At 33.0% G+C, this 53,251-nt stretch overlaps 1 protein-coding gene across 1 annotated transcript; it reads right to left on the minus strand.

The window, feature by feature from the left end:
• Positions 1–17,986: 17,986 nt before the first annotated feature.
• LOC128990110 (synaptotagmin-15-like) lies at positions 17,987–48,106 on the minus strand. Its single transcript, XM_054412363.1, has 10 exons — positions 48,045–48,106; positions 33,867–33,979; positions 33,096–33,255; positions 29,690–29,841; positions 28,464–28,677; positions 25,633–25,726; positions 24,230–24,394; positions 20,148–20,255; positions 19,556–19,760; positions 17,987–19,102 (listed from the first exon to the last, which is right to left on the minus strand). The coding sequence occupies exons 2-10, from the start codon at positions 33,961–33,963 to the stop codon at positions 18,975–18,977; spliced, it is 1,323 nt and encodes a 440-aa protein (XP_054268338.1). The 5' UTR covers positions 33,964–33,979; positions 48,045–48,106; the 3' UTR covers positions 17,987–18,974.
• Positions 48,107–53,251: the final 5,145 nt, after the last annotated feature.

The following is a 53,251-nucleotide window of genomic DNA, read 5'->3' on the forward strand; positions in this document are numbered from 1 at the left end:
CAGACCAAGACCTTTCTTTAGACACCCCTACCGAGTTTCTACTCCCAGCCGTTCTCTCAAAATAGCTGTGACAAAGAAAAACAGTTTCAAATTAATATATAGATAATTCAATCTCCATTTACCGGTGACCCTCTTGGTAAAAACTTGTTTGACAAACTTTTTAATCATACTACTTAAGAACAGTCTTCAACCAGTTAAAGGCACTAAATTATGTTTAAAGACCCTTGTAACAAGTCTAGGGGAGATTTTGTTGGAATTAAAAATAATATGTAATTATTATTTCATATGTATTCTTCCATTGACAAAATATACCCCTTCCGCAGCAAACCTGCAGACTAAGCGAATTTATATTTTACCTAATTGGATTTTCAATAAAATGTCTCCTTTAAAATATTACATAAATTCCCTATTTAAATAGAATTGGTTTAAGAGACGTTTTTTTATGTTAATATTATAGTAAGGAATAAATGCATTTTCCAAATTTGATCAAATTATGTTCATAAACAAGCAAACTACATCTTTATGTGTCATATCTCCTACGTATTTTGTACCAAGAAAGGATACGCGTCGAAGTGAAAAATTATTTTATATTCTTGGATGAACACTCATTTTTCATCTTACCGAGTCGTTCTATTCCTGCATATATGTGTTTCCTGTGAATATGTTTACTACTTGCATCCAACTTCGTACCAGCCAATAGTAGAAATGCTAAGCTAAACAGAGAAAAATATCTATGAAAATACAAGTTTAAGACTGAAAAGCAGTGTGTTATTTGGTGTTTAAACGTTCATCTGAATAATTATTGCTTGAGATTTCAGGTTGACAATAAAATAATAAAAGCTCTTAAGAAAGTAAGTGTTTTTTTTAATTAGTTGTAAATGATCATGTGGAAATATACATTTTAGTTTATATTTTTTGGATGGTAAAAGAAGAGCTTTGAATCCTAAACTTCTCCTACGACTTCTATCAAACGTAACATTAAAAGCTATGCTGTGATAGGTAAGATTTAAATGGACTGCCAGCAAAGAAGCGCTTTCCAGAAGCCATTACTGAGAGCGCAATGTCGAACAATCTACTAAAAGCTCGTCCTACTTATGTGGTTTCTGGTATGATGTGGCGTTACTTAGATCATCATTGTCTGTATGAAGACTAAAGTAACTTTAAGAAAAACAGATAACATTTCCTTCTGTATTTGTACAACCCATTTTTAGTTTGGTTTTCCTTACAGCGGCTTCTACATTAAGTTCAAAATTGATAATTGTTTGTTACAATACAGTTTCAAATTACAAATGCAGTTGTAGCATGACAAAATATTCCGTGACACTGGAATGATAGGGCCTACGTATTATTTTATTAAGTTTCTTGAAAAAAGGTCTTATAACTTTTTGAAGATACATTTACTCTTATTAAATATACACGCAAGTAATTATAGATACCATATAATATTAATAGGCAAGGATGTTTCTTGAAAACCCTTTGCCTCAGCTCATGTGCGTCGCAGGGAAAATCTACGCATACTATTAAAAATAGATTATCCTGTAGATGTGCAGAATCCCTTGATAAATTAAAATATGCTAAAAATAAGCAAAACAAATTAATTAATTTAAAATTAACAAAAAATTAAAATGGGCCATAATCCACCCATTATGGTGACGAAATAACAACGACAAATAAACAGAAAATCAAAAGAAATGGAAGAAATTCCAATCACATGTTTTATATCTGTACATTACATATTTATTTTTGGTCGAGTTTTCGACCACTGGACGACCTATAGTATATGTGAAATTACAGTAAATGTTAACCAATCGTTTTTATACAATAAAGATTTGAAGTAGTCGGATAATTCTCATTTTTAATATTTTGCAAGTTATTATTTTATCGCTGACTTCGTTTTTGATAAGTTACCTTTGAATCCTTGTTAAATCAAAACTACTCAGTAGTTTTGATAAAATGATAAATTACAATCGGTTAAAGGGTTCACTTAAAACTAAGATTTTTGCCATCGGTTGGATAATTAAATCATTTATAGTAACTTATCTTGTAACTGTAGTTTAATTATCTGTGTTATTTATCTGTGTTCTCAAAAAGTACAAAGGTAAAATTGAGTATCTTTTAAAAGAAATTATCACAGTATCCTTTGTAAACTTACTTTTAATTGGTGTTGCTGGAGTCACTATCGATTTGGTTCCTAGAATCTTCGCAGGTATTGTTTGACAGTTGGTTAGCGCCGCCATATTTTCTGCTGGACCTAAGTGTGTCAGTATTTTTACTCTAATTCTCATATAAAAACATTACACAGTACATATGCTTAACATTTTATTTACAATTTATTTTGTACTAATATAAACATAGTTTTCAAACTTTACCAACAGTAACAAACGCTATTTAACTTGATTTTAGTAAATATTTAGAAATTAAACGGTTAACTTTAAATACTAATTTCCTTCTAAAAACTATTTGCCAGCCTAAAAGTTAAATTAAATCGGCAGAATAGAAAACTTGCAATTTAACTAGTTTGAAATGTATAAGGAGAACTGTTTAAAAATTGTTGAATATAAAGTTAGTTTGTTAGTTGGTCAATAACTTCAAACCTTCAGTAATAAAATAGTTTCTTTTAATAATAGGGTACGTAAAGTAAAAAATCGTGTGTTATCTTTAAGAAAAGGAGTTTTTAATGAGTATAATTACATGAGTGAATGGATTTTTTTAAATCGACTAAAATTTAACTTAACATGACGCCAGTTTGTTTTGAACAAAACTTGTATACAAATTAAATTGAAATTAAACTGTTTTAATATTAGAGAATAAAATATTGTGGCTATTGTGTCGTTAGGTTTTCGTATTTTTGACTGATGCTCTTCGAAATAATTGTTCCGTGAATAGTTTAGCTGATAAACATTCTACAAGAACTATTCTCCAAGATTACTGCAGTTTAAATTTAGTAATATACATTTATTGAAAAATATTTACATATTTGTGTCATATTTTTAAGTGAATCCAACTATTGATAAATGAAGTCGTATAGAAGTAATCAGTTAAAATAGTGACGAAAAAACCTCGCTTACTAAAAAACATAATAACATTAATAAACTTGCTTCTGATCTTGGCATTTAGTATTCTGGTTATAGTTATAGATCCTTTTCTTTTGTGTAACCACAATTCTCTCTTTTGATTGCTTTCATGAAATATTTGGAATATCTCAATCAGTCTATTTCCTTATTCGATATTGCCTGGCTTTCCTTTTATCACAGTCACAGTTCATCTTTTAATTACTGTACAGAAAATATTATCATAACAACACATGTGTATGAACATTAGAAACTTGCATTTATTTAGTTTCATCCGAATATTTATCCAGAACCTCAATAAAAGATTACTTTTTTGACAGTCATGACTAGAAAACAATATGTTATTGTCGATTTGATGTTTTTGTGAGACTTTTCAGTCATATTTTATAACTATTCTTTCTTACAAATGTTTTCGATCTTAGCATAGTTATACATAGTCAATGGTTGTACATAAAATACAAATTCCCTAATACTTTATTTATTCATTACCAACATTTGAAAATAACTAAACATAAATGTTTGAAGAATAGTGTTTTGGCATCTGGGAAGAGCAAAATGAAAAAGTAGGTCGGTCCCGGGTCTAGGTATTACCATGCCATCTACGGTATTAGTAGTTACTTCCCTATATTGAAAAAAGAGTCTTTATTTTTGTAAGCGGAGTGTTAGAAATATTCCATGAGAAGATTACATACTTTGTCTCTTGCCTGTTCAACAGTTTCAGATTGTACAAAAGATCAAAACAAACCTTTGATACGAAAGAGCGACGATGCTCGCTTTGCCTCGTTTGTTGCATAAAATGTTTCCAGAAACAATAACAACAGCAAAGGTTTCTAGTCCGAAGTGACGTTTTACAAAATACAGATTGAAAAGGATAATTTCAATGCTTACTCTTAAACATAGTTGTAGCTTTGACTATTGATAAAAATAGACTTCAGTATCCAATAGTCAATGGTTGTAGTATTAAAATTTCACTTAAGTTACGAAAATGATCAAACTTTGATTACATCTACACTAACTAAATTTTTCGACTATTCCAAATTGATTCGATATAAAATAATTCTGATTTTTATATATAAATAATATTTATATTTGCATTGTAAAACTTTTAGTGTTCTGTAAGAAAATTACAAGAGTATTTTACGAAACAGATACGGACATAGCTTTGTTCTGTTGGTTACATGTTACAAGCTGATAACTTGTTGCATTATTGATCTGACCACGCCAATCACTGCCATGCCGTTGTTTCTATAAGCTTGTGGCTGGCCAATCACTTGGTTAGACTTTAAAACTCTTTGCTGCACGGAACCATCCCTAGTTCTGTGACCCCATGTTGCACGGAACTATGACAAATGCAAAAATGCTTGTTTTTAATTGTTTTGACCTATCACCTAGCAACGTATAACTTAAATAAATTATGGGAAAACAACTTTATATTGTATAACGAAACCATAAGTTCATTTTCCATTTAGAATAAGTATAATCAGTAATAAACTTATCTCAATAATCATGAAAGTATCAATGATAACAGTAAACACCAACACGATCACATGTGAACGTCTCTGAACACAATAAATAAATAGGTTTCCCTCAAATACCCACATACCCTATCTAGTGGTGATGTGTTGAACTACAGGGGAACAGTTCCGAAATAATAGCACTGTGTGTCTGGTTGGAAAAAAATAAAACATGTGGTGTTACACAAAGTGTAACACTGTGAAACAATGGACAAACATTTGGTGTTACATTTACTGTAACACTATGCTGCAATGAGTTTTAAATAAGGACATTTGTTTGAAAAGGGATAAAAAAACATTATGTCAATCATTATTTTTGTAAAGTGAAGAGGGTTTTATTTTTTATGTCCCACGTTCACATCCTAGGATGCTATGATCTAGGCTTGAACTGTGTTACGTGTTACTTCAGCGTAGTTCAAAAGTCGTGTCATTATCAAAATCCATTAGTGATTGGCGGGATTTGAGCCCGTAACCTCTGGATCCAAAGCCGCGATGTCTACCAATAGACCAGCTCGATCTAGTGCTAGTGGCACGTGTAGGTAATACACTTTCTCTTTAAACCAAAAAATTATATAAATTAACGTAGGGTACTTTGTTACTAACAGTGCAGATTACAAAAAATAAGTAACTAAATAAACAATAATGGGTCTTTTGATTATCGTAGCTTTCAATACTAGATGAGAGCCTAATCTTAGAGACGGAATTTCATGTTGACAAATCACCTGTAATATTGAGTGTCCCCCAGCAGTACACCGAATGGACCTGCGAATTATTAATGTTGCATTATAAAGTAGATCCAGGCGTAACTGTATACACAAATTTGATATAAAACTTGCATACTGGAGCTTGGTTGTGCTTTATCAAAGGTTTTTTTTAATGCTTTACGTAGTTCATAAGCTCAATATGACTTATGTATGGTAAAAATATTAAAATTTTGGATATTTGCCCAGTAATGGATATTTTTATTTCACATAAACGTTTATAAAAGCATTTTTTATTTGATGCAATACATTAATGTATTTATATACAGGAAATCCAAAAGCACGTTTTATGACTCTGAAGTGTATGGTTTAGATAAAAGAGAGAACGTGCTAATGTGAACTAAGTATAAAATTCCTTCCCCACTCCTAATAGTCACATTAACTTGCTTATCCTTGTTAAGGTCCTTATATGCTTAAGTATTGAACACCCTGTATATTTTATATTTCTTTGCAAAACGCATTACACTTTATGGTATTTTAACATAATCTTGCATGCTTATCGCAATCGTCGGCTGCAATAATACCTATTCAATTTATCGTAAAACATTTGATATTGTATCTTTATAAACTGTGTAAACTGATACATTTTGTTGTAAAAGTTCTGAAAACTTGAATTGACACAATAATAATACATTTAAACTAGTACTGATACATTTTGTTGTAAAATTCTAAAAACTTGAATTGACACAATAATAATATAAACCAACCCTGTACTCTAAAGAGTAAAATGGATTGATGGAAAACCTTAGCTCATTATAATCATGAATTGTACAATAATTCGAAAACTATCAATCTATCATATAGTACAACTAATTCAACATTAGACAACATTTTAATATGATATTAATCCCAGTGAACGAATATTAGTAAAATATTCTAATAAACCTTTAGGAAACAGTTGTGATAAACAATGGTTTCCCTGGTAATCCCCAGTTATTATTAACATATTCACTGTACCAACCAAAACAAGGGATTGTTGCGGTGGATTACTGCTGAAAACAATCATTTTGATTTACCAAAAGGTAGCTTAAAAAGAAATATTAACAACACTAATAGTATTTTAAGACCATTTTTCTTCGATCAATATACACAATGGGCCTACATGTAAAATGTAGATAAAATGTTCAATTCGTGTGATGATTTACATGTGATATGCCTACAATCATCTATCGTAATGCATACACTGTCCAGTTGTGACTGAGATACATAAGAGATTGGCAATCGAGATCTAATAGCAAATTTTAATACTATCATGACAAAATTAAAAGTTTTATAGTCGGAAATAATTTGCATGATTACAAATTATAAATAAGGAAGTTTCAATTTTAAAGGCGTTTCGTCGGTTAATTTTGATTTCATTTTGATATTTGCTACAAAACTTAGATCATTATTTATGTTTTGATGTCTGAGAATTACATGGACTGCCAGCAAAGAAGAGCTAGAAGCCAAACGAACGTAGTGTCAAATCATTGACTATTGGTATTAATAGTCAAAGGTCAAACCATCAACTAAAAGATCGTCATATCCATGCGGTTCATGGTATGGTGAAGTATTACTTAAAACACGATTTTATGTACAAATAATTAAGTACAATTGTAGCTATAACAACAAGTTATACGAGCCCTTCATGTATAAAGTCCTGATGTTTATAGGTTTCCCTATTATACAGGGTTTTCTATAATTTTCATTTAACCAATATTTTACGACAAAATAATTTAACTTAAAAAGGGCAAAAATATTTTATAAAAGTATTACCGCGCTTCCATGAAATCAAAAGTGATACAAGGGGTAAAGTGACAAATTACAATAAATTAACATAGGATCAAGGAGTATTGCCATAGAGTTAAACAAAGTTAGTTTGGAGTCAGAGAATAGTTTTCATTCTCATATAGTTTTCATAATGGGTCCATTTTCGGTTACGCACTGAGAAGAACAATAAATATAATGTACAGTGCATGCAATGCTTGAGCACCCTACGATTGGAAAATTTGTGCACTTATTTAATTTGTTTTGAAAGAGTCAAGTATCGATTTGACGATCAACAACTTTGCAGAAGATGTTATTGTTTTACAGTTGGTTAACATCGTCTTACTTCTGACGTTGTTTATGAGGTGTGTATGGTATTCGATTACACTGAACTTAATTTCGTCCAATTTCACTCCTCGTATAAGTATAATACAACTTTTCAAAACGTCTAAGAAAGGTTTAAAGATAAGATTGTAACCTAATAGCTAAATCAAACACGATTCTTATAAATACGCAGAATATAAATTGATATTAATATGTTTGAGTTCTCTTAAAACATATTCTTTTATTTAACGTATTTAAATTTTCGAAATATCAACCAAAAGCCAAAAGTATTAAAATGTCGAACAGATTTGATTAAAAAGCCAAGTAGCAGTAGGAATAACTTCTTACTTTACTGTTTTGAATTGTAACAGAAGAACTTAGGCACTTAGAAACTTTAAATTTAAAACTAGTTTGTAGGACAAGTAACGTTGAACAATTTATTACTTTACAATTTACTTTACTAATTGGTTATATGAAGCATTCTCGAATTTATATAATGGAGAGGTATATTTTTGTACATATACATAAAAACACTCGATTTATATACATACATTTTACAGAATTTCCTCCAAGTAATGTGATTACGGTGTTTTCGAAGTGATTTCGCTTTAAAATCTCAATAGACCAGCTTAGCTTAAACAGTATTTTGCAACATGAATAGAACGTGACATTTTACGCACCGATTACCAATCTTAGATACTGTACGTACAAAATTAATCATACAAGTACTTGGCAAATTATGAGTTACCGTGGTTTAGCCAAACTGTTTGTAATATAGTAAAGAGGAGATTTTACTTAGTTTCTTACAATCTCTAATGAATAATCATGTTCCTTCAGTTAGTATTACAAGATTGTAATAGATTTTAGAGATGGACTTTCTTACAAAAACAATTTTATTTTAAACTCTGGTAATTTGTCTATGGACCACCATAACTGTATGGCCTGACCATAGTCTGGTCTGTGGCCCATGGTCCCACCATGGTCTACTCATCGTATAAAAACACAGTAATGGAATTTTGTGATCTGATGATACATTCATTTATTTATTGAGTTGATCAAAGTAACGTTTTGTTACTGAAATATCATCAGTATTGCGAGAAACAAATCGTCTCTGATACTCTAATAAAAACTTGTAAATCCGTCTAAAGTACGAGTATTTAACTCCAGCGATTTCTAAGCACAAATTATATTAAGGGAAGATGTCACATTTCTAAGTAATTTTAGTAGTAAGTAAAACTCATGCAAACTGCACAGGTAAATCCCTTAACCCACGGTATTTTGGTCAACTTTATCAAGTAAGTATTGTATGGAACCATGAAGTTTTAAGCCATTAAAACACTAAAAATTGTGAAAGTCTTTATCATATAATTGGAGTAGTATAAAAGGAATATTGCATTTCCCAGAAAAGATCACATACTTTGTCTCTTGCCTGTTCAACAGTTTCAGATTGTACAAAAGATCAAAACAAACCTTTGATACGAGAGAGCGACGATGCTCGCTTTGCCTCGTTTGTTGCATAAAATGTTTCCAGAACCAATAACAACAGCAAAGGTTTCTAATCTTGAAATGACGTTTTACAAAATACGAATATGAAAGAGGTCATCGTAAAGGTCGCTTACGAATAATTTTGAAATTTTAAATCTATTCCATCACACATATTTAATTAATTTACAAAACTTTTAACTGCATGTGAAATATGTAACTAAGATTATAATTTTTTTTACCTCCAAATGCCGGTTAGTGATACTTTCAATTCGAAATGAATTCAATAATGTACAAAATTTAGTATTTTAATCTATTGCCTCAATAATGACCATGTTATGTTTGAGTAATACAAACAAACAAAGCTTTGATCTTTTGGTTACGTGATCACAATGATAACTTGTTGCATGATTGATCAAACCTACCCAATCACTGAAATGTCGTAGTTCCACGCTTGTGACTGACCAAATTGATAGTTACACTTTTAACTGAGAGCTTTGTTTCAGAAACTATTAACGCAATCTAATATATAAAATTCTCGTGTCACAGTGTTTGTCTGCAAACTCCTCCGGAACGACTTCACCGATCGTTATGAAATTTGGTGTGTAAATTCTGTAGGTATGCGAATAGGAAGTAAACTATTTCCCGTTTCGAAATTCTTAAAAGGGCTCCGCCCCAGTGGCTCTGGAGTTTCCCATGTTAACCTTATGAGAAATGGAATTAATGAATCTTAACAGCTGTTTCAATTAAACAAGTTGGTTCTGTTCTATGATGTTCAATAGCATTAAAGTTACAAGGATTACCAACAGGGTGCAGCACTATTATTTCTTTTACATTTATGACAACAGCTAATTTGCAACCAAAAGGTGAGTGAGCGTAGCGAACGAACTTCAACCTGGAGGCGAGTGAGCGTAGCGAACGAGCTAACCTGAAGGCAAGTGAGCGCAGCGAACGAGCTCCAACCTAAAGGTGAGTGAGCGTAGCGAACGAGCTCCAACCTAAAGGTGAGTGAGCGTAGCGAACGAACTTCAACCAGGACGTGATTGAGCGATGCGAACGAGAGAGGCGAGTGAGCGTAGCGAACGAGCTAACCTGAAGGCAAGTGAGCGCAGCGAACGAGCTCCAACCTAAAGGTGAGTGAGCGTAGCGAACGAGCTTCAACCCAAAGGTGAGTGAGCGTAGCGAACGAACTTCAACCAGGACGTGATTGAGCGATGCGAACGACATCATCTTGAAAATTAAACGTAACGGTACTTTCTTTCCATCGGTCTGTCTTAGGGGAAACCTATAACTTAGGCGATACGAAGTTCGCCGGGTCAGCTAGTATATTATAGGATTATCAGAATACAGTTATATAGGTTTGTCTGGTAATACAAATTTTTATTTCTTTACCATCACTGCAGGTCGTGTAATTAATTAAAATCGTAGAAGTTTGAGTAACTTTCTTAGGAATGTTTAATACGTAGATATTAAAATTTTTGAAACATATTCTAGTTTTATTTCTTATTTCAAACCATGACCATTACAATCTTTATCGAAAAAAAAACATGGAATGAAACAACTTGTTAAAACTGCATGTGTTTAGAAACAATGTTATAATAAACTATATTGCATTTGAGGTAGATTTTGTACAATAATCTTTACAACCGATCAAAACAGTTAAGTATGAGGATTTGGGATTACAGAAAAACTGGTGGTATGCAGTCCTGTATTAATAATTTCTGCTGGTTTACGCATTCAAAATTATCGCATAATATTACCTACCATTTCATACTATAGGCTTTAAACTCCACAGGACATTCAGTATGCCTTGACAGGACATTAAACAGTATTGACGTGTATACAATTCAAGTTGCATAAATACATAGGCATATTTATAACCGTATAACAATATTGAACTTTCAAACGTTAAAATGATAAATATTATACCTAAAGAGGACTTCAAACATTTAAATCGTTGGTATGGTATAAAAAAGGGTTTTGTACCAATCCGTATTTAACCTTAACATGTTGATATTATTTAGTTTATTTCCCCATAAAATATACTCGTGAAGTTCAATAGTACGTATTTGGCCTCTTGGATGAGAGTAATTCGACAAAAAGTAAGAAATTTTGCATTGCTGTTATGTGATTAGAGTTAAATCTCCCTCCTTTGGTTGTATAACGATTTATAAATTAATTAACATATTTTTGTTTAACATGTGTCCCAATAATTGTTTAAAAGTTGTTAAGCACCCTGCATTCCAGTTTATTTCTTCTTTATATGCTTTAGGCTGTGCACTCTTCAACAATGTTAATCGTATCTTTCAACAGTATTCTGAATTTTCTAAATAGCTGTTTCACAATTAACTCTTTAACAAATGTAAATTTAATATACATTATAACTGTGAATCATTTCAACATTCAAAGTTGTAAAAATATGTCATATATTCATTTTGTATTTTATATTTAAGATATTTATTTTGTTTATCATTGTGTGTGTTATATTTTTAGGGAGATTACATGAGCCATTGCAATAAATGGTTGTATGTTGGTATAGTGTAAAATAATTTTCTATTAATTTCATACAAATGTGTAAATTATTAAGGAAATGCAGCTTCGTACTATAGTTAACAAATCAATACATGGCTACTGATAATTATAACCATAACTAGCAGAGTACCCGTCCGTCGTACGGGGTTGTCGGACAAGTTTAAGGTGCATTGTCCCTGAAGCGACTCTTGCGATAGCAGCTGAGCGATAGTAGCTCAGCGATAGTAGCTGAGCACTGGTTAGCGTTGTTTCAAATGGGACCATTGTCCTTGACGCGACTGCGACTGGAGCGGCTAGCGGCTGAACACAGCGACTGTAGCGGGTCTGCTCTGAGGGGAGTCAGAGTCGCAGTCGCTGAGCGATTTGTGTTGTGTATAGACTTGTTTTGGCCGTATTATACACTATAAATGAAAATACTTTTTAAAAATGCAACGTTTTTAAACGTCCTTTAAAGTAAAAAAATATTTTATAAATATGTGGGGAGAATAAATACTTGTAAGATTAAAAAAAAGTGGGGCGCATGCTGATTTACGTTTTAAATCTTTTAAGTATTTATTCCCTCCACATATTTATAAATTATTTTTACTTTTTAGTGCGTTTAAAAATGTGGCATTTAAAAAAAGTATTTTTATTTATAATTTATTTTCTACTTTTTAGTCTTTAATGTATAAATATGTTAAATCTATTTTATATGGCCTGTTAATACATACCAAACCCTTATTATCTGTAGTCATATGTTTTATATTTCCTTTGAACTGCTTATTTTATATTTAGAATCTCTCGGGAGCAGAACCTATACCTCTACCCAAGCTTTCCGAACTGTCAAATTTAAGTATTTACGGCTGACTTCAAAATGTAAACATGGAAAATTTGGAAGCCCATGGTGCTTAGCGCAAGGAAAATATAAAAATTAAATGATATAGTAGTACATTGTCATCCATTTGTAAGCTGTGTTCTGTAGTTTCATTTCTCTAGCTCGTCGGAAAGTTATTGCAAAGTTTGTATCGGACAAGAAAGCGAGCTAATAAAAACGTTTTAAAATTAGGAGGTGTCATGGCACTCATAACACCAATTCATTTGAAAGTCAGCAAACTTATACAGAATCGCTTTAGAACAATCGCTTCAGGGACAATGACTTGGTTAGCTACTATCGTTTAGCTACTATCGCTGAGCTACTGTCGCTCAGCTACTATCGCAAGAGTCGCTTCAGGGACAATGCACCTATAAAATGCTTATTGCAGTTATACCCTGCGTTTGCAATTGGGGAGGACAAGGTTTGAAACAATTTGTTTCTTTAAATTTACGGTATGCTACCGTATAGCACATCTACCACAGCATGTTTTGCCACTGCACCTAAACCATATAAAAAGGTAAATTATCAATTATTCGCACAATATCACAAATTATTTATTAAATTAAAAACATAAACAAAACTGTAAACAATCCTACTTTGACAGTTTTCATTGTGTATCACAGATTTTTGTTGCAGTTGCTGCTTAGTTTAAATTAGCTGTTATCATAAATACAAAAATAATTAATAGTTCTGCACCCTGTTGGCAAACCTAGCAAATGTTAATGCTATTAAATATCGTAGAACCAACTCGTTTAGCTGAAACAGCCGAAAAATTTCTTTAATTCTTTTTAAATATGAATATTCATAAGAATACCATGGCGAGTTTGAACCCCCGTGGGGCAAAGCCCTATAGGATTTTCACAACTTTAATATGCATACTACTTGAATATGCAATACTATGTTCTCAAGACTATCAAGTAGCCTACCTCTCTGAAAAATGTCAGCTCAATCGGTCCATTAGTTTTCACGTGATTGAACTTATACAAAAACATCCATACTTTCACATTAAATATTAGGATTCATGAACGAAATAGTAAACAAACCCATGATCCTAGTTACTCAGTATGGCATGCAAATGATACCTACTTAAAATTTATTAAACTAATGTAATTAATATCGTTCCACTTATTTTCCTCGTACGCGTTCAAAATTATTAATCTACAAATTGGACCAGTTAAAACTTGTGATTTATCGGTTGATGAACATTTGATTTATCCATTACTAAAATATGTATAAAACAACAATTACAATACTACTGCTCTTATAACCAGTTCTTAAGCTTATAAAAACATTCAATAGTGTATACAGGTTTCATATTACATCTTTATTACAAACCTGTATTATATTTGGAATATATCATATGTCATATTCAGATTACGTCCCGCTGCGACTAGGATGAATAAGGTTTGACAATCGATACTCATAAATAATAATCACACCCGGTAACACGTTATCAGGATCCGTAGTTTTAATATTACCACAGTTTCCATGGGTTTTATAGCTATATTAGAGTTTCCCGCAACATTTAGATAGCAAAACATTTTATCTAAAAACTTGCAGCTTGTAGATTTATTTCCAGAGTAATTGACTATAAATAAAACTATTGATAAAAAGATTACGCATAGATTATGCATAGAAATAGCTTATCTTATAAATTTAAACAATATTTTTTCTATTTTTGTTCCTTTAAATACGTTGATTGTAACTTAGATATTATTGGTATACATTGTTTGAAATGTAACGATTTATGTGCTTTTATTTTGAACTGAGGTTGAATTCTAAATCCGGTGTTGTAAAAGCTATTTATAAATCGGTATTGATGTTAAACTGGATAAGACGTTTAAATGGATCCACTGTCGACTTTATTCTTCTCCACAAATGAAAGAATCTGAATATCAAATAACCTCTTTGAAACTTGAGATTGCGTTTACAGTCTTCGTGAACTTTATCCAGATTTAGCTTACATCCTTCATTTAATGTTACTTTTTATTATATTTTGACATATTAGCGTTAATTCTCCTCCTTAATTAACATAGTATACAATAGTATTTAATGTTATAGACAACGATAAATAATTTTCAAGCAACGTTACTAAAACATATTCTTATTGGATTGGTATGGAGATATAATTTTAATCTGTGAACAGTTAATTTAAGTACACAGCTGATGGTTTTTGTGAAGGATAGCATGAGTGGATAAAAGTCACTCATCCACTAATCAAGAAATTGTATTTACTTTAACGGTGTATAAAAATCATCCAAACACGCCTATTTCATAATAACAACAATCTACTAATAAATTTTGCTAAAAGATGTGGACTAATAAACGCGAGGAATTGCAGAAAGTTCTAAATATTTCCCAGTTCTGCTGTCTGCTAAAGAGACCCTGCTCTTTAAACACAATGGCTTTTTAGGAGAAGGATACATTGTCTCAGAGCTATTATTTAGCTTGCGTTTAGTTCTTTCTTTCAGCTTCCCTTCAACATCCTTTCTTCGCTTATTAGTCATAGTTATAACGTTGTGTTCTTGGAACACAAAGTGTAAGAAATATATATACCAAATTTATGATTCATAATAGGATTGCTAAGGTAGTTGACCTTACATGATTAATTAATTGAATTCATGACACTGTGATTTTACAAACAAACATTACTGTACCTCAAATTTATATTTTTAGTTTAACCCCCTAACTTTGGTAAGTAAAGTTAAAATCACAAAACGGTTTTTGGCGTTTTAAAGTTCAACGTTCATAAAGTAACTTGCGACATATTTTAAGTTGTTATATAAAATAAAACGTATAAAAACATAAACAAAGCTTTATAATAAATTTAAGTGATTGAATAACAATTCAGTGGTCAGTTGGTTAAATAAAATATGAATATTTATAAAAATTTGGAATTTTAACTATATTAATCTTAGTCCATTTTAATATCTACTACAAATGGGACGTTTTCTAGGTGTTCAATGTGGTAACTACTAATTCAATCGTCAACAATGTGTACATACAGGGTGTTAAAAAAGTCTTAACACACCCAAAAAAAAATTAAACGGCGTAAGATATAATTTCGCAACTTCAACATATCATTACATGAAGACTTTTCTAGCTTTTTTCAAGAAATTAAAAATGTTGTCCTCCTCCCCCTTTAAAGGTAGATAGGGGTCAGCTAAAATTTTCAAAAGTAAAGACCCGTGTTGTGACCCCTCATTTTAAAGGTATTAATTAGTAGAATACTATGCCCAAATGTGATATCAAACGGGTAACCGAATCGAAAATGGCATCCGTTCAAATATATCTTGAATCTGCCATTTTGAATCTTTGAACGGCTCTCATTTTTTACTCAGTTGTTCTTTTGAGCTCAAATTTGTGGCATTGTATTTTACTGATCAGGACCTTTAATTTGGCGTGCATATTACTAACCAGACGTTTATGATTATAACACATATTTCAGTTATACGGTACGGCGGGGGTGGCCCGCTAGAAGTCGGAGGAATGGGTCACAACCAACGATCACATAAGACTGATCACCATTGGTCTTATGTGATCGTTGGTCACAACATGGGTCTTTATATTTGAAAATATTTATATACCCCCTTAGATAGAGGGGGGGGGCAAAATTTAGATTTTTTACAAAAAGCTAGAAAAGTCATCATATGTTAAAGTTGCAAAATTGTATCTTACGCCGTTTAATTTATTTTTGGGTATGTTAAGAGTTATTTAAAAAATCAGTAAGGCCAGAAACGTTTCATAAAAGTTTATTGGCTATTATTGATATAATAATGTGATAAATACAACAATTATATTGTCTTTTATCTTCTTTTTCATTACAGAGTTGATTTTTCTGTTATTATTTTAAATAAAAACAGGTGAATTTATTACAACAAAACAGAAATATTATAAATATCTCCCTAATTCAGCATAGCTCCATAACATATTTAAACTAACATTTATGTAGTTAATTGTAAAAATAGATTTATAAATATCAATTATCACTTTCGAGTTTATGAAAAATATAGTTTCTCGGTGGTACTAAAATCTAACTTTAAAAATAAACTTTATATCACTTAAAATATTTTCTACAAAGAAATGCATCTTTGGAAAAAAACTGTTCATACTTAATCTATTCTAAGCTGTACTCTGCTAAGGTACACATTAAGATTGGATATTGATTCCACTGATGTGGTCATTTATACTGAACTGAAAAGTCACTATAAAACAATAAATAGCTCATCGTTTAAAACATAATTTAGCCCTAAAAAGTGCAAATATGAGCATCAATATTAACCTAGAAGGTTAATATTGATTAGTAGTTGGCAAGATAATTATTCATCTATAATTCGGAAACAGTTCAAGGGGTTTTAGTATTAAACTGCTTTTATCTACAAATGAAACAGGACTAATATTATACAGTACGTTGATAAGTTTATCACCCTAATAGCCTTAACATATTCTGGTTTTAAATCTTACATAACATTTTGACACTATTACATTATTTTAGTGTTTACATTTTGAATTTCGAACTGTTTCTTCACTAACTCGTTAAATATCTAATAATAACAAGGGTTTGAAACTGGAAAATTTATTTAATTAACTTTAACAGTTATTTGTAACATTTTACAATGGTACTATTTACGTATATTGCTATATTTCCATTCTCAATAATGTACTAAACATTATATAATGTATATAAATAGTTGTGGTGCTCTATGCGTTACATACTAAATCTATAACATACAAGGTTACGTGTGTTTGGCACTATAGTAAACACAGATAGTAAAAGGCGGTCAAAGGATTTGAAAGCATAAATAAATATTGATAATACATGTAAAAATATATCAACATATAATTGCAATCAATATTCAAAGACTAATTACAGCAGATTTTAGATTATTAAATATATTCTGTAATTTCTTATTAGTAAATCTGAAAGACAATCTCTTTTGAACTCCCAAGATCAGAGTCCGTTCAAGCTGTTGATATTGTAATTAATTAATCACTCAACTTCGGTTTGCCCAGCTCAATATCACTAACTTCCTTCCATTATCAAACTCTAAAATGTATACATAACTGATTTAATTCAACGGATATTTAACAAAGTAAACTTATATTTCAAATCAGCATTTTATTTGTTTTTTTGTGATTGATAAATCTTTAGTTGTGTCAAGGTAATACCTAGCAATTTTTTTGTATAAGAGTTCTTAAAAAAAACATTTACCAATAGAATCGATTCATAGTTTGTATATTTTTTTGTAGTAACATTTTTAGTAGGTATCATAATTAATTTGATTTTGTTGTAAGTAAAATTTTGTTTAACCTATATTGTATTTTTAGATAGTAAAATGTGTTTTTACCTCAGTCCATTTTTTTAGATGATTTCTGTATAGGTATACGCATTTTGGCGAAAAATTGGATGTTTATAGTATTATTTGTTTAAGTAATATCGGAAGACGATCTTTTAAGCTTTAATGTAGGCCTGAACGTCCAAAATGAAAAATCACTTCAAAGCTGTACACTTTGATAATATATTTTTAGTAGTGCAATGGCCAATCTCATCGTATTAAAAATACCGATTGAGGGGTTCGGCCACTAAAAAAAAATCTTAAATATGGGTTTAGTTTTTAGCAAATTTCTACCAGTCATTAAAAAGTAAAAAAACACTGTTTTTGCCTGTTTGCCTGTTTTTGTTCAGGCTAGTAAAAAGGACGAAAAAAATGTTTTTAAAACTTCCTTTCCATTTAATACATTTAAAAAAAGATAACCACCAAATTACAATATTTATAGAATTTTCACTTACGGACTACAACATTTGACATTGTAAGTGAATTGGTGTTAAAAAACCAAACAAACCTTTTACGAAACAGATTTGCCTCCGATGTTGTATTTTTTAGATTATTAGTATGTTATACTTTTACTTAGGGACGATTGTGTTAAACAATAACACACTTTCAATTGTGTTTAAAGATGCATGTAGTTTAATTTGTTAATTTAACTTTGACCGTTCGTCATACACTTTCAAGCTTTGCTTGATAGAGGTGGTAAATATGTGTTAACTATTTTTTTAATTATCTTTACAATCCTAACTTTTACAGCTTTATCTGAATGTCTTTAAATTGTTTAAGTTGAGTAACATGTATTTATTACTTGGAGGAATTAGTACATTGCTCTTACTTCAGCGATGTCCAAAATTCAACATACATTAATTTTCTGTCATATCGATAGATGGCAATGATTGTAACAAATTCCATAAACAACTTGTTCAGCATTGTACGTGTAAAGTAAATTAAAATACGTCTAATATCACTTGAAATACATACAGTATATACACTTATACTGTTAACTCACAAGACGGTAAATAAATATAAAATATGTTTTGTCATATTTAGATAGGTAATTCACTTATTCGATCTGATTATGATTGTAGTGTCCAATCGAAATCGATCACCACTTACCATATTCTATATGTATTTACCGTCTTGTGAGTTAAAAGTAAATATACATTTCAAGTGTTATTAGACTTATTTTTACTTTCCGTAGATTTGCTAACAAAAAAGTGGCGGGTTATGCACCAAACGAATTTATTTTATCAGCTATCAATTTGAAAAATATAAATCCTGAGTCTCAACTACCTCTTAAACTTATTGTTGAACCTGTGTTTACTCTCTGCACAGAGAAGTGTGTCTTACTTCTCTGTGTTCTAAGCACATAGAGGGTGCCATTGCTGTATTTGCTCCATGGGACTGGCGAACGCAGTGTTCCAGTGGGTCAGTGTATTGCCACGTGCGAACATGTACGATCCAAGCACTAGCTTTCCGATCTCTTTATCTGAAATTAAAAGATTGTTAAAATTAAATACATTTAACAAAGTAAAAATTAAAGTTATTGATATAAATAACTTTTTTGTGAAATTCTTGAAGGTGTAAGCTCAGCATGTTGTTAGGAAGTAAGTTGTAACGGGCCAGAATCCTGGATTGTTCTTTTGTTTTGAAAAGGTTGCGGTTTTTTGCCATTAAATATTGTTGAGGGGTTTACATTGCATGCATATACATGTATATGCATGCAATGCAATTACTACGCCATCCAGCTTTTACGTTATCCATGGCATCATCTAGCTTTGATGTATTTTGCAAAACATGCCATGTAGCAAGCAGCTAGATTAATTATATAAGGCAAAAAGCGGACAAATACTCAAAACGAAAAATATTTGCAAGGATGTTATTGATATGTCGATGGTAGATACCGATGTTCATTTACTGCTCATCCCTCCTATAGCCTTACCTTTGCCGTAGCTGGCACCTGCCTGGTAGACTTGTAGTATCACACTGGTCACGTCCATGTTGGATGAGGGGACGCTGAAGTTGAACCCCTGAGAATACTTGGGACAGTCAGCGCCCCTAGCGGTGGTGGTGCGCTTCACTTTGACAGTCCGGTAATGTTGGTTCAGCGTCAGACGCACATAACTGTCCTGCTTTTCGTCTGGAAACTGTACAGTCAAATATTAAAATGGTTAGGATTTCAATTGGAAACATAATTAACATGTGAAAAGTTAAAAAAATATGTTTATCGTAAAGATTTCAAATAATGGAGAACTTCGTGAAATTGCGTGTGCCTGCTGGAAACTAGTCCCTTTTGCAAAGGTGTTTTTTGTTAACTATCTTTGGAAGTACAGGATTTTTCCCAACGAGGAAATTTTGTACTATTTAGCTAACTTTACAAACAAGTTATTGTAAACAGCATTCAAAAACATTTACTCGTAATATAAAACGTCATTAAATTCAAATGGGCCTTATATATTAAATTTAGAGGTGAATAATCACTAAGAGATTACTTTTAGGATGTAATATTACTAACTAAATATAACAACCGTTACCTTGAGATTTTTAGCTTCCAAGACAGAAACTGTGAGTCTATGACTGTTCTCGTTGTAAAGCAGTGATACCAACATTTCCCCCAGGTCTGAGATTGAGTCTACTGTGTCCTGTAAAATAAATTGAAACTTGATTGGAACTGCGTGCTCTTAGGTAATCTTAGATTGTTTCAGGTTTTAGCTTATTTATAGAGTAGTTGCCAATCTATTAATGGGTAAAATAGTATAAAATTGATAGTATAAAAACATTGATTTTCATTAGGTACCCGTTATATAAAAACATATAGCATTTTTTTAAAGATTTACATTAGATTATTATAGATATTTTGTTACTGCACTAAGCTGAGTTTGTATGTAATGGAGGGTATGCTATTTTTCTCAAACTACCTGATTTTCAATCTGTAGCTATTTTTAAAATTCACATTAGAGTGAATTTTCAAAATTTGTCAAGAATGTGTTTGGTTATAGCACACGAGCTTTACTTTTTACAGACATTATTTCAGAGTGTATTTATTTGCTTTATACAGTATATTAAAACTGTTTTCTCTGAAAAAGGATTAGATTTTATCCAAACCTAACAAATAAAGTGTTATTTCATTAGCAATATATGATCAGTTTCCTACTCATAATATTTCGTAATAACCATCATAATTTATCCTTATAACCCCCTCTAATACAAGGCCGTGTTGAGACAAAAAGTGGCAACACCGCAGACCCGGCCTTCCGAAACAGCTGATACTTTAATTCATAATGGAGAGACTGGGCAATTTTTGTATTCTTTTACGTTTACGTTTTTTATTACTGTTCTTCCCATGACAATCATTGCAACAGATATTCCAGCCTATTATAGGTCGGCCGGTGCGACGTTGCCACACACGAATGCCACGGCCTTGTATTAAAGGAGGCTATGCCACGATACAAGCAAACGAAAACTATTTTAGAACTTTCACACTACTCCTCTAGTTTGGATAAATTCTTAATTTGCATTCATTCTACGTTAACTCGGGTCACCATTTCATTTCCAAAGAGTAAAGAGAAAAAGAGTCAAATTATAAGCCCTCGGCAATTTTCAGCAACTATTTACGACTTAATTTTTTCCGTGTATCCAGCTCAAACAGAGTGTACATTGTAACACAAACGCGCCCTTCTGAAGACGCACAAGCCTTTACAACTGCACAGAAGAGCTATGTAAAATGAAAGCTTGTGCTGTAAACTGTGAGATAAGCTTGTGCTGTAAACTGTGAGATAAGCTTGTGCTGTAAGCTGTGAGATACGCTTGTGCTGTAAGCTGTGAGATACGCTTGTGCTGTAAACTGTGAGATAAGCTTGTGCTGTAAGCTGTGAGATAAGCTTGTGCTGTAAACTGTGAGATAAGCTTGTGCTGTAAGCTGTGAGATACGCTTGTGCTGTAAGCTGTGAGATACGCTTGTGCTGTAAACTGTGAGATAAGCTTGTGCTGTACCTCACCTTGACCAGGTCCACCTTGTGCACGGTCAGTTCAGTGGCTGACGACTCTATAGCCGGATCTCTCAGAGGGAATGAGATGTGACCGATGACTCCTCGTCTACGAGTCCGGCCAGTGTCTGTCACACTCATACGTAGAGAGTGATCTAGTAGAGAGCTATATAAGATGAAAGCTTGTGCTGTATCTCACCTTGACCAGGTCCACCTTGTGCACGGTCAGTTCAGTGGCTGACGACTCAATAGTCAGATCTCTCAGAGGGAATGAGATGTGACCGATGACTCCTCGTCTACGAGTCCGGCCAGTGTCTGTCACACTCATACGTAGAGAGTGATCTAGTAGAGAGCTATATAAGATGAAAGCTTGTGCTGTACCTCACCTTGACCAGGTCCACCTTGTGCACGGTCAGTTCAGTGGCTGACGACTCTATAGCCGGATCTCTCAGAGGGAATGAGATGTGACCGATGACTCCTCGTCTACGAGTCCGGCCAGTGTCTGTCACACTCATACGTAGAGAGTGATCTGGTAGAGAGCTATATAAGATGAAAGCTTGTGCTGTACCTCACCTTGACCAGGTCCACCTTGTGCACGGTCAGTTCAGTGGCTGACGACTCTATAGTCAGATCTCTCAGAGGGAATGAGATGTGACCGATGACTCCTCGTCTACGAGTCCGGCCAGTGTCTGTCACACTCATACGTAGAGAGTGATCTGGTAGAGAGCTATGTAAGATGAAAGCTTGTGCTGTATCTCACCTTGACCAGGTCCACCTTGTGCACGGTCAGTTCAGTGGCTGACGACTCAATAGTCAGATCTCTCAGAGGGAATGAGATGTGACCGATGACTCCTCGTCTACGAGTCCGGCCAGTGTCTGTCACACTCATACGTAGAGAGTGATCTAGTAGAGAGCTATATAAGATGAAAGCTTGTGCTGTACCTCACCTTGACCAGGTCCACCTTGTGCACGGTCAGTTCAGTGGCTGACGACTCTATAGCCGGATCTCTCAGAGGGAATGAGATGTGACCGATGACTCCTCGTCTACGAGTCCGGCCAGTGTCTGTCACACTCATACGTAGAGAGTGATCTGGTAGAGAGCTATATAAGATGAAAGCTTGTGCTGTACCTCACCTTGACCAGGTCCACCTTGTGCACGGTCAGTTCAGTGGCTGACGACTCTATAGTCAGATCTCTCAGAGGGAATGAGATGTGACCGATGACTCCTCGTCTACGAGTCCGGCCAGTGTCTGTCACACTCATACGTAGAGAGTGATCTGGTAGAGAGCTATGTAAGATGAAAGCTTGTGCTGTATCTCACCTTGACCAGGTCCACCTTGTGCACGGTCAGTTCAGTGGCTGACGACTCAATAGTCAGATCTCTCAGAGGGAATGAGATGTGACCGATGACTCCTCGTCTACGAGTCCGGCCAGTGTCTGTCACACTCATACGTAGAGAGTGATCTAGTAGAGAGCTATATAAGATGAAAGCTTGTGCTGTATCTCACCTTGACCAGGTCCACCTTGTGCACGGTCAGTTCAGTGGCTGATGACTCTATAGCCAGATCTCTCAGAGGGAATGAGATGTGACCGATGACTCCTCGTCTACGAGTCCGGCCAGTGTCTGTCACACTCATACGTAGAGAGTGATCTGGTAGAGAGCTATGTAAGATGAAAGCTTGTGCTGTATCTCACCTTGACCAGGTCCACCTTGTGCACGGTCAGTTCAGTGGCTGATGACTCTATAGCCAGATCTCTCAGAGGGAATGAGATGTGACCGATGACTCCTCGTCTACGAGTCCGGCCAGTGTCTGTCACACTCATACGTAGAGAGTGATCTGGTAGAGAGCTATGTAAGATGAAAGCTTGTGCTGTATCTCACCTTGACCAGGTCCACCTTGTGCACGGTCAGTTCAGTGGCTGACGACTCAATAGTCAGATCTCTCAGAGGGAATGAGATGTGACCGATGACTCCTCGTCTACGAGTCCGGCCAGTGTCTGTCACACTCATACGTAGAGAGTGATCTGGTAGAGAGCTATGTAAGATGAAAGCTTGTGCTGTATCTCACCTTGACCAGGTCCACCTTGTGCACGGTCAGTTCAGTGGCTGACGACTCTATAGTCAGATCTCTCAGAGGGAATGAGATGTGACCGATGACTCCTCGTCTATGAGTCCGGCCAGTGTCTGTCACACTCATACGTAGAGAGTGATCTGGTAGAGAGCTATGTAAGATGAAAGCTTGTGCTGTATCTCACCTTGACCAGGTCCACCTTGTGCACGGTCAGTTCAGTGGCTGACGACTCTATAGCCAGATCTCTCAGAGGGAATGAGATGTGACCGATGACTCCTCGTCTACGAGTCCGGCCAGTGTCTGTCACACTCATACGTAGAGAGTGATCTAGTAGAGAGCTATGTAAGATGAAAGCTTGTGCTGTATCTCACCTTGACCAGGTCCACCTTGTGCACGGTCAGTTCAGTGGCTGACGACTCTATAGCCGGATCTCTCAGAGGGAATGAGATGTGACCGATGACTCCTCGTCTACGAGTCCGGCCAGTGTCTGTCACACTCATACGTAGAGAGTGATCTAGTAGAGAGCTATATAAGATGAAAGCTTGTGCTGTATCTCACCTTGACCAGGTCCACCTTGTGCACGGTCAGTTCAGTGGCTGATGACTCTATAGCCAGATCTCTCAGAGGGAATGAGATGTGACCGATGACTCCTCGTCTACGAGTCCGGCCAGTGTCTGTCACACTCATACGTAGAGAGTGATCCGGTAACTCTCTCGGCGCCACCTGCAGAAACAGTCAAATTTGAGTAGGTAAAACTGGGTCAAAAACCAACACACACTTTGTTATAAGCCAATAACCAATTAATAAAGCTTGACATCGGTAGGAAAACGACGCTTATAAATACAGGTTAAAATTACGGTTTAAAATAGATGGAGATGTCTTATAGTTAAGTGTTTAAACTCACTACGATTCAAGAGCTAAGGAAAACCCTCCAGTCTTGCAATAAAAACACGTAGCTATAGGAAATTTAAGTCCATCTCAACATTTTTATCTATCTTCAGTAAAAAGTAGCAAACATTTTCGAGAAACGTATTCAGGGTGTTCATAAAGGGGTGTCACAAACTTTAGGGGCTAATAGTACTAATGAGTCTAAACAAACAAACAAATCATATGACCATAGGCCGAACAAAAATTTGTTTAGCCGATAGCTGCCATTTTGTACTTGTTTAAAAACAATTTATATCTCAAGAACTATTCTAGCTACGGAAACCAAACTTAAAGTAAACTAGCACATATATTTATTGTGCCAAGAGGCAATTTAAAAACACATAATTATGTTATTTTCTTTTAAGTTAACAAAATGGTGGCCATTTAAAACTTTTAAATTTAAATTACTAGAATATGGCTGAATTTATAAAATAATGTCAAGTAGACTTTTATTTAGCATTTCTAATTCCCTATCAAACGATACCAAATTTAAAAAGATTGAATGTAAAATAGCTGAACTATCTAAGTTTTTAGTTGTAAATGAAGCAAACCTTAATTTAGAATAGCTTAGTATTATTCTACCCCATTTTACAACTAAAAAAGTGATATTTCAGCTATTTTTATTAGATTTTTTGAACTGGCATCGATTGATAGGGGATTAAAAATTCTAAATAAAGGTGTTCCTGAATTTTTATTTTTTAATCAGCCATATTTTTGTAATTTAAGTTTAAATATTTTAAATGGCCACCATTTTGTTAATTTAAGGAACCACCAAACCTAACCGTCATTAATAAAGTTATAAACTGAAAATTTTTCAGAAACAATATTTTATCCGTTTGCAAACAAATATGATATACAAGTGTTGTATATGAAATTATATACAATTTTACGGTCCCCAATCTGTGAGCAAATTTATTATAATGTGCCTAATAATTTAAGTGGCCTACTAAATTATTTATAAAAAATGTAACCTCAGTACTAAGCTATTTTTGTACGGAAACAAGCTTGTAATCAAATTATTAATATATATTTACCTGAAAAATAAATGTTTCGTCGTAATAGGGGTTGCAGGTTTTTTTCTTCTGCCTCGATTGCTGATATCGCCTTCCATTTGGAGTGACCCATACCCTAGAAAAAAATACCAGTTACTATTCGTTACTGTATTGTTGCCTATACAGGTTGTTGTTAACCTAAGTAGTGCCCAACTTGTCTGGGAGTTACAGAGAGCACAATAATACATGTCACAGCACAAAACTCCATTGTGAAGATCGAGAAATGGAGCGTTTCAGTCCGCAAAATTACACTTCAACTCCCGTCACTACTTGTACAGAAATGTTGAGAAATCCTAATATGCCACAAAAATCATTGCTTCGATGTAAATTTGGGTTTAACAGGTAGAATCAGTTGAATATCTATTTATGTCAACATAAGTGGGGTTTTTATTTAGTATAATGTATAAGCTGTCTCGTTTACATTCTAATTATTTTTTTTCTAGAAAACATTTTTATTTATGACTTAACCACGAATATACTGTATTACGCTAGATAAATCATTAGTCTCTTGGGTCTGATGATGATTGGAGTGCCCAATCGAAATCGATCACTACTAACCATATTTTTTATGTGTTAACCATCTCGTGAGTTAACAGTATACGTGTAGATATAAATTCCTACGTTCTAAAATTTTAAACCAGTTTCAAAATTTACATTGTAATTAAAAGTCTACTTTACTATGGGTGTCTTTATAGTGAAACATGAACAAAGACAATAATGAGGGAGGATCTAATATGCATCTTTATTTATAGGATAAATTAACGTAGCTTAGTGATAGAGGGCTTTGTTTAATCATAATACTGTCCTGTCAGTAAAGAGGGTATATTATTCCTGTAGTATTAATTAAAGCTGGGTTTAATTAATACATCTCCTTAGAAAATCTTCATTAAGCTATCAAGTATCAGTATCAGGTATCAGTTCAGGATTTGAGCTCAGATTTATTAGTTAATTACGTTTCGTATAAGTTATCTTTGCAAAATAAAATATTGCGATTGATTTAATATGTGTATTTTATTTGATTTTAGATAAGGTCATTTTTGACAAAATCCAATTATTAAATTTTAATTTTATTATATATTTCTTTCAAATGCTTATTGATTTTTGTACATTAGCCAATGAGTACGTAGTTACGTGTAAAATGCCACTGGCGTAGAAAAAAATCAGAACACTGAGAATCAACTCTTCAGGCGGTAGCAGCGACAGGACGCCGACGGCAATGTTAGTTGGGTAGTGTACTTTGTGTAGGTTAAATGTTGCTTGCTGGGCAGGTATGGTATAATGCAGTCGTGTTGGGTGCAAGTTCTTAAACACTTCTTAGATAAATATTAAACTAATTAAACCATTTTAGCAGAATGTTTTTTACATATTTAATAGACAGATTTTGTTGAACACATTAAACCAGTGGTCTAACAATTCCGCAATGAAATTCTCTAAATTTACTTGAGCATTATCTAGTCAGAATATAACGTTTTAATTTCCATTTAAATTCTATCAAAGTATAAAGTTGTCATACCACAGGAAACAAAAATCTAGATTGCCAAAAAATGAAGAAATATGTAGTATTATAATATGACAGTACATAAATCATCATAATGTTCCAATACAAACATATTTTTTATTTTACTAAAAATAATTTACGACCAAGTCTACTCGTGAGTATTTAACTCTTTTAACTACGCTCGAAATTCTAAATAAAATTATATTTCATTTTAAATATAATTTTAATACACAATTTATTCAAAATAATGAGATAATTGTATTGTAGTAATAACAGTATGAAAGCCAGTGTTTGGTGGGAGTAGCATCCAGTTAGCTCGAGTTTATATTGTTTACCTGCTCTCACAGGTAACATTGGGGCTTTGTTTGTACGACGTGGGCGTTGGGAATAACAGTAAAATAACAAACAAATATCTGTCATGGGAGTTTTTAAACTGACTGGTAAATTTAAATTGATTATATTTGAAATTTTTTACAAATATATAGTGTAGTTATAAATTGAATATGATTCTTAAGATACCATTATTTGCCGGGACGTGCCAACACCTGGTTAATTTATGATATATCATACAATAACATGTAAGAATTATGCTATTATTACATTACTTAGAGTTAATTTAAACGTTTGGTACAGTAAATCTTTCAAAATTAGTTAATGTAGTTGTCATTATGATACTTAATTCACATATATTAACTTGTATGTGTCTTTCTTATCAACGTATTATTATTTTTTTAATGTATTAATGTAAATACTTTTGACTACCAAATCTATAACATTGATGACGATTGTCCTCAAACTCCATGAATTTTGAAATTTATGGTGTTTCTATAACTGTATAAAACAGTATGTCTTTTGTGTAAATAAAGAAAAGAGGGTAATTAACGAGAGATGAAAAATAAGCTAATCCTCGTTTAATAACTTAAATGTTTTTAAAGCACTTGCGTATTAGTTAAAACATTGTGCTTGGAAACGTTAGATTATCAGATTACAATTTTTATTTTTACCCGTTTATATTTTCTACTTACAGAAATAAATTGTTAAAATGTATAAATCAGTAGCCGTATACTTGTTCAATTATATAGTATCTATTATAGTCCGTTTACAAAATAAGGCGGTAAAAGGTAAAGGTTTCATGGATTAGAACTTTTAAATCCATACATCAGCCAACAAGCAGTAGGCTGTTGTTTCCACGTTAAGGTGTTGTAGAGGGGATGGAATCTCTTACCCCCAAAAAACCTAAATTTTGTGAAAGTAGTATACTTCTTTGCAATAATATTTTTAAATTATTTTGATTTTTAGCATGTCTACGACTTACCTGACTACAGGGTCGCAGTTGTTGGCGGTACCCACTGTGCGGCTGGGGAGGTTTTTTACTTTGAGCAGAGACACCAGCAACTTCTCTGACCCCGCGTCATACCTCAAGGAGAACCACACTCTCCCAAGGTGTCCCTCGGGGTAGTCCAGGTCCTCCTCGAAGTTGAGAGTTCCCTGGTACAACGCCGGGTCTATCATCCCTAGTCCGTAGCTGCCTAACAGACAGAGGAAGGTTACGACGACTATGGAGTAGATATACAACTACAGTGGTTATTGAAAATTGTTTAGAAGTAACTAACGTAAGTTGTGTTCAAATGTTAGATTTCTTTTCTAAAAGTCTTTTTTTCTTCCAAGCTCAAGTCAACTGACATACATTTGGAAAATATTTTTGGAGGATCCAGTGAACGCAAATATAATACCAGTGTACACAATAGTGTCGCGCTCAATACTAAATGTAAAAACAAACTTTGTAACTCTTTCTGTAATCTTGTCTTTATGATTTAAAATAGTATACTAAGGCAGGAAAATCAAGTAAAAAAGATAGTAAAAGGGCCGGAAAATCAAGTTGTTCCGGAATGCTAATGATTCAAACTCAAGATAACAAGTATATTTTCAGTATCATAGTCTTAGAAATTGTTACCATTAAACAAAATTTAAATTGCCTTGATGCATAGAAATTATTTTTTAAACACCTTGCAGTACTGTAGAGTGGAAGAGGAGAGTATTTGGAGAGTATGGGCTCCTGTTGGTGTGTAGCAAAATCGCACCTGCCCCATTACCATGGTAATAACAGTCCGGGGACATTGAGCCCGCGGGAGTCCGGCACTACTGAGAGGACATTGAGCACCTCAGTGTGAGTAAATAGATGTTTATCTTCTCCCCACATAAACAAACAAACTAACTAACACGAACTAACAAACGTGTGAAAACACATAGCATTGCGCAGACGCTCCATTATGAGATAGTGCAACAGCTGTTTCAGTTGGCCGGGCGTGCGGCGTTGCCACTTTTGCCTCGTCGTGGCCTTGTAGTAGAGTGGGCTATGATGATAGTTATTCCCTTTACCCTGCTGATCTATTCCTTTGTTGGAAGTGTAACGATTGAAGATGTAAATGTTAAAGGCAATTCCAAAGAAAAAACATTCATGCTAGAAATATCCAAAGGGTGTTTACAGTGATATTTCACTTTTTCCTAACTATGTGTAATTATGTGTCAGTTGATGCTTACTGAAAGAGTTTGACCGCTGTCCAGTAGCCCTGGGCACCAGCAGTGGAGGAGGTTCCCCCTCGCTATCTTCACTGTTGGCTGGTTCTCGCAGAAGTTCATCCAACGACTCAGAATGTCGCAGCTGCGGCAAGGCGAACTCTATGTCTTTGTTTCTGTCGAAGAAAACTGATTTTAAAACCTTAGACTACCTTAATTAAATTACGTAATAACCTATATCAAGTATTTTATAGTTCCAAAAGACATATTATTTTCTAAGAGGTTGGCCGTTGGTGGCTTTTTTACCTTGCATTTGCCCTTTAACATAGGTCACCGAGGACTGTGCATGGAACGTATCCAGCAAAGCAAGGATGAGCCGGTTCAATAAAAGGGTGAATTGTAACAAGGAAACAGTAAATAAACATGCCGTAATGCTCCTCTAGCATGACGTCATTGTAGGCGACGGCAGAGAAATCATCGTATGTGACGGCAATGACGTAATGATCAGCTGCTTTTAAGTTAGATACAACCAAATAAAATTAACAAAATTGTTAAATGTATGAGGTTAAAATTACAGTATGTTTAAATCTTTGTACTCTGGATGACAACACCATTATTATTACTGGGATAGGATACAGTTGATGTGTATGATATCTGACATTATAAAATTAACGGTGCGGCAAAATACAGTTTTTGCCTTGATGTTAATCATATTAGAAAGAAATAATTGTTGACAGGTACTGTGGCCTAGGGCTGTGGCAAGGTAAGAATTCGTAAATGGAAGTAGACTTTTGACCACAACCCCATTACTGTAAAATGGAAAACCCTTAACATATGTAGGTGTATTGTTTATAGTTGTACGCTTTATAACTGTACTGTTTAGAATTATATTGTCTCTGTGTGCGTTTGTATCTCTGTAGACTTACTACTTGGCCTTTAGCATAAAATATTCTCGAAAAATTATGATTTATTCATAAGCAATGTTATTGGTTGAAAGATTTTAATACAATCTCTATAAATTTCTTTCAGACCAAAAATGACAGGATGGTATGAAAAAACTAAAATGTATTTGCTTCCAAATGATAATTTAAAGTTCCACAGGAAGTTTGTAATTGCTATTGAATATTTTATGACACAAACGGAACAACAGGGTTCGTTCAGGAACGTATAATTAGAACTGAATCATGTTTTTGGAATGAACTCTTGTTTATATGCAGTGAAAAGTTATAAATATTAACGTTAAAGTTATAAATATCATATCATTGTTGATAATATGAGAGGGAAAAATCATATGATATTAATAACAAATTTTTTTTGTGAATCTACTGCTCAAAATCACTCACAAGGCACCTTAGACCAAGGCACTTTAGCATATGTTATGGATGATCAGCTAAAATAATTTACTAGTGAAATACTAATATTAATCCTAATGATAGATGTTTGTAAAACCATAAGAATAAATTCGTCTAATAGGACTTCTATCATTCAAACATTGGTGGAAAAATGTCAAATACAGCTAATTGCTTGATACTCTCTCAAAGTCCCAGGAAAGGTTTCTTTCGGTCACGAAGATAACAATAGCTTGTTCAGAAAATATTTAATCTAAGACCTAGTTTATTAATTTTGTTAAATACATATTTTTTTTTATCCGCTTATACACGACAATTTGAAATAGATGTAAATAAAACAAGTTGCTCTTGTTACATTAAATCGTTTAGATATTGATCTCTCATTTGACATTAAAAATCATAATACCTATTGACTTAATTTTTAACCTAATGAAACATCCATCCATTTTACAAATATAATTTGTTTACTCATTTCAATCAATAAATCAATTATTTAGATAGCGTGAAGGATGAGTGTAAAATAGAGTATGAAATGTTTGATTTATACCATAAATTACCGTAAATAAAGAAGCAAATTTTACCTAACTGTGTCTCCTCCTCCATTGCAAATGCAAAGCTTGAGTATAACTGCAATAAGCATTTTAACCCCCGTACGAAGGACGGGTACTCTGCTAGTCCATATATAAAACCCAAAGTACCCATGAACTTTTGAGAAAACTAGAAGTCACACCCTCGTACAACATAGCCTTTACTTAAAATGTTCGTCGTGACAAGAAACCTTTTGCACTATCCATTATTTCATAAATTGCCCATTAAGGTAGTAATTGCTTTCCAAAGGGAACTTTCCATATACCTAATGTTAAAAATACCTCAGCTGTACTTATTTGTTTGTATTACTGTATTCTGTTTTGTTTAATTCAGCTTATAACTTAACCGATCAATAGTTTTATTAATACTTATAAAGTCGAACGGGGTGAAGCCCGTGGGTAACAGTTAGTTTATTAAAAGCCAAATCCAATGATTAAGCACAGCTGGGTCCAGCATCAATCCATCAAAAAGGTCAAGTTAATAGCTAAACAAAAGGCTTCCTGCATGTCTTTCCAAATTTAAGACTCTTAAAAGAAGTGAGCATCAACAACTTGTTCATTTTCATCAAAGGAATCTAATTATAGTGTTAAATTAGAATGGGAAGTCCTGAGAGTCGCAAAGCACTTGAGTTTTTATATCTTTTATACAAACCCAGTTGTTGCACCCCTCTTAAAGTTTTAAATGGCAAAGTTTGCACAAGAAACTGAAACAAATATTGTTATATATCTCGCTTTACATTTCCGTTCGCTCCACCTTCATGTAAGTTACATAAGTTTCATAATTTGGGGGTTTCTTAAAAGAAACTTGTATAAACCCGTTGTTTGGTTATAGCCTTATCATTTTTGTATCTTTAATTCTGGTTGCATAACGTTCAATTCTACGTCAAGTGCTTTTCCTAAAGATTAAAACCCTTTTTATATAATAATATACCTGTGACTTTGGCAAAAAATGCTATTATTTATTGGATTACTATTAGTTTTGAACCAGTATTACAAAAATACAACTTATATTTTAAGATTATTTTATTTCTGAGTGTGTGCTTAAGTTATGACAATAAGACACAAGTGACGAAGAGAATTCTCAAGAACATTGTTTGAATTAAAGTACGAAAGCAGTGGTAGGTGAACGTAGAATAGAATATCTTGACAGTATTACAGGTATTTTGACATATTTTAAGAATTAAAACGTAAAACATGACTAGTTTTTAGTGAACGATCAGTAGTTTTACTGGTTTTCGGTAGTTTTTACTGGTGCATTCCTTTTCATAAAACTAAGCTAAGTTCATAGTTTTCTTTCATCAAATACCAATGAAAATCAAGTGTGATGAACTATCATACTATACATGATTATTGATTAGTATACTTTATAGTCCCGATCAAAACCACCATTATATAAATATCTACAATACATTATCAGAAGAAAGCTTTCAAATTCAGTTCCATGTGACAGGTATATTAATTTAATTTAAAAGTTTTTACAGCTTTTCTACTCACAGGAACTGAGGCGTGGATCCCTGGTATGACGGGTAGACGACGATGCTGGGGTTGAGAGAATCGGTCTCAGGGTCTTTGACTCTTCTGCACAGCTTGTACAGGACGACCACGACTACAACCACCACAGCGGCAGCGACCACTGCAGCCGGGACCACCACATCTGGTACAATAGATAACAGCTGATCATTATGATGAGAGGGAAATGAAGAAAGAGTGATCAATAAGTATATTTGTTTGGAAAAAAGAATATTCTTATTGATCTTCAGGACTGTGATTGTTAATAAAGTATATGGTATAACTTAAATGACAGTCTAAAAGGGGTGCCTACATTCATTATGTAGAAAGCGTATGTAAGTTTTGAGATGGTTTATTCAATCCCATTTAATAACTCAGGGTATTTGGCATGTAATGAAGGTACAACCCTCCAAACGTTTGACGCATAGCATCTCCCTGGGGTAACGATGTATGTTAAGGTTTTGCAGGAAAAGCTGTACAACAATACCCTTAATAATTAAAGGCCTGAGGGAAAAGGGGACGAAGTTACATACTCCAAAACAGCTGGATGAGTTGGTGTTTCACTTACAACCTAAATTGCATGTTATAAGGTTAGAAAGTGTTTAAACACCGATTCTCATTTTACACCTATTTTCGTAGATGTCCCACTCGGTATAAGACAAATTTGCAATCTGATAGCTAAAAATATAATCTAACGTGATTGTTTAGTTATAATACTAGATATATGAATCAGAAAACTTTGTACTGAGAACTAACCATGAAGGGAAGCCTGAGGCCTTAGAAGGTCCACGGATAGGTCAGGGGCCGGCAGAGATGCCTCAGGCTCAAGTAGTGGTACTTTGACGCTGCTCATCTTACTTCAACTTCATCTGAAACAAAATATTTCATTTGAAAAAAATTGTTAACTTTCATTTTTTATTAAATCAATACTTTCAATAAATTTACAGTGTACTCCCCTCCTTAATGATAATCTTTGTCGGATGTCCTAAGAGTCTCCAGTCAGGTTCACGACTTAATAAATCGTATATAAAATCGTATATATTATGGCCCTTTTAACTTTAAAAATATTTGCAATCCCCAATGCTGTAAACATTACATGACAAAAGTTATTGCTGCTTTTTTGGTTTTCTTCAATAAAATATTATGTTAATCTTCCACCACATACTCGTAAAATGGTTGATGACTTGCTAATGAGTGACATTATTTGTCAGGTAGCTGATACCGTTTATATTTTTTACAAAGAATGACGATACCTACATCTTGAAATGAAATATTGATTCTTATGAACAAATCAAAAGCCAAATTCTCATGATCGACCAGTTTATTTATTCATAGTCTAGCTTCACAGCCATTCAGCTTCCTAAATAACGAACAATCTGGGCTGTAGAGTACACAGGTAAGCGTTTAGTGGTAAAACCGAATAACCACACTTCACCAAGAGAAAACTAATGCGTTGTGGTATTGTTGCATTATTGGACCTACCACAAACCCGTGGCAAAGACCTTAGGGATATTTGATGGAGTTAAATTGACCAATGTTCGCTAGCAGCCAAACTAATATTAATAACAAGATTTTCGACGAATCTCCTTCACCTTTTCTATAGTTCAGGGAGTGGTTCAATCAATACACTAGAAATAGAGTAGTACAATACTGAGTCTGCCCCGCTGAAACTAAGACTAAAAGCATCGAGTTATTTGAATAATCAATGCTAAAAGCTGTTGAATTATGATCATGTTATTACCCCTTTAATATAATGCATAACTGTTTGATTTGATACTTCAAACATTATATTTGTCCAAGTGTGGTTAAATTTGTACTATAATGAATGTATGTACTGTACACTACTATTTTTGTCTCATATAAACGGTTTGCACAGTATTTGAATACAATTCAAACATATATAATGATTTTATGTATAATAACGTAGCGATTTCACTGATGACATTTATATCTGTTGTTATTTATATAGGGTATTTTATAGAGGTTTTTATGTAGTTGGTATATTTAATACTATGTGATTTTAATAAATAGCTTACATACAATATGATCTCTAAGAATTTAAAATTAATAATGTGTTATCTAATGGGTTATGGCTTGGCCATATAGTGATAGGTACTACCATTATTAAATGGTATTTCCTAGGGCTCGAACTTCAAACCAAACTGCTAAAATCAGTAGTGGTCAGGTGTGCACGAATAACAGTCAATTTATCTCTATGATATGACATGCACGTGATCATACCATTTTGTATATTGTATATCCAAACAAATAAATGTTTAGTTTGTTTGTAGACATTATAGTTGTTGTGATATTTTCAAACAAAAAAAGCTCTGCCTACACAAATATTGAATTTACTTAAATTTTAGTGATCCTTTAGGTGATTTATGTGTCATTTAAGTGTTTCACTTTGAGCTAAAATATCAAACATTTTTAGGTGCAACAGTTTTAATGAAATATATTTTTACTGATATACAGATGGAACATTATAACGTTTTTATAACATTATGTAAACGTGTGCAAGACTTAAATGAAATCCAAAATTATAAATGTGTAAAATAGAAGTAATACCGTTAAATTATTCTCAGAATTAACAAGAAACCTACACTAACATATTCTAAGGTTTTTTCCAACTCAAGCGACCACGTGGGTTAGGTAAAGTTCTCTCATTCTGAATTCCGCGAAAATGTTTCACAGGTTATCTTTAAAGAGTGTTTAGGGCAGACAAATGTTTTCCACAAAACGTTATCTACGCCTCGGTTTGGTCTGTGAAAAATGGGCCGGAAAAACATTTGTTTTGGATTTTACCACATTGCCTTGTAATTTAACATCAATTATTATTTGGACGATCGTTGAAATAATAGTTTTAATATAGACTTTCCAAATATTAAATACTCATAATGTCCTCGCCTAGTAAGAAAAATATATAAAAGTATTCCTATTATTATAATGTATTAAAACCCTTCTGAAAACATTAAACCAATTTTGTTCTAAGTGAGAAATAAAATTTTAATTTATTTAGAATTTGTATACCTTTAAAAATTAAGAGTGTGGTTTTAATTAATTTATTTATACTGCCAATTTATGGACTGAGCTTTTACAAATTAACGTAACATATTCTGGACCATGTAAAAACTTGGTGTACTAAACTCTCAAAAATTTGTTATCAAAAGACTTAAGTATAAAAAAGCTGCAAATATAAAAACCTGAAAATAGGAGTCAACTTTCAACATACCACCATTGAAAATTCAAAGATACAACCAAAGTTTTTTTTACTAATTGAACATAATGAATATTTACCAAAGCATTCTAAAATATATCGATCCGCACCTTCAAAGTGGCCGGTGTTGATGACTGACTTTGCATCTTGTCAAAGGCGTTTACAATCCACTGGATAAGCGGGAAATCTCGTTTAAAAGATTAAAGCGAAAACCTCAAAGTTAGTTAAATATCATAATTAGTTTCTTGGCCGCAAACACCTTTTGGGCGATTTTCCTACAATCTATTAATTTATACGAGGAATACTCCTCAAACCCCTTGACTCAAGAAGAGTTAGTTATTCAGCAGAATCAATAAACACGTACTTCAAATTATTTATGAGTGGTACTAACCTCCCTCAAAGAGAATTGTTGAAATATAACCAAAATTATTTATTTAGATTATTAGCCTACAATGGTTAACTACGAGACAGATACATGTTTTCCAGGAATGTAACGGTGAGAATTAATAAGATTGCAGGTCATCACTCTTTGAAAAACTAAGACAGAGCATAGTTGGTTTTGTCATCTGCAAAAAGCAGGTTAAGTTGAATGAGTTGGTGTTCGTTTCGTTTGGTTGTTCTTGAAATTGATTATATATATGTATATATTTTGTTATTGGGGTTTAAATAAAACTAAAAAACCTAGTCAAGATTTTGGTTTATTTAAGCTTGTCTAATATATCAACTGTAGTACATCTACACACACAGGCGAATTTGGCAACGATCTTATTACCATTAACCGGTTAGCTGCAGTAAAAAATAATGATTATAATATTACTTTATTACGTTAACGCATGGGATTTTATATTGTTTTTTTAAACTTCTATATTGTCATTATGTAAACTGTGTTGTTACCACTGTTAATCTTTGTTTTTCAGAGGTTGTTAAATACCTATATAAAATAGACATTCTATACATTGCCTAAAGATTTAAGACACAGTATGAAATGGAATAAGAATAATTGAAATGTATGTACTTTCAGTAGGCATTATGTATAATGCCTACTAAAAAGGGCATCTTCTGTTTTGTCTATAAAATAATTCTACATGTACTAAGATTGGAGTCGACATGTAGAGAATAAACGTCACAAGAACTTGAAAGCGACCGTCCATCAATGTTACTTTTTCACCGAAATAAACTTTTCTCGAACTGCTTGAGCAGTCGTTTGTCTTCCCACGATTTATTTCAACAGTATAAAATAAATAGATTTTACACCCTATAAAACCGTTATTCAATCCAGTTCACAGCGTTATTCAGTTAATAACAAGAGCGCAATGCAGATTCCTGTTAAAGTTACTTTCTGAATAGGTAAGCTAATTTTTGAATAATTTGTAGTACCTTATGTACTGTAGCTAGATTTTACTATGAATATTTAATACTTCCGTAAAACCAATAAGTCGATTTTTTACAGGTTAACGGTGTTTTCTAAACGATTTCGCGAATCACCATGGAACGATTTAAAATGTAAATGTACATTCGAAGTTTAAGAGGTAAAGCAAGAATACTCTGATGTAACAATGCCTATTCACGGCGACGCTTGCGATCCTGTCGCCCAATAACAGTAAGAAACACAAAAAACATTTGACTCTATATGAGAAGGCTACGTTTTCTAGTGTTAGAACGTTCTAACGTTCTCGTTAGTGTTATACAAAAAAAAACGTAGTCTTCTCAGTCGTTCTCGACGTAGTCAAATAAAAGCTTTCCTTATAGAAACATCATTGTTGTTTTTACTGTCTAGTGCACTCACTAGATTTTGCATTATACAGGGTGAAACGAAGTTAGTGTCAAATATGTTTATGTGTTAAATTACTTAGAATTGGTGACAAAATGGCACTAAATTTGATTACCATACCCTCACAGGTAAGAAATAACAGACAAATTTAGATTTTTTTTCAAATATTTGTATTTGCTTACCATAAGTGCACTAAACATTGTTTTTATTTAGAATTTACTGTCCTTTTCAGAATTCTTACTAAATTTACAATAGTAATGGTCAGAGTCATTTAGATGAAACATCTGTGTAAGCCTTTATTCTGCAATGGAAGTTTGAATTTGTGATTTTTGAGAAAAATGCAAAAAGTGTTTACATAAGTTTTTGTACGCTGAACTGGACTATAAAATTCTTAATAAGAATAAAAAAAAAATATATTTACCATCTAGCTACTGTCTGGTATATATTCAACCCCCACTCTCTTATATCAAACTTATCAAACGTATCTCTTTTACGTCTAATTGTCTATTGGAGAGATATTTAATAAGTAACAGATGACGGATCAGTTCCTCTCCCATCCATCAAGTAGCCATATCCCACGACATTTACCATCTAGCTACTGTCTGTTATATTGCAAACTAATACTCTTCTATATCAAACTTGTCTCTCTTATACATCTAATTGTGAATTGGTGAGACATTTGGTAAGTAACAGATGACAGATGAGGTCCTCTCTCATCCATCAAGTAGCCACATCCCACGACATTTACCATCTAGCTACTGTCTGGTATATTGCAAACTAATACTCTTCCATATCAAACTAGTATCTCTTATACATCTAATTGTGAATTGGAGAGATATTTAATAAGTAACAGATGACGGATCAGGTCCTCTCCCATCCATCAAGTAGCCATATCCCACAACATTTACCATCTCTAGCTACTGTCTGTTATATTGCAAACTAATACTCTTCCATATCAAACTTGTCTCTCTTATACATCTAATTGTGAATTGGTGAGACATTTGGTAAGTAACAGATGACAGATGAGGTCCTCTCCCATCCATCAAGTAGCCATATACCACAACTTACAACATTTACCATCTAGCTACTGTCTGGTATATTGCAAACTAATACTCTTCCATATCAAACTAGTATCTCTTATACATCTAATTGTGAATTGGTGAGACATTTGGTAAGTAACAGATGACAGATGAGGTCCTCACCCATCCATCAAGTAGCCATATACAACGACATTTACCATCTAGCTACTGTCTGGTATATTGCAAACTAATACTCTTCCATATCAAACTAGTATCTCTTATACATCTAATTGTGAATTGGTGAGATATTTGGTAAGTAACAGATGACAGATGAGGTCCTCACCCATCCATCAAGTAGCCATATACAACGACATTTACCATCTAGCTACTGTCTGTTATATTGCAAACTAATACTCTTCCATATCAAACTAGTATCTCTTATACATCTAATTGTGAATTGGTGAGACATTTGGTAAGTAACAGATGACAGATGAGGTCCTCTCCCATCCATCAAGTAGCCATATACCACGACATTTACCATCTAGCTACTGTCTGGTATATTGCAAACTAATACTCTTCCATATCAAACTAGTATCTCTTATACATCTAATTGTGAATTGGTGAGACAATCGGTAAGTAACAGATGACAGATGAGGTCCTCTCCCATCCATCAAGTAGCCACATCCCACGACATTCACCATCTAGCTACTAGCTACTGTCTGTTATATTGCAGCTTTTACGATCTTATATCAAACACGCATTAATTTTTATTAGTTTTGATTGATTTATTGAACCATTGAAGTTGCAATAATTTTCTTATATCTCGTGTTTCTGTTTTTCTACACAGTTAGGTGCAGAGTAGTACTCCAATTTACATTACGTTATCAGTTTGAAATTATTACAGTTGTAATCAACCCCATTCCTTCATTTTTGATTATGGTAACAAAAGTAATATCCATCAAATTGATACTTGTACAGTGATGAAATTTCTTCGTTGCTTTAAACATAAATGTATTTTGTAACATATTCTCAACAGCCAACGTTGTCTACATAAAGATTTGCCCATATGTTTTACTATTGTTCTAGAACTGATTCAGAAAGGATCGCAGAACATTTTACGAATGGTGAAGACTCTGAAGACAGAGAGGGAAACAGAAAGAGAACTTGTATTTTATAATAATAAGCAATGAACTGATAATGTTTAAAAATAATGAGTTCTCTCCATTACTTATATTTTTGTATCTCCATCTTTTAACGATTAACAAAAACTGCATGTTTAAAAACATTTGAAACATTTATAGTTCTTGTTCAAACTTATGTTCCATGTTTATAGTTCGAAAAACATTTAAGTTGCAATTTACATGTTTTTCGAAGCTGCTACAATTTATGATTATAGATGGAATAAACTCAATGCTTTATTCATACCTTCGCTGTTAGCATTATGTATGTTAATGCATATCACAATTAGGTAAATTCAGTAAATCCATCCACTCACATCGTAATTACAGAGACCACGGTGAAAACATTTTGAATAACTTGCTCTCTTACTGCATTAATTATATGCCTGGTCATAGCAATTAAAATTCAGTTAACTTGTTCCTAACAAATTGTTAGTTAACTAAGTATCATAAGAAAGTATCACAATGAATGGTTTTACTGTTATAATTACCTCCATTTCATCAATTAAGATTTTAAATTAAGGCTAGCTTCCGATATTTCAACTATTCAATATTATTGTTACATAATTAGCTTACTTCCTTAATACAGAGTAGTTAAATTCCATTTTCCAACTATAAATTGAATGTTTCAATAGTTTTAGAATAAACCACCATTTTGTTTATTATGGGAATGCTTATTACTCCTGTTCAAATATGAATATATAAGTAAGATTTTAGCAAACAACTTACCTTCATACCAAACTACTACTAAACTACAACCATAGACAACAAGAATTAAATATCGTCTGGCACAATAATATTTCATACTTAAAAATGTAAGCCAATAACAAATCTAGCTGTTATTCCAGTGCGCTAAATGAACTTAAAATGCATTTTACTATGTTCCTTTTTACATTCTCCACGTATAACATAGCCCATGACAAGGTTGTTGATATCCTATTGGGGAAAGGTATTTGCCCGATTGCTGATACAGTTCATTTTACTCAAAACTTAGGTTTTCCAAACATTATTCTACAGTAAACTTATAATAACATCTTATCCATCAGCATAAACTTTTATTGGAGTTTATCTGGCTAAAGAATTGTTTTTACACAATAGGTTTACGAACAGTAGGCATATACTATTTACATTCAAAATCTTCATATTTAAATAACACGATTGTTTTGCCATGTATAAAAGAAAACGGTTATATAGTCAAGTCAGCCGTCTCAGCGTCAAATTATACTACAAGGGTCACACCAATACATAAACATGTAGCCCTAGACCCAAAAAGGAGCGGCAACCAATTGCAATGGAGGGTTGCGTGCATGAAGCTTTCAAAAGTCAAACAACGACAGTTTTAAGCAATTGAATCCTCTTTACCTGGCCAAGGTTATTGCCTCTTAAACCCTTAATACACATCCTCAGGAGTTTTACACTACAAATATTAAAGGTTTATTTTGAGTATGAAAAAATGCTGTATAAAACATGATATTTTTTCCTATTGACATTTAACTGCATAATGTAGTAGGTTTTACTTATTAATACTGAGGATAGTTAAAAACCACATTGGTTTTAAGTGTTGTGATCGTTGGTTTAATTTGTAAGTTAAAAGTTTAGTACGTTGAGGACGTTGAGATTTCTTCATGGCATTCGTTAATCGTTGCGTAAATTAATCAGCAATTTTATTTGAGATCTTATTGCCCTCTTACTTGAATATTTTTATAGAAGGAAGGTTTACTTTGTCCTAAATATTACTTAACGAATATTTAGAACAACGATGTTGTAGATGTGGTCCAAATAGACTAGATTATTTAATGATAGAAAGTCGGTTAGTCGAGTTATTGTTTTTCTGTTATAATTTTTTATTTTAAAATTATTTGAGTACTCTTTCCTCTGAATAAAGTTCATATATACCAGTAACTTGAGAAAAAAAGTTCCAATGGAGATTAAATAAGGTAAGTTATATACGTGTAACCCTACTATATTCGTACAAATTCGACGAACCAGCATGATAAGAATATGTGAACGGGGATTTATGGTGGGTTTATGGGGGGAGACTGGCTTGTTTTTCATCTTTGACTTTGTTGAGCAAAAAACTAATAGTTAAGTATGTATTGAAGCATTTTTTACCGTTAATGGCTACGAAAGAAAATAAAAAGCTGTAAATTTAAAATTATCACGTTAATCTTGTAAAAAATATGTAAAAGTTGGAGTTTTCTTGTTTATGCATGTATTTTCAAAAAGATTCGTAACGTTCAGCGTGGCAGTTGCCCTAAGGACTCGTTAAAGGTAATTTTATTTAAATAGTAAATACATCTGACATATTTTAGGGAAATATTAAAGCAAAAATCCATTGAGGATGTAAATTTACTTAGCCTGCAGGTTTGCTGAGGTGGGGGTGTTTCAACATACGAACAAACTAAATGACGCATATGAATTTATGATTTTCAACATAGGTTGGATGGATTTGATGTAGTGTATACGCCAGACATATCTCCATTGACGTGTGGCCGTGGGCAGCGACAGAACTCTTTGATGTTGGAATTAATCAAGTCGAGATAGTGAGTTTATCCTCGTGTGGAACAGTTTGCTGAATAAACTCCCACCAGAGTGGGTTATTTGGCGGTTTTCACTGAAATTGGAACCATACTGTTGAAAAAAGAGGTGCATGGCTGTCTGATTTCCATCATACAAAACTTCTGAACCAATTCAGATGGAATTTTGAGGAAATGTTACTTTATTAGCTATTTGTAGCTGAATAAGTGGAAATACTGAACTGAGGACTTTCCATAAAAGACGGTTTTGACTTTGAGTTAGAGCTTCGCCCCAGCCTACTGACATAGACCTTTAGGGAGTATGATTAATGATCAATTTCTTAGGTCATCATGGTAACAAAAAAATACCAGATATATTTTGTTATATTTATATCAACACTGTTGACATTTTTATAGTTGTTAATTCATTCTGAGAGATAATTCAATAAAATTTTGCAAAAGTAATGTTTTGCATATTTAGTGGTCAAAGTGAAATACTAACCAATTATATTGCAAATGTACAATCTTAATTTGTCACTTTAGAAATTGTAGCAAATTAATCATTTCAATTACTAAGAATTTACAAAATATTTTGGTGAGGTCTTCGAGATAAGATTGTAGGCCTAAATCTGAATCCAACTATCTTTGATCATTGGTCTTTAAATAAATGATCCTGACTAAAGAGAAAGCTGATCTTAGTCAGTAACAAAGATACACAGATTTTTTCTTCATTGGAGTTTGTTCCGAGAACAGCTGGTAAGATCTTTAGAGTATTGATTCAAATATTTAGTACAAACGTTTAGGATAAAAAAAAATTAGAATAGAAATCATTTAGTTGGAAAATGCATAACTTGTACCTTAAGTTGCTGAACAGCTTAAATGTGGTACTGAAGCTGCGGGCGAAATGATAATGTCACCTAATGGATAACCTAGTGCTTTTTCAGTATATCCATAACCGATGATTACTAAATAGATATTAGTCTTGCTCTACCTACACAGATTCAACCTTTTCAGGAAAGTTCAAACTTAGAAACACACACTTAGTGGATCTACTTTTGGATACATTTACATCAGCTTACATTTTACACATTGTATTTGCAATTAGTCATGTAGTATTTACCATCCTGTTACCTGACTAGGAGTATTGTTTTGTTTTGCAGGTCATGTGCAATGATAATATAGTAATAATTGTGGTTGCAAGAGGAACCGACATTATTATGACTTTCAAAACGCGTGTTTTAGTTTTGAAAATCATAATGAACCTAAAAATAGATTAAACTATATTTACTTGTACACGCATTTTAATAAAGTCAAAGATTTGTCTGAAAATTTTGGAAAAATCATGATATGAAAATTAATATGATATGCATGTTTGTTAGGCATATTATTTAAATGTCACTACTAACTTACAATATTTAAACGTGTCTATTGTAGATCTATTCAAATAAAGAGTATAATTTACATACATCATTCATGTTTCTATAAACAATTTAATTTGCAGTCATAACATTCATTTTCATAACCTGTTTGACTCTATTATACCATATGACCGTTGTTAAACAACTAAGGGCTGGCGCGCACTGTACTGGAGGTAACTAACTGATATAATTGAATCCCATTTCAAGAAAATCAGCAACAGTGGACCTTTGAAAGCACTCTCCAAAGGCTAGGGGGTGGAGGGCTAAAAGTAATTGTCTTTTTAACTAGCATGCGTAACTCTGCCGAATCGTAAGCTTTAAAATGACGCCTCAATCGTATAAATCAGTAGGACGGTTGATAAAGGGAGGTTACATTACTGTATTAAAATGTTAACTGAAACAAGGGTTATTTGGATACTGAATAGTTCATGTCTCATCCCTTAATACATTTCACGTGCGGACCAATAACTTTGCAATTAACTGAACGTATTTCAACATACAGCTATTTAAACAAATATTTTGTATCTTCAACTTCAACACAATAAAAATTGCATTGCTCAAATTCATGATTTCAAAATAACTTATAAATAATCATTGAAATAAAGTGTTTCACCATATAGCCCAACGTATAAAGCACTTAGTTCATACCAAGCCATGACACCTCCATTACTAGTAGTTGTCTTTTTAGTTCAAAGGACCGACAGCAGACACTCCACATAACCTCTAAAGCCACCTCATTTAGTGTGTGACGCCATTACTTGATAATTAATTGCACCATTACACTGAAGTAATCCTTTAATTCAGTTAGGGATTAGAATAATTGTTACAAAGACCGAACACAAACATCTGTTAAGCTTTATTGGATTCATTATAAATTTGTTTTCATATATTGTGGTAAAAAGATAAAAATATGTTTTAATATTACTGCTCCAGTTTCATTACTTTACTTTAAATTTAAAGAGAGTTATTTTTTTTTTCAAAAAGTATATAAGACAATACAGACACGACTTAAAGGAGCAGTATTCACTTTGAGTACTGAAATCTATCGACTGTACGTTTCAATTATAAACAATTGGTAATTTGCTTACTGGATTATTTAGAGGTTAGTGGTTGTTTTAACCATGCGTATATAAATCTGTATTTAACCTGTGTGTGTAACATCTAGTAAAGCGAGGGGTGAGCCGGTATAGTAACAGGTACCAGAAACCGAACCCACGACATCGCTGCCTTGGGCTTGAAGTCCGTGGCGCTACAGACTGGCGCCGACTCACCTAATTGCTAAATGAGAGAATGTAGAACTTTACCTAGCCGTTAGTTTTAAAATTTTGAGATATACATTTTCAAAATACATCAATCTACAATGTAAAGTTGTGTACAATGTATATGTGTACAATTTACGGAGAATATTTTCCAACCGGTAACTTGGAGGTTAAAAATAGCTTCTTTACAGTTGAGTTTAAAATAATCTAAGTTATTCAGCCTTTTTAATTTCCCTTGGTGGATTAAAAATTATAATTAGGGAGTTATCTTAATCTGTTTACCGCTGACGCTCTTTAAAATGTGAGGGCCTTCGTAATCAGGTGCTGCAAAGCATAGATTTTACTTTAATTTATTTTGATCTACTTTTAGGCTGATAAATCCTAAGAGCATTATGTTTTTTGTGGTGTAAATAATACAAGCTCCTCGCCAAAATGCTAAGGGATTCTAAAACTATTTAAAGCTAATTTATTTAATTCTATCATATTATTTTTTATTATTTGACATCAAGCGTTTGGTAACGATTACCCTCCGCTAGACCTACTAAGTTTCGTCTGCCAAATGGCGAGTGATCAGTTTTTTCATCTTATAAGCTAAAAATCTTAATCTTTATATACTAAGAGGGGACATTTATGCGAATTGTGAATTTTAACATGTTTCCTGTGCAAAACGAAACGAAAATATAAAAAAAAAATGGTTGTTTCTGAGGCAAAACAAATAATGCAATAATCTTTACCCTTTCAAAATCATGTTTGGAGTTATTAGTTGAATAAAACCACTAATTTACAATAAATTAAATTGTTGACCGTAGATTTTTATAACATATAGAGTGATTTTACTATCTCAATCAGGTTTAAATTATCACTAAAGAATACCAGTCTATTTAAAATCGATTTTCATAACTGTTTCATCTCTTGTTTACTATCTGACTGTGGGTAAACATTCTACTGAAGGTTCAGATTTTATTAAATTACAATTTAGATTTAAATCCGTTATAAAGAAAGTGGATCATCATCACTGAATCTTTGAAAGTAAACTCTAGAAATAAATCAAACTCTAGAAATAAATCAAACTAGAAATTATCTTTTTAATCACCATTCCTTCTTCCAAAAATAACACCTAAATCGTAGAAATATGATAAGTAGGATGGGTAGAAAAGTGATTTTACAGGGTAAACCCTTATTGTATGAAGTAAATAGATTTGTTAGTTTTTTAGTTTTATTCCAGAAGTCATCTTTTACAAAGAAATCGCTAACCCATAAGTCACTGGAAGATACTCCAAACAATGGAACTAAACGAATATACAGTATGTTATGCTAGATGAGTTTCTGCATTTTCTCTCTGAACTGCGCATCAACAAAACTTTGAAGGGTTTGGGAATCTAAAGTGAAAACATAACATCCGCTTGCGGGCTGATGACTTCGTTCTATCAAGATTTTCAGAAACACAATCTGAACAAAATTGCAGACTGGTAATTCACCAAACAAAGTTTTTGGGGTTTTTTTTTAATTGTGTTAAGTAATACCCTGTTTCAAACAATTTAGTATCTTTCAGGTGTCTATTGAAATGTTTCAAGAGAGGTTTTTATATTATTTTAATAGGATAATTACATTCAAGTTTATAAATTGAATTTTTTAGCCATGTTTGAATGTTAATCTCATTTAGTAAATTAGTTTCTGTTTGCTAATTAACAGAACAGTATTTTTTTACAAATTGGATTTCAATTAAAAACCACCAAAAATATACTGAAAACGTTAGATGTCATTCTGATTAAATTACATTTCCTTAATTTTTGTAATAAAAAATATTAAATGAATTTCCAACTATTGGACATTTAATTAAGTTACTAATATTTAAAATGTAAATTGTTAGGAAAGTAGCATACACCACACTTTTATAAACAAGTGCTATACAACAATTGAAAAATGTTGATTGTTGCATCACGTTGGCGTTGTATATGAATTTTTCATATAACTTACCAACACAACACAATGCAATACAATAAAATGCAATACAATTCAACGCAGTAAAATACAAACAACAATCCCTTTGCAAAATATGACAGACAAAAAGTTAAACTGAAATGTAAATTTGAGTTTGTTACTATGTTTGAAGAAATTGCTGGCATTAACAAAGGTAAGAAGTTGTTACGACCTAATCATCAAAGTAACGACTTCCACAGCGTAAAATATGACGATACTTCGCGATATTTTGTTACGCTTAGTCTTTTAAAAATATTTTTTTTTTATTGAATGTTGCAACGTATTTGTTGTGTGTGCTTTATGTACCATCGTGTTTAAAATCTGATTCTACAGTCGTGAATCAGATTTTTCTCGATTATTTAGTCTTCAGTCACGTACGTTTTCAACCCAATTATTTTCCTACGGATTTTCTAATAGAGGATTTATGTTTTGGAAACAAATGCTTTTCTTATGTCTGAAACAAGAGATTTTCGATGAAAACAGACAGTTACTTATTCAACATTGTATATTAAAACCACTCACGATTATTTTTACAGTAACATATTACCAAAACACAGTCAAAACACCCCTAAATACCTGGGTTCCAGGTTGAAAGCCAGCCGTGTAGGGTTGATGTGGAAAGCACAGCGCGCGGCGGTGGACTGCCACCTGCCACCCACCCTAAAGATCTCCTACCCTCTCCCCAACCCGAGACCCAACCCTACCACATAGAGAGCTGTGTAATTAATACCTATAACAGGGTTATAACATCATAACTACTCGCTGATTTATTGGATGGAGACAAGCTTTAATGCTTGAATAGACAATGTTAAAACCCTTCCAGCAATCAGGGGTTTATATTTGCATTATGTATGTAACTTTTGGATATGGAAATAGATATTCCGTTGCAATCTTAATGGTAGACTTCCATGGGGAAAATGGACAGTGAAATCTTCGTCATAGGGAGCTGACGGCATCGTTGAATTAGCAAATTGGACCTACGTTTCGGATGCTATCCAACAGGCCATCTGCAGGCCAAGATTCTATTATCTACTTCCTTGTTAAAGTTGTTGTCAGTTTCAGAATGAAAATAGACTTTGTATTCAGCCGACAGAGTGCTTTGGCGTAAACGGGTTTTTATCGAATACGAAAATTTTTTAACTAAGCCAAACTGATATGACTTTTTGAAAACTACAGCCTCTTTTATGTTAAAGGAACACAAAAACCAAAAAGTGAGGGAAATATTCCTGCATAGACTTCCACGGTCACTTAATCTAGAATCGTGGTCTTCTAGAGACCACCGCTTCAAAAACTATGAAATACGTACTACACTCGCCGACGTTGCGGCCTCGATATAGATTGAACTTCAGGGCGACTTGACTCAAAGATGTTCGCCGTTTTTGGCACAGTCGTCGCTAGAAGACCAAGGTTCTAGATTAAGTAAGGGAGATATTTGAACTATATTACTGTAGCATACTTTTTAGCTAAAGATTTTGCTGCAGCTGAGATGTCCTATGTCGATGGGATGCCAACTTAAAAATCGAAAAAGGCAAATGTATAATAGCCTGCATGATCTTATCAATATAATCTTATATTGATTATAACCAGGCATATTACGCCCATGTTTATATGGGGGTTTTGCTTTGTTTTGACCTAAGAAACAAATAAACAAAAGGGTTCCAGAGAGTTTCGGGACAATCTGTATAACATTTTCATTTATGTGTTCATAATGTACACTATTCTGACTAGTTTGATATAGAGTCAAATCAGATTCATATTATTATTTCTATTCGAGATATAACTTTTATTTGATGTAAATACTTATTTCAAATAAAATAGTATTGTATTTTTCGTTATTTGAACCTATTGGCCTACGTAATAAAATTTTTGAAAATAATTCAAATGATTATTTTGCAATCACCTAATTGGTGAGTTGGTGGCTTTTCAGTGATGTCGTGGGTTCGGATCCTTGTATATTTCAATCCGTTATATCACTAATGTACATAGACCACATAGTATTCATATTATATTATGTGCTCTTACTGTACAGTGTACAGTTCACCCTTGTACTGAAGCAGCCTTCCGGACTTAGGTTTGACACACATTCGTTTTCAGCCTTGAGCATCAGGGCTCATAACAAGCATTGGATGTGTTTGGCTGGCTCGTACACGCGCACGCACTCAGGGAGATAAGCAATGCACTTTGAAGTGAAGGTTGTTTTCTAAATCCCTTGAGCAAGTCTTGGGAAGCTGAGTGTTTAAGAAATGGTGTATAATATTGCTTATGATTTGTAAAACATATACTGTAGTTACAAGCTTAATTGGATACACCCAATTTAAAACCATCATAACTGTAAACGTATCTTAGTATTTTTAAATGACCAATTTTAAATGTTTGTGAAAGGACAACTTTTAGCACATGATAAATAATAGGCCTACCTAGTATTAAAATATTAGCCCCTAGAAACAAAATGGGGGATGCTTTCTAGTTTAAAATATTTTATAATGTAAAACTTAATAATTTCAAATCAAAATTAAATAATCAAACAATTGTAAGATAAATTAAAGTGGGAAACCAAACACTAAACTTTCAAATATTTGTCAATTATAACAACGTTTCTGTAATTAAATAGGAAGTGCTTTGCAATGAGTATAAATTAGATTTAATACTTATTTACTACGAGTGTTACGCTACTTAAATATGTCCAAACCAATAGATTAGTAATTGAGATTTAATATTTTGATATTTTTAATTTTCATTATATTTTGTGTTTTCTACTAAAATAATAATATTTCTCCGGCTTGAACCTTAAGATTTACCTTTTACATCCATTAGTTGTTATGCATCTTTACTTACAAAATTTTGTAAATCAATATTTGTTTAAACTTGTACAAGGTTTACTAAGATACTCCGGACAGTGTAGCCCGTTACAACTAAGCTCTGATTAATCTTTGAGACTTGCAGAGGTTCTATCGTTATATTCCCCTCTTGTCCACGTTTGTACAGAATTGTTTCATTATCCGTTGAGAGAAGAGTTTATATCCGTGGTAAATATCAGCTTAAGAGAAACTAAGATATAAAGGTTGGCCTTGGTCAGAATATATTTCTTATTCGTTTAATTAAATCCTGTGCAATAATATGGTAGAAAAACAAATTTTTTGTAAAATTATTTTTCACAATATCATCTTCGGTAAAATGGGACGCGGTTGGTAAAGTGGAAAGAATACGAGTATTTGTTCTAGAAACCAAAGTTTTAATTCGGCTCATTTAACTGTTTTTCAACCGTACTAGAAGGTTTGAAAGCCCTCCTCAATCTACGGGATCCATAAAGGGGGTCGCGTAAGTAAGTACAACGAATTAAGGAATAGGTTTATTGGGTCAAAATAAAACGAAAATCGAGGAATAATTTTTTAAATGTCTTGTTAGCGAGATATCTACCATTTTGTTTATTTCAGTTATAAATTATTATAACCATACAACTTTGCATATATCAAGTCATATTGTATAATGGAAAAATAGCCATTTGGCTATTTTTTACAAAAGATTCAACAGCTACTTTTATTTAGTATTTGAAATTCCCTATCAAATGACACCAGGTCGAAAAAGATCAAATTATAAATAGCTGAGAAATAACAATGTTTAGTTGTACAGGCCAATAGGTTTATGCTATGAACATTTTTATACTCATGTTGTATTAAACTCATGTTAAGGAAATATTTTTCTGTAAACTAACTTTAGATTGTAGACGTTATAGCTTACGTGTTTTACTTGTTACAACATAGAAAACAATTGTTTAACTACAATTGATTATTTACATTGTTTATGCTATTCAACTGCGTTAGTAATCACTCATCTGATCTTTCTTACGGTTTAACTTCAGCTTCACAAAACATTTTGTTTAGATTGCACAGCATATTGTATTTTAACCCAAAGGTTTGACTAAATCTGCAAAGTCTTCTAGCACAGCCGGACTACTCTATTACTTTGTATATATTTAATTTCCTATCAGAACTATGCCAAACAACTTTGCAACTTTAATATTCTTAGTGCATAGACTATTCAAAGAAACGAAAAACAATTTCCGCTGTAGAAAATAAAGATCCTTAGAAATTATTCAATTATTTCAAGCAGTGATTCAAGGTTCTCTGAATTCTTAGGTTTTTGGTTCAATTCTGAAAGGAATTGTTTTGGGAATCAATTCTCATTGAGCTCTTAATAATGATGATTTCCTGCTAATGTTTTATGTTGGATGGTAAAAAACCCGGGTATTAAACCACTCTATTTCGTCGAAACGTAAATAATAATCCTGGAATTATTAGAATATACATTACACAAGTTAAGTAAAACTAATGTTAGGTTAAAACAACAGTTAGGTCCTATTGTAATGATAAAAGTATGCAAATGAGTTGCAAAAGAGGCTAAATTTTATGATGGATCAGTCTCAAGAGAAATTTCAAATGTAAAAGCTGTCAACAATACAAAATGTATATCTCAATTCTACCCTATTATTCATTTATGCATTCTTCTCACTTAGAAAATGTGTCATCTAATCCTATCACAACTAATTATTGTAAGTGTAGGCGTTTTTCTTAACGTACTATTATTAGTAACATACAAACTAACCTGTAAGACAGAATAGTTCATTAAGTATTTTAAATATGTTGTACACAATTATATTCTGAAAATATTTACGTAGTCAGAGCTTGAACATTTCGAACAGCATACTGTCAAATAGCATATAATTTTTTTAATATGATAATTTCAAGAAATTTTCTAATTAAAACCTTATGAATAACTCTTTTATTTTTTTAGTTATGAACCAAAAACCTGTGTGTTTACCCAAATAGGTCCCCATGAGAGACCGAGCTTTAAGAGTTTACTCATACCCAAATATAGTGAGTATTCTTGAGCTTGATATTTACTTGCTGGACTTTGGGACGCCTGAGGCCAAAGTACAAAGCTTCCATTTGAACTCAACTTAAAACTCAATGAAAAGTTTCCTACTGCGTCGCACACGCTAGACGTCCGCTCGGGCTTGATTTGGCGGCTCTTAACCTGACCGCTCAGTCGCTCACACATGTTTTAAATTAACTTCTGTACCGCAAGCCTTGAACCAAGTGATTGCATTTGATGGTAAAATGATTAATTGCATAGTTTGCACTTTTGTTCAAACACTTGATGATATAGGGTAATTAATAAGATGTTTAAGATAGCAGTAGTGTTGGTTCCCCTTGTACATAATTGGAATGTTAATGTCGGGTCTTACTTTGCCCAATTATATGCCAATTTTGGGACAAACAGTACTTTACTATTTAATTTTCCCCTTGTCTAGCCTTTTTAAATATTAAATATTATTTTCTTCTTCAGATATTCATAGGCTATACTACGATTGGTTAAATGGTGAGCAATCAATGATCTTCATAGTAATATACATGACATTTAATTAAATCAAATTCTTCCCTTCTAGGTACATTACTTCTTGTAACTACATTACTTCTAATATAAATAAGAACAGTCTTACTTTAGTCAGTAGACTTGCAAATATAGCACCGGACTGGTACCCCAGGGCTTGGATTCGAGTTGTCAAATTGGTAGCCACAGCACACTTGAAACTCGTTCTGGAAATATGTCCAGAAAATACTAGTAAATGGTAATCATTATTTTAATATTAGAGCATTTTATAATATATTCATACCTTTCACAGCATGTGATTTCCTGACCAAAACAATCATGAATAGTACTGTGACAATTGTTACTTTACATTGTATTTTAACAGTTTCTCAATGTGAAGTTATATAAAATCA

Source organism: Macrosteles quadrilineatus, unplaced genomic scaffold (genome assembly GCF_028750875.1).
Source record: "Macrosteles quadrilineatus isolate MER2022 unplaced genomic scaffold, UCM_ALF_1.0 Scaffold_3__2_contigs__length_128488019, whole genome shotgun sequence".
NCBI lineage: Eukaryota > Metazoa > Arthropoda > Insecta > Hemiptera > Cicadellidae > Macrosteles > Macrosteles quadrilineatus.

Coding starts and splice junctions, on each gene's coding strand:
- LOC128990110 (XM_054412363.1), bottom strand. CDS start 33,963: ATGAGCAGCGTCAAAGTACCACTACTTGAGCCTGAGGCATCTCTGCCG. Junction 29,842..33,095: donor GGATCCACGCCTCAGTTCCT/GTGAGTAGAAAA, acceptor TTTCTTCGACAG/AAACAAAGACATAGAGTTCG. Junction 25,727..28,463: donor AACTGCGACCCTGTAGTCAG/GTAAGTCGTAGA, acceptor ATTTTTTTCTAG/GGTATGGGTCACTCCAAATG.